At 34.5% G+C, this 54,341-nt stretch overlaps 3 protein-coding genes across 5 annotated transcripts; 2 read left to right on the top strand and 1 right to left on the bottom strand.

Annotated features, from left to right (window-relative positions):
* Positions 1-12,320: 12,320 nt before the first annotated feature.
* On the top strand, positions 12,321-16,927 carry LOC116019975 (protein LONGIFOLIA 1-like). 2 transcript variants are annotated; one of them, XM_031260394.1, is made up of 6 exons: positions 12,321-12,573; positions 12,809-13,034; positions 13,397-13,437; positions 13,520-15,277; positions 15,356-15,506; positions 15,865-16,927. In XM_031260394.1, exons 2-6 carry the CDS (start codon positions 12,890-12,892, stop codon positions 16,656-16,658), a joined length of 2,889 nt encoding a protein of 962 aa, XP_031116254.1. In that variant the 5' UTR covers positions 12,321-12,573; positions 12,809-12,889; the 3' UTR covers positions 16,659-16,927. The 2 variants fall into 2 exon arrangements, with proteins under 2 accessions (XP_031116254.1, XP_031116253.1); XM_031260393.1 differs by having other exon boundaries at positions 12,321-12,688.
* Positions 16,928-21,550: 4,623 nt separating this feature from the next.
* Positions 21,551-25,597, bottom strand: LOC116019493 (LRR receptor-like serine/threonine-protein kinase RPK2). The gene has a single exon (XM_031259717.1). The coding sequence runs from the start codon at positions 25,355-25,357 to the stop codon at positions 21,956-21,958; it is 3,402 nt and encodes a 1,133-aa protein (XP_031115577.1). The 5' UTR covers positions 25,358-25,597; the 3' UTR covers positions 21,551-21,955.
* A 7,425-nt stretch (positions 25,598-33,022) lies between these two features.
* LOC116019759 (paramyosin-like) lies at positions 33,023-40,785 on the top strand. 2 transcript variants are annotated; one of them, XM_031260083.1, is made up of 15 exons: positions 33,023-33,216; positions 33,402-33,553; positions 33,653-33,713; positions 33,817-35,290; positions 35,390-35,421; positions 36,023-36,155; positions 36,451-36,548; positions 36,840-36,884; positions 37,083-37,188; positions 37,982-38,108; positions 38,315-38,430; positions 38,555-38,631; positions 39,196-39,330; positions 39,837-39,905; positions 40,336-40,785. In XM_031260083.1, exons 2-15 carry the CDS (start codon positions 33,408-33,410, stop codon positions 40,606-40,608), a joined length of 2,892 nt encoding a protein of 963 aa, XP_031115943.1. In that variant the 5' UTR covers positions 33,023-33,216; positions 33,402-33,407; the 3' UTR covers positions 40,609-40,785. The 2 variants fall into 2 exon arrangements, with proteins under 2 accessions (XP_031115943.1, XP_031115942.1); XM_031260082.1 differs by having other exon boundaries at positions 33,024-33,216; positions 33,325-33,553.
* Positions 40,786-54,341: the final 13,556 nt, after the last annotated feature.

Genomic DNA, 54,341 nt, shown 5'->3' with positions numbered 1-54,341 from the left:
TTACTAGGTAATAATAGTAAGAACAAGTGCTACTCATAACACTCACGAATATAATGAGCCATGTATCCTCGTCTTCTAGTCAACTATATTGGGCTTGGACCAACATGTTGGACCGAACAAACAACATATATAAAACTTTTTTCTTTTAAAATCTGGGAGGGGCATTATATTAAATGATTTTTATAAAAACATATATAGAGTAATATAATAGAGCATATATGCAGCTGGAAGGAAATGGACATGCATGCAGTAGGGGACAGGTCCAGAAAGTGATGACTTCTCTAAAAACGTGGAAACAGGATGCATGGTGTTGATTGATTGATAATTCATTGCAATTAATTCCCAAGACAATAACAACTAAGGCCTTTTATCATTTTGCTCATGGTCAGCCTCAAAAATAAAAATTTATTTAGAGGCTAGAACCCTTGGGTATAGTTTCAAACTACACATTTACTTTCACATTTTATTAAGGCTTGAATTGGTTTCTTGCATTTGCAAAAATTAACTTTATTTGTTTAATGTTACTGGCCACTTTTGTCTTGATTAGGGGACCTATCTAAAACTGTCAACAACGTAACCTTTCTTCGCGGTTAATGTTACTGGCCACTTTTGACTAGTAATCAGAAATAACTACAAACATTTTTCTAGATTATCCTCAAATTAAAATGGTCTTTCAATAGCAAATTACGATTTCTAACCACGTTCCATAATAAAAAAATTCTGATTTCTAAACAATAAAGGTATGTAAATGATGTTTTATTTTTTGAAAAAAGATTCTGACTATCCCGTGGTAGAAAATCGCCGGCGAATCCCCAATTGTCTTGATTGGGTGACTTGTCTCAACCACCATTCTTAGTGGTTATTAATGTTACTAACCACTTTTCACTAGATAATTATCAGAAATAACAACAAACATTTTTCTAGATTATCCTTAATGCCGTCAAAATTTTTTGGTCTGAAATTAAAACCAATTTTCTATAACAAACCTTAGCTTGATTTCTAACCACTTTCTATAGCCATCCAGAAATCTTGGTTTCCCAGCAATAAAGGTATGTACATAAATGATATGGTTTGATTGCAAATTCTTACATGCATACCAAAAGACTTTTCATTTCCAAAAGAGAAGAAAGGCCCACAATCAAAACATATAACAAATCAAACCATGGTCCAAGCTAGGCATTGAATTAATCTTGCATGGAAGTGGTTTCATATATAGCACATCATGCAGCATGGCCTCAGTACTACATGTTTCCCTGAAACCTACTTTTCATCATTCATGACTTTTGGAGAGTTGGGCATATATGCCTAAACTATAACAAAGCTAAGTCATCATCACTTGTATATATGTATAAAAGTATATAATGACTTATGAGGCAATATAATAATGTTACGTTACGTTGTTTGTTACGTTTCTTCCACACCCATTTTTCTTCCTTTGCGTACTATGTTCACACTCAATAATCTTTCTGTGACCTCATGCCCAGATTGATCTTCTCTTCTTCCCCACGTTAACAAGCTAGCTACCTAGCAGGCAAAATCCATGTTTATTATATTTATTGCGTTTAAAATTGAATTATTCCAACTTGTTGAGCATATATAGTATATATAAATATAAAATGTGCAGTCCAACTATCAATTTAGACTTTTAATTAGTTGATATAGTAATACATGTTTTAATTTGGTATCAGAGTAGTTAACCTTGTGCCAAAGGTATCCAGCTCACACACGTGAAGGAGCAACATAAATGTACAGTCCAACTATCAACTACTTATCCTTTTAATTGAGATGAATGGTACCACATGCTTTAATTTAGTATCAAGAGTCAACCTAATGCCAGATTAAAGGTCATGCCAAAAGTAACTGGTATTTGAGGGGGCAACATAAATTAAATATGCGGTTAAACTAGCTTTTAGTTGACATGATAGCACATGCTTTAATTTGATACTCGGAATCAACCTCATGCTAAAGGTCATGTTAAAAGTAAACAACTGTACTCATACATGTGAGGAGATAATATAAATGTACAACTTAATTATCACTTTAGAGTTTTAGTTGAGATGGTAACACATGTTTGAATTGACATATGATGAATTTGCATGCAGCAGATATGCATGCATCTATGTTATCCAGTAGAAGCCGTGTAAAATGGAACATGCATGCATGTAATGTGGAAATATGGAGCATATAGATGATTGAGTTGTGGCTTCTGCAGCTGCTCGGATCCCTAAGCCTTGCATGGGTATTGCAAATTGTTTGGGATGTTCTGATCTCAGTATGTTGTTTATTTATGCATGTAATCCACTCCGATCCTAAAGAAAATAATGAAAAATAAGCTTAGAAAGAGGTAGTCAAGTGGGATGGGTGAAGTTTCTTTTAAGTAAAAATTATGAATTTGATTATTGTTAACAGTGGACCTGTCGTACGGGTTAGGATCTTCCTAGTTTAGTAGTTTATTTTTCATGTGTAATTTATGAATTATTATACAAGAATGGAGTTTATTCCATGCACACTTTTAAATAGTGGTTACAGATTTTTCTTCTTGTCTTCTAAAAAATAATTATTTTTCTTATACTATGCATGTACTTATACCTCATCTTGTGAAGTTTGGATTGCCTCAACAGGTAATAATTAGTGCCCTATCCAAACATGGTCATTATGGTTAGCTTAACAATGAAGTTATTCTAGTAATGTCCACAAATATTCAATTTTTATTTGTAGGATTAGATTTTCGAAATTAAGCCAAAACCACTTCCCACGTCGAATCTTATGATCTACAACTTAAGAACCAACTCAAAGTATCTTGATTAAAACCTAAAATTAGACTGAAATGTCGTTGGATTGAATTAAAATGCTTGAACTAGCTAAGTACTCATGCCAGTTTATTCATACTAGTTGAGTTCTCTATTCCCTGAGTTACATTAATTTTTTACTTCATATACTTCCTATGACATAGCATATGGACCATTTGAACTAATTAATTTTTTTTCACTTAATTATTAAGCAACACATGATGGGAGTATTAATTATTGGAATGATATTATCATTTTCTTTATTAAAATTAAATAGATTGGTTTGAATATGACTTGCAGATTATTTTTAAACTATAGAAAGACGATCCATTTGAACACCCTCGATGAGATCACACACGCGCGAAGCAAATGATTGTGCACAATGTTCAACTTATCATGTGCAGTTCTTACACAGTTTTCTGGTTCCCAATGATATGATCTGTAAATCCCTCATTAATTATATTATTATATTGGGCATACATTCACCCCTCATCCTTGAGACCTTGACTTTCCGTCCCTCCCTAAAAAAAAAAAAAAAAGATAATAATAATAATAATAATTACTCACAAAACAAACCTCATTCTCCGATCCATTTGAGGGGGGAAAAGAGAGCAAGAAAAAAAAACCCATATAACTATTTGCCTATTCAACCCTACAACAAGCATCATATTTATAAGTAACCTTATCAGGATCTAGCGATTACTACTATGCCACTAACATTTATGACATGCTTTGATACCAATTGTCAAGACCAAGGGCTTATCTCTATACAAAAAATTATAGCTAGTAACGAATGTACAATTTTATTTCATTATACTTGCATAATAGTCAGCGCCATGTACATTTTAATAGTAGAATGTTATGACTTGACTCTTTGAGCTATCGCTCAACAAACCTTAACAATACATTTACAAAATTACCTTGTACATAGTATTGCTTCGCTCTGCTACACTCCAATACATGTTATTTTATATAGTAACATATTAGACGTAGACTACGCTTAGTCTTTACCCTTAATTTAACTTTTGTTTAATGGAGGTGGCATGCACACTGAGATGGAATCTTGACTGACTACCTCTCTTGTAGCTAGATTCAAATTTGGTAGCTATGAAGAACTGTAACCGATCAAATATTTAATTAAAAGGACCGACTTAATTCATAGTAGTCACATTATATACCTTGTTGCCTACCTTCCTTTCTCATCTGCCTGATCAAATCTATGAACCCATGTAGCTAGGGACCACCGTACCCTAATTTAATGAACTCAAATAATACTTGCTCCTTACTTATAATTCTAGCTTACAAAAATATTAACTTAACTCTTATATTATTTCTAGTAAACTCATTAAAAAATTGCTAATTAGATTAACTTCGTGTCAAGATCTTATGGTCTAGTGACACCCGATTACACTCCCATATGAAAGGGGTGTGTTTGAACTAATTAAGTGAAAGTGAGAGTCACTCAGTAATTCACAACTTGCTATTTGAAGGTTCAAATCCAACATCCTGTCACTGAAATGTAATATGATTAACTTCATTTTAATTTATTACGGAGTATTACTTAGAATCATGCAACTTAATTAATTCCCAACTTGCTATCTGAATGTTCAAATCCAACATCATGTCACTGAAATAGTGAAATGTAATATCGAAAATTAGATTAACTTCATTTTTATTATTATTTAAAATCATACAACTTAATTCCTGGCCAACTTATTACCTGAAGGTTCAAATTCAACATCATGTCACTGAAATATAATATTGACAACTTACGCAAGCATAAAGATATAAGTTACTATTTTGCTACAACTTTTAATTTAACATATCAGTAAACATTTGATGTTAATGATGACATGAAGTCTTGGATTGGATAAAATGCATGCATGCACGCAGTGCATGGTGGTGGTTGTTTGGTGGGGGGACGAGAGGGCCGGGGCACGGCGAGGTGAAGCGCTAGCCGTGGCCTAAAACCTAATGGGGCATACGTGGTGGGCTTCTTGGGAAACAGATTGAAAGGTGAAGTCAAGAGTGAAGAGGTGATTAAGATAGATTGGTTGGTGTTTGTCTAATGAATCTCAGGCATCCCTCATGCCTCTCTCTCTTTCTCTCTCCACGTGATCCTTCCTGCATTATATTCATTCTCTGTCATCCTCAATCCCGGCCCCATCATTCTTCTAATCTTTTTTTTAATAATTCAGACTTTTGACTTTACCAGATTATACCCGTAAATCTGTCTTTAGCCTCATAAAGATCAGAGATAAATGCGACTAATTTAATTTTAAGACTCAATATTAAATTATTTATTTCTGCACACAAAGAGTCCAATTCAAAACTAACCGTTGTTTAATGTTTGAGGCAATAATCGAACCCAATTGTTATGTACTTATGTATGTATGCATATGTGGCACTCCTCAATTCACTTGAATCTAATAGATATTCCATTTAAATGTGACAATCAATACCTAATTTGAGTTGATTTGATGTGGATGTTTAGATTGCTTAATTAGAATCATAATTTGTAAAATATTGATTGAGAGGATCTAAATAACACCTAGCTAGATCAAACTTCATGAATTTAAATCTCTATCAAATTAAAGTTAGTAGGCCCACTATGTAAATTAACTATTTTCATATTACCCAAAAAAAAAAAAAATCTTCTACATAGACTTTTACAAGATTTTTTTAAATCAACTTGTTAAAATTTGACTGATAAATTGCTAGAAATTACTATATAACTACAACCAGAATTCAAATCTGATAGCTTTACAAATTATTCACTAAAAAATATTTTTTAAAAGTATATTAAAGTTTATTCCGCCATATTTTAGAATGACGGGAGAAATCCATAGCCACTAACGTGGGTAAACCTCACTTATATGTAATAATAACTCACAACCTAACCAACATGGTTGGTGTGGTGGTTTAGCACCTCGTCCCTTAAGCATGAGGTTGAGTGTTCAATTGGTTGTTCGTTCCCCACCCATCTGAATGTAGCAAACCATTTGGTAAGTTGTAATCCATTTTTTTTTTCTTGATATCAAATTATTCAATTTCGTCAAACTAATCTTAGGCCTCAAGACTCTGACCCTTAAAATTATTATAGGAGGTAAATTACGAGTCGCTCAGACTCGCTACTCTGAACTCAAGTACATTGATGTGCACTAGAGCCATGCCAAACTGATTGTTCAGCACTCCATGTTAAAAAAGAACGACAGCAGAACATGAAGCCAATCAGACCAGACATGTTACACAGTTCCCATTTCCCACTTTATAGTTAGTCTGTCAAACTCCATCCGATGTATGCATTTCCCCTTTAGATCAGATTACCTTTTCAGAATGTCATTATTATTAGTTAATATTAAGACAAAAAGTAATTGATTGCCTGCCCAAATGGTTATCTTTCTTGCACATAATTATGCATTTTAATTACGAGGTTACGACTTACAACTTAGTACTTACTAAATTAAACATTATTCTCTTCACCTAATTTAACAAATATTAACTTGGGCCCCCAAGACCCACCACCTTGAAAGTAAATGGTGTGGCAATATATTATATTCAAGCGCACATCACTATATAAATTAAACTCACATTAACCGATGTCGTATAAATTTATTACTTATATGTAAGTTAGGTCGCTATATTTGAGAAAGTATTACTATCGATCCGATGCAAATCTAAATCTTGATCTTTAACTTACGAACCTATTGTTGGTAGATTTGGTCGTTATTATGCCCAAGAGAATATTATATTCCCTAAAAAAATTACTTAAGAACTTATTACTTGTTTCTAGGCCAAGTTAGCTCATTATGGCAAATTATGCCGTGGACAAGGTGGACCTGGGTCCAATACGACGCCGTTTTACTATTTTTTCTTTTTTTAAAAAAAAAAAAATTACTAAACGTATAGTCCTGAAATGTGTGAATGTGGAGGTTTCAAATTGTGAATATAGAGTATAGAATTTGTGAATGTAGAGTTATGAATGTGTGAATCTGTAGTAGAGTTAACAGAGTTATAGCAGCCCTGAAATGTATGAATGTGGAGGTTTCAAATTCTGAATATGAAGTATAGAATTGTGAATGTAGAGTTATGAATGTGTGAATCTATAGTAGAGTTAACAAAATTCTAGTAACTTGTAGCTCTGTAATGTGTGAATGTGGAGTTCCCAAGTTATGAACATGGAGTATAGGACCTGTGAATATAGAATTTTGAATGTGTAAATGCATAACAATGGTAATATAGTTACTAAACATATAGCCATGTAATGTGTGAATGTGGAGTTTTCAAATTGTGAATATGAAGTATAGGGTCTGTGAATGTAGAGTTTGTGTTCTGTTGCGATAAGGAACCGTTAACACTGTTAATTTTTTTTTTTTAATTGTGAAACGACATCGTATTGGACCCAGGTCCACCTTGCAAGATGGACCTGGGTCCACGGCATAATTTGAATCTTAGGTTATCCTTATCCCTAGAATACTCTCACTTTTAAAAGTGGATCCTATTTCCATATAATCAAATTTACAATTTTTTCACTATTTTCTCTACATTTCTACAATACTCTTCCACTTTCAAAATGGTCTCACTATCATATTATATATTATAAATATAATAATAAAAAAAAATGCTATTTTAGCTAGCTTTCAAGTCACCTATATTACAAAATAAAACAAAATAAATAGAAAATAATAAACTATATATATCATCTTCTACCTCGCCCTAAAAGTGGTCAACTATATATCATATATAGTTGATGATATTCTTAGTCTTTGACTCGCAAAATTATTGTGGTGTATACATTATACCTTAGAAAGAATATAACCTAAAAAACTAAATGTTAATTAATCTTTACGATTTATGAACCTATCACTCGTAGGTTATTAATTAGGTCATTATACCAAAGAGACCATCAACTAACTCAAAAATTGAATCTTAATCTTTGACTTACGAACCAACACTCATAGGTTAATTCATTATATATAAGGTAGAGAGTATCATCTCAAAAATTGAATCTTAATCTTTAGCTTTCAAATTAAACCTATTGTTGTAGGCTAAGTCATTATACCCAATAAAACATCCTCTCAAAAATCAAATCTTAATATTTAACTTACAAACGTATTGCTCGTAGATTAAGTCATTATATCTAGGGGTATCTTCGATGCATGCAAAGTATGGGACAAAAGGAGAGGGATAAAGTTTTCTCCGGAGAGAAACTGTTCTTGCTATAGAAAACTGACACTAGCGCGTGGCGCCCCCCATTCAAATGGCGCATGTTGGCTACATGCTATTATATGCGTATAGTATGTAGCAGATGCACAGAGGGTAGGGTACAACTGTCCTCCAACTTCTATGATCTTTTACTATTTAAAAAAATTGTTTAAAAGTCATGCCGTTGAACGTCGTGATTTTTTTTTTTTTTTTGCGTTTTATTTTAGTTTTTATTTTTTATTCTATTTTAAAATTTTTAATTATATTAATTGTTGGTATATTTAGTATTTAAATTTTTGTATTCAATACCAAATGTTAATTTTTTCCGTAGATGATTTCGAAGGTGAATTTTAATTTATGAAATTATATTTTATAATACAAAAATTATTCTATTTCGTTATTTAAATTTATTTTATTACAAATTAAACTTATTGTTGTAGGTTAGGTCATTATATCCGAGAAAGCATCGTTTCACAAACTGAATTTTAATTTTTAACTTACAAACTTATCGTTGGTAGATTAAGTCATTATATCTAAGAGAGTATTATCTAAAAAACTAAATCTTAATTAATCTTTAACTTATCTTTACGAACTTATCGCTGGTAGGTTAAGTCAAGATGAATACATTGCTTGCAACTTATGCATGTTTGTATGTATGTACTTGGCCACTAGTTGTTAGCCAAATGAGATAGTTTTTCTCTCTTCTCTTTTTCTTGATTATATAGTAAGCCAAAACATGTACATAAAATGAGGCATGAGGAGGACTAAACAGTGAGAAACCTACAAAACATTAAGTAGTGACAGGTGAAAGGCAATGGCAATTGTGGACAATAATGTTGTAATGTGGTGGAAAGACATATGACAACATTAATATATTGTAACGAAAAAACACAGCTCTAGTACAACACGGCAACAGCCAAGACAACGACTCAGCTTTGCTTTTGGGGGAGTTTTCATCACTTCATGCAATGCATGGCATTACCAAATACCAACCATTCCCACCATTTTGTTTTTGTTTTTGTTTTTTAATTTAAAAATTCTTTTATTATTTTCTTCAAAGGACGATGACCTAATTTAAAATTAGCTTTTTCTTTTTCTTTTTAGATAATACCATGGTTGAAAAAAATCGCTAGGCGCTCTAGACGGGGATTAATCGGTGCCTAGGCGCCCGTGTATTTTTATTTTTTATTTTTTTAAAATTTGTTTAAGTATTTTTAATTTTTTAAAAACTAATAATTATAAAGCATATAATACTTTAATAGTTAATACTAAAATATTAAATATTAACCTAAAAAATATTTACAATTTGTACAATTTAGGGTTATTTCAGTCAAAACGATGTTGTTTTGAGTGAAATAATCCATTAAAAAAAACAATAGTTAATCGGCCGACTAGGGGGCCTAGGAGGTCTAGTCGGCGCCTATGAGGCCTACGCGCTCAGCACCTAAGCGGCCTAGGCCGGCCAGCCACCTAGACCACCATTTAAGGTGATACGCTAGGCGGTCGACCGGCGCCTAGCGCCTAAGCGGTGATTAATCGGTGCCTAGGCGGAATTTTTGCAACACCACGAGCATCTTTACACCGCAGTGAAAAGGTAATTAAATATGAGTTTGATCCATAATAGTTGTGCAATGAGTGAATTTGAATTTGAGACCCCAAACTATATATCTACCACACCCTACCTACTAACTACTGAGGCAATCCCGGGGCAAAGACAACCTAAAACTTGACGAGATTTCTTGTGTTTCTTGTTTTGTTAATAATTTATATGTTGATTGCAAGAGATCAGAAGTGAAAGCTAGCTGTGATCTATGATGAAAGCAGGTTCCTGTAGCATCAGCCCCAGCAGGTTGCAATGTCGCGTGGATAAGTCCCACTTGCTTCAATTCTTGTTTCGACAACCTTACAACCGATTAGTTGTTTGTGCTTTCAAATTAAACAAATAATTAACGTAGTCCTATCATAAATAATATGTTGCACTGGGTTTTAGGTTTCGATCTACAATTTATCAATAGTCAATAGATAGTCATTTTGCACAAGTTTTAAGTTGCAAGCATGAAAAATATCCCTGTCAAATTAATTGAGCGGTTAACTTGATAATCACAAGATTTCAAATTCGACTTTGGTTGGCTTCATCTAGAGTGTTGTAAATCAAATAATAAAAAATAGGTAATAACGTAAAAGGTCATTGCATATTTGCATTCACAAAATTCAAGTAAAGTTTGTTTTTTGTTTCGTCGTTGTAACAATAATGATAAAGACAACAATGATAATAATACTAATAATAAGAAGGAAAAAAAAAAGAGCATTTTTTCTTAAATTTATAAGAAATAACAATTTCAATATATGTAATTCCCAGGATACCAGCCAGTTGAGGAAACCCTAGTAATTTAATGGAGGGTACATATGATGCCAATTTCGTATAAGAAATATTGGCAGCTTAACGTTTATATGTGAATTTGGACCACTGTTCATCTATCCATATTAAAATCCACTGAGATATTGCTGACAATGGATGCCCCTGTACGGACGGACGACATATCATCTTCAAAAAGGACTAAACGAGGGGTGGGTGAAATACTGAAATATACATAGCTCCAAATATAAATTAGTTTAACCTGCCAATGGTAAACTCCAATTGAGTTATCAAATAGTTAAATAGGCAATTACAAAATTTCAAGATCAACTCATTGTAGGAAGAGTTTTACTACATCTACTTTTAAATTTTACTCCCTCAATTTTACTCGTCTGATGTGGCAAGCTCTGATAAGCTATATTTTCTATGTGAGTTTCAGTATAAGTGTCTACATCAAGATTTTGTGTGTGTGAGTAAAAATTGAGAATAGAAAATAGGAATACACATAACATTTTCCTTGTAAGAGTTGTTTATTAATCTTCTCGATTTGAGCCAGTTAATTATAGACGACCTAAACAGATTTACCTTTTTGTTGGATTTCATATGACATGATTGATTGTTGGAGTTGATTTGAGTTGAGTGGTAACAGTTGTAACTTGTAAGAGCAAATGATCAGTCCAGATAAAGTTCACCCCAACTCTGAATCAATTGAAACTTGATAATTTTGAAATTTATGATGTATTATTTAAAAAAAAAAAAAAGTGCTGCTCTCTCCATGAAATTATTGCTGCCCTATAATCATATAGAAGTACAGGCAGTCACTGCAAAAAGGGAGAAAAGCAAAATCTCAATTTGGAATTACATAGCCAATTATGATTTCTGGATATATTACCCAGAAAAAAAATTAATAATAATAATAAACAAAAAAGTAAATGACAGAGACATGATTAATGGCCATGAAATTATTGTTTTCTTCCACTTTGCATTCTGCATTAATAAAGAAGAGGGGTAGGGAGGAGGAGGGGGAGGGGGAGGGGGAGGAGGAGGGGGATGGGGAGGGGNGGGGGAGGGGGAGGGGGAGGAGGAGGGGGATGGGGGGGGGTGGGGTAGAAGACTATTACAAAGCCATTGAATCTTCATGTGCAACTCCACAAAATAATGCACAATTGCCACTAATTTTCTAGTATGTCCCCATTAAGCAGCCAGAATGCCAGATAGATCATACTTCCAATTTGAATTTATGCATAAACTTAGAGTTTTGTACACCAAAAGTCCAAAATGCCTTAAATATCACAATATAAACAAAAAATAGTAAATTGGGTAGCAAAACATAGCTTAATTCTTTGACAAATTCTAATATAGTTAATAGTTTTAATGCAGGATATATGATTTAATTCTCATCGAGAAAGAAGTGTAGAAATAACCCTGTTATGAGCACCTATATAAAAATACCTTTGAAAAACTTGTAAGTCATTGAAACACATATCGCAATTTATCTCATTCATCAAAACTTCAAGATAGAGGTAATGGGGCATGTGGGATTCTCAAAAATTGTGTGCAAACTAGTAAACTGGGGGATATTATGGTCAATAATGGGAAGAGGAGAATGGTTGAATAAAGGGGTTAGACTTTTGGAGCCATTGCCAGTACATAAATCCACTTCTTTATATCCATCATATCTGACAAGCTCCACATGCTCCATGTAGTAGAAAGAAAGTGATAGAGGTCCAGACTCCAGAAGTACTCCTCTCACAGAAGAAAGAGACCCACCACCTCCCACATTATCTTGTCCTCAAGAAAATGCAAGAAAATTACCCATTCCTCCCCCTCCTACTGCCACCAGATCTGACCCACTTCTTCATTCACACACACACAATCTGATACCCACCCCCCCCCCACCCCACCCCCACCAAACTTCTTTAAAAATCTATATAGTAGACTCCAACCAGATTAGACCCAGGATTAGTTAATTGAATAGAAGTTGCAGTTTATTCATTTGGGTATATAATATTACCTTTCCAGCAACTCTCTTATAGAAGGTGGAAGCTGCCTTGTTTCCTTGAGAGTACCAAAAGACAAACTCTGCTCTCCTTTCTGTGAGGAACAAGAAAAAAAAAACATCTCTTCTTGGGTCTGCAGATTTGCCTCTACAGGCATATAAAAGCAAACAGTCTGCTCATTTTGAAGAACAGAAAGTGGAAGAGGGAATCATATTCTTACTGGGTGAGCTTTGGGTCCATTTATATATACACATTCTTTTTCCTGTTTCATTTCTTATCCTAGCTTTGTCCACACCTGCTTGCCTCCTCTTGGAACTCCAGAAAGCTGCTGCACTATTGTAAGTATTCCTCATTTTCTTTTCCTTTTTTTTTTTTGAAAACTCATTTTCTTTTCCTTAATATTGGATAAGACACATAATTGTACAGCCAAATGAATGTTCTTGGTTTCTGTCATGAAGGGGAAGTACAGATTTCTGGATAAAGGAAGCTGCAAAGTTCTGGTTTTTACCATTAGACTGTGTTGAGAAGAAGGAGAAACCATGTCTGCAAGAATTGCTTCATCTTTTACAGATGATCACCCTAATCTGCACAAGCAGATTGGGTGCATGAATGGCATATTTCATCTCTTTGAACGGCACCATTTCCGGCGAGCCGGCAGCCACAATAACAAAAGACTGCTTACAGGTATTTTTCTTTTCAGTTCTACCACATTATAAAGCATGAACCAGAAAATTTTCCTCGTGATCAGTGTAATAACAGCCTTAAAGCTGTAGCAAGTTTGACAGGGACTTACTGCCTCCCAATCTTATCTCTTTGCATTTTGTTCCACACAAATAAGATGCTCAATTCCTCATTCTATTTTTGGTTTCTGCAAATGAGTTTAAGAGCACAATTGGGCATAATAATTATGAAATATTAATTGCATATAACATAGCAGAATATAGTAAGCAGCAAACATTGTAAGCTTGAGGAAATAGGATGTTTTGGCACCATACCTTTCAGATTATTTCTAACGTATCTCTGCATTTTTTTTCCTGTCTGTCAAGGTGCCAGCCACAATAAGGAAGATGCAGCACAGCTGAAACTGGTGAGATTTAGAACTAGATGAGTTTGCTCATTTGTGACTAGCTTTAATCTGTAGACTAACTTACATAGTTTGACAAATGCAGGAATCTAAAGAATCATCCAAGATTCTTCCATTGTCTCAGTCTCCATCAACTCTTTCATCACTAGACAGAAACAAAGCAGTTCAATTAGAATCTCCATCTTCCACCCAAAGTAATTTTCCTGAAACTCCCAAGGCCATAGCCAAGAAGCAGCATGATCTCAGAGGTGTAGTGAAGGACTCAATGTACCGGGAAGCTCGTGGTGTATCAATCAAAACTGTGGCAAAAGAAGAGGGAAGAGTTCATGTAGTGAAGCACATAGATTCCCCGAGGCCTTTGCAGCCATCCATCCCTGGAAAGAGATCAGATGGATCAACGAGAGGGCTTGCTAAACTTCAAGAAGTACCCATGTATTCCAAGGAACAAGATGATAGCATCATGCAGCGAGCAAAGGATCCTCCTCGTTTCTCCTATGATGGAAGAGAATCAAGAGAAAAATTGAAGACAGCAATGAAACTGAAAGAGCTTCCTAGGCTGTCTTTAGACAGTAAAGTAAGGTCCATACAGGCCTCTGCAGCTGAATCCAGATCAAATTTCCTCTTAGGGGATACAACCCAAGAATTTGGAAATCATAAAAGATCATCCAGTGTGGTGGCAAGGCTAATGGGATTGGAAGAATTTCCTTATTCTACTGCCATCAATAAGGGTGAAGTGATAAAAGATAGAGTCTTCCCTGCTGAAGATTCTGTTTCAAGAATGAAAAATCGAGTAACCTGTTCCCCACAGGTTTCACGAAAGGATTCTTCCTCACCCAGATTAGAACCTGCATATTCAATCATAAAGCCAGGTTCAGGTTCAAGGATTCCATTAGAATTAGCTCCATGGCAGCAACCAGATTCCGGCAGGGCTTTACAGAAAACATTGCAGAAAAGTAAGGAAGCCTCTACGAGTCCTCTAAGGGTGCCCTCCGTTTATGGTGAAATTGAGAAAAGGATAACAGAACTTGAGTTCAAAAAATCTGGGAAGGATCTCAGAGCACTCAAACAAATCCTTGAAGCAATGCACAAGAGAAAAACAAGGCTGGAGAGCGAAAACCAAGAACAGGCCTTGCAAACAAACAGATACAGTACAGATGATGTTTCTTATGATCAGAGCCCCAGGCTATCAGTGCAGCAACAAATTCGCAACTGTGCTGCCAAAAAGGAGCCTAGTTCCCCCAGAAGGCCCGCTGAGTCCTCCATTCAGATCATGAAATCAGCCAAACTTAATGATAAGATCAGACGTGCAAGTTCCCCAATATGTAACAGAGAAGATTCAGTTGCTATGGCACCTAGGAGAAATCATGTCAATGATCCTAACCGGCATCTTCTTCCAGAAGACAGGAAGGCTAATGGAAGATCATCAAAAGCAGTACATGGCTCAAGAGCCTCTGAACAAATAAGAGGAGGCCATAGTCACACAGCTGAGAGAAGTTTAGGCACAGTAAGTCCAAGATTGCAAGAGAAAAGGCATGGCATGGAGAAGCAATCTCATCTTCCACCATCTGAACCAAGCAGAGTTAGAAGGAACCAAAATAAACAAACAAAAGAGTTAGGATTGCCAAATAGGAGATACAAACACAAGTCTGGCAATCGGCAGCAAGGTGGTGACGACAAGAGTGAGGTCAGTAGTGACACAAGAAACTTCAGTGAGCAAGGTGACACAGCTTCAGTACTATCAGAAAACGACATTAGCATGGTGTCATTTTTGGACACAGAAATCACAAGCAAATATCAGTATACTGAAATAGGTGGAAAACAGCGAAGAAACTGTAAAGAGATGGTAAGTGATTAACCTACACTGTATTTACTTTTTTACACCATATAACTAGTTTCTTAGATTTTCCCTCCTGCCATACAGGATCCTTCAGTGAGGCTAAGTGAGGATTCACCAAAGGCTGAACTTCAGATTGCCACAATTGAACAACCAAGTCCAGTTTCCGTGCTTGACGCAAAATTTTACATAGAAGATTCACCATCTCCAGTGAAGAAGATATCAACAGCTTTTAGAGGTACCAATCTTGCCCCATTAAATATCTGTTTGGATAATAAATGTTTAAGGCCGTCTCACACTCTCACCAGGGATGGAGACCATTCAAGTAACAAATCTTTTGCAAATAGATAGCTCATAAAACAGTGCATAATGTTTTACATTCCCAGTTGTTTTTTATGCTATTTATATGAAGAAATTAGAATGAAGGTACAGATATATTGTTAGTTATACAATGCTTTAGAAAATTAAGATGTAAAGAGATATCATCACAAGGATGCAAAGAAGAATGCTAAAACTCCACACATGGAGAAATTTTTTTGTTTGCCCAAGCACGATTTGACTAATGAAAGTTTTGCATCCTTTCCCACCTTTTACAGATTATGATGCTGCTGATGATAATGAAGTAGAATGGCATACACAGGATTTGGACCATTTACCAGTCAGCACCAGACAAAATCTTGGCTCAGAGTTCAATCATAAGAAATTTGAAACTATTGAGCCCCCAGTTCATAAGCTCAGTCTACTGAACTCTAGACCCCATGAAGATAATGTGAATCAAATAGAGTTCTTCTGTCAGAGCGATAATCCTGACCATCAATATGTCAATAAGATACTACTAGCATCAGGCCTCCTCAGAGATGTAGATCGTGCCTCAACAGCCACTTGCCTTCATCCAACAGGCCATCTGCTCAACCCCATGTTGTTTGACGTACTAGAACAAACAGAGGAAAGCACCCGACTAGCAAATGAAGGATCCACAAAAGAGATTTTTCAGTTAAAGTTTGATCAGAAAACTCACAGGAAAATTGTATTTGATACAGTCAATGAAATTATTGTCCACAAACTATCACCAGAAGGCTTTTTAATGCCGGGCAGGAGATGTTTTAGTGGACATCAGTTTCTGAAAGAAGTACATACAGAGATGAAGTATCTCCAGCCTAAATCAGACAGCAGTCTGGACAGTGAGGAAGATGAATTGGATAGCATCTTAAATGTAGATATGAAGCATGAACTGGAGGACTGGGTAGAATCTCGTTGTGAGATTCCAGCATTAGTTTTGGACATTGAACGCCTAATCTTTAAGGATCTCATTACTGAGGTAATTAGTGATGAGGCTACAGGGCTGCAAGATAGATCAAGGGGGCATTGCAGGCAACTATTTGCAAAATAGTTGCTTCAATATTCTATTCTTGTTACTCATTGAAACATCCTGTGCAATACCCGTCTTACAGTGAGTCAATGCATGAACTGCTAAGATTGTAAAGAGAACCAATTTTCTTCACAATGGTTAGTTACATTTCAATTTCATATGTCGTCATCACAAGCTTCACCTGCCCTATTACTGGCATGTAAATATATCAAAACATTGTCACCAAACTTCTAGTGGATGACTTATTTTGACATTTCTGCACCCACAAACAAATAAAATGTTTCTCCTCATCACCATGTTCACAAATATTGCAGTCAGTTTGATAATCATTGCCTGACATTGATTCTACAGCCCAAACTGTGGAACCCCTTAAATATGATGCAAAATGTACCTTATTCTATCCTTGATAAAATCACTTGCATTTACATAGTTGGATAAGAATTTAGACAAATATCTCATAAACCATAAGATCAAGAGTAAAATGCTCACTACTGTACCCAATGTAAAATGGATAAGAATTTAGACAAATATCTCACCTGAATTGCATAGCGCGTTTTCTGTACAAAAACTTTTCCTGCCATCATCATCCTTACCTGAATAGTGTGTACTCCGTCCCAAAAACTTGTCCTGCCATCATCATCATGGCGACTACTTAACCTGTTCTGAACAGCATCATTGCCTAGAAGTAAACACCTTCAGCAGCTACTGTAAACAGCCTATTGCTGCTACAAATTCACTCACTTCATTAACAAAGCTCTGCACACATTTCAGTGCTCTTGAGCCAGCTCAGCCTCAGGAATCCTCCTCCACCTGCTTTTCATATTATCCACCCAATTCGAATCCATACGGGTCTGAAAATGCAGGCAGCAGACAAATTAAATAAATGGATTAACAATCTAACTTCCCATTAAATCCTTCATTTTACCCTTCCTTCAATTAAATCAAGCAAATAATGGCGACTCTACCTGCTAAATTTGCCCAGAAGAAAGCCAGCCATATTCTCAACATCTCGAAAGTGCACATATACCCAAAACGATCGGTGCTGAGCTTTCTAACAACTGAAAGGTTGAAAATGTATGTGCTAATCCAGAAATAATGCAAGGATTGAATGTTATTCTCTAAAACCCTCGCGCGACAACGAGAGGGAGAGCTGTTTTCCATTTTTATCGCTCCAAATCTCATTGTCTTGTAACTCAAAGAGAATAGTAATGTACAAGTTATTAATTCAATCTCAACGATGAACCGATACATTTATTTGAATTTTTGGGTTTAATTAACCATCTTAATTGGAGAAAGAGCATCTGATGATTCGTTAGCTTATGCTGCTCTCGCATTCTAAAACTTGGATTCGTCTTTAACTTGCACTAATTGACAATGTAGTGTAGTAAAACAAAGCAAGAATTACATAATCCCAATCCTATCAGTATCGAGTGTGCTCTATAGTGTAATAGTCTATAGTGCAATCATACTAATTCTACAGCGCTATATGAATATTTATGAAACGTATTCCCGGAGCAAAGCAAGAATAAGTCTAGAATATAAGTACTCCGTACTAAATAGCAAAGTAGATCAAAAGATGTTGCCAAATAGTTATGTATAATCTTTCTGACTTAATATAATTTTCTAACTATAATGGTAACTCAACTTAGTCTTAAGTAATTTTTTGTACTCAATTAAGTTCTCAACTTTGATAATTTTACATAATTTAGTCCTCTGTTAAAAATTATGTTAATTGACGATTAGAATAAAGGTTAGTATGGTAATTTCTCACTCCTTAATTATCCCATTTGGTCGGATTACTTCTTCTTCTTCACTTTATTTTCCCTAATTTTTTCTCATTTTTCTTCATCCAAAGTAATTTCCTCAAATCCCCCTCTTCCTTCCTTAAGCCCTAGAAATCCTAAACTGTACCAAACTCAGCCGTTGTTGACAAATTGGCAAATATTATGAACAAGGGATGTGAGGCGGAGAACTGAAAGAAAACACACACCAAAAATGGTACGCACAAAGAAACCATACTTGAATCACACACCAAAAATGGTACGCACAAAGAAACCATACTTGAATTACACACCAAAAATGGTACGCACAAAGAAACCATACTTGAATTGATTGTTTTGTCGAATGTTCTGTGGTTCACATTCATCATCTTGCATTTCTTTTCGGGCTTTCATATATATATATCACACACCAAAAATGGTACGCACAAAGAAACCATACTTGAATCACACACCAAAAATGGTACGCACAAAGAAACCATACTTGAATTACACACCAAAAATGGTACGCACAAAGAAACCATACTTGAATTGATTGTTTTGTCGAATGTTCTGTGGTTCACATTCATCATCTTGCATTTCTTTTCGAGCTTTCATATATATATATTAATCAAGTGAGAGAGGGGCTTAGGTGAGAACATGTGGTCAATCTTTTGCCCTTAATTTCTATTAATATGATGGTGGCAAGGTTAATATGGTAATTTCTCACCCCTTAGTTATCCCATTTGGACATATTACTTCTTTTTATTCCACTTATTTTCCCTAATTTTCTCTCATTCTCCTTCGTCCACAGTAATTTCCTCAAATCGCCTCTCTTCCTTCATTAAGCCCTAGAAATCCTAAAGTGTACTCAACTCAACCATTGTTGACAAATTGGCAAAGATTATCAACGAGGGATGTGAGACGGAGAAATGAAAGCAAACGCACACCAAAATACGGTACGCACAAAGAAACCATACTTGAATTGATTGTTTGTTGGATGTTCTGTGGTTCACATTCATCATCGTGCATTTCTTTTTGGGCTTTTATATATATATATATATATATATATATATATATATATATATATATATATATATATATATATATATATATATATATTAATCGAGTGAGAATAGGGGCTTAGGTGAGATCGTGTAGTCAATTTTTTGCCCTTGATTTCTATTGATCTGATGGTGGCAAGGTTAATATGGTAATTTCTCAGCCCTTAATTATCTCATTTGGTCAGATTTCTTCTTTTCTTCCCCTTATTTTTCCTAATTTTCTCTCATTCTCCTTCGTCCACAGTAATTTCTTCAAATCGCCTCCCTTCCTTCCTTAAGCCCTAGAAATCCTAAAGTGTACCCAACTCAACCATTGTTGACAAATTGGCAAAGATTATCAACAAGGGAGGTGAGACGGAGAACTGAAAGCAAACGCACACCAAAATACGGTACGCACAAAGAAACCATACTTGAATTGATTGTTTAATTTGTCGAATGTTCTGTGGTTTAGATCCATCATCGTGCATTTCTTTTCGAGCTTTTATATATATATATATATATATATATATATCGAGTGAGAACAAGGGCTTAGGTGAGATCATGTGCTCAATTTTTTGCCCTTGATTTCTATTGATCTGGTGGTGGCAAGGTTAGTATGGTAATTTCTCACCCCTTAATTATCCCATTTGGTCATATTACTTCTTCTTCTTCTTCCCCTTATTTTCCCTAATTTTCTCTCATTCTTCTTCATCCACAGTAATTTCCTCAAAAAATCTCCTCTCTTCCTTCCTTAAGCCCTAGAAATCCTAAAGTGTACCCAACTCAACCATTGTTGACAGATTGACAAAGATTATCAACGGGAGATATGAGACGGAGAACTAAAAGCAAATGCGCACCAAAAAAATGGTACACACAAAGAAACCATACTTTTTCGAATGTTCTGTGGTTCACATTCATCATCGTGCATTTCTTTTCGGGCTTTTATATATAGATATATATCAACGGGGGATGTGAGATAGAGAACTGAAAGCAAACGCATACCAAATACGGTACGCACAAAGAAACTATACTTGAATTGATTGTTTGTCGGATGTTCTGTGGTTCACATTCATCATCGTGCATTTATTTTTGGGCTTTTATATATATATATATATATATAATCAAGTGAGAACATGAGCTTAGGTGAAAACGTGTGGTCGATTTATTGCCCTTGATTTCTATTGATCTGATGGTGGATCGGAAGCACTACAGGAAAATAATTCAATTTCAGTATGGTTAATAAAAGAAAAGTTTAGTTCTAGTATGTAAACTCTTCTAGTAAATATTTATTTATTTATTTAGAGTTGAAGTTGATTTGGGGATTAAGATCTGTATTTCTGCATGGAGCTTAATAAGGGGAAACAGAAAGAATCGACTCAAATGAGACGAAAGATGATAAATTACCATTAGGGCCCTATTTTAACAGTCAACTAACCGAATTTTGAATAGAAGACTAAATTGTGTAAAATCATCAAAGCCGATGACTAAATTGAGCACAAAAAGTCATTTAGACTAAATTGAGTAAAATCATTATAATCAAGGACTATATTATGTATTAACTCTAATGTTTCCTACTCTTCTAGTTGTATTGTGACTTAGTCCTATTATAACTTAACATCACACTTTTACCTATTCTCATGCTATCTCGAACAAGTCACTATCACAGACGACCTTGGTGGTAGAGCCCCTGCATGCCTAGGTCGATGCTCAACTTACTCCCAACTTCTCTATGCCTCCTCCAATACTTAAGTATTTGAATCCGTTATTATTAGAGGTGAGTCTATCATTGCATTGGCCTCAATACTTCAAAATATCCAAACCCATCAATATCAGACAATTAAGTCATTTCATCACCACTCGACCCATTAGACCATAGTCCCTACATTGCTAGTCTAATACCTGACCTACTCTAGACTTATATGACTTCTCTTAAACAGGTCAATGTTGTAAACTCAATCTATTTATATCAGAGAATTAAACTCATTAGACCGACCGACCAATGGCTTAAGCCCAATACTTTAGAATATCCGTACTGATCACTATCATGGAGTTAAGAGCAAAAGATAACTTAGGTCCACAAATCAAGTATCAACCAGAAATGGCACTGGGAGGATTTTTTTTGGTTGCAGAAAAGGCTTCGTATTTATAATTTTATTGAACAAAGGAGAACTACAAATGAGACAGATGTATACAGGTGTTAGAGAATACATATTAAAGAATCTGCACTCTTCTGCAGATGCATAGGTGAACCCAACCCTCTGTAACAAGGTAAGTACAGGATGACAGAAAAATGGAGGGGCAAAGCTATACTAAAAAATTTACAATGAAGTTGGCTACAAATTACAAACTCAAGCATGAAGGCCTAATGAAAGAAAAGAAGAAAACCTACAGGGTTCTGAGATGCACTTCTTCCTGAAAGTGCAGAGGTTAAAATACAATTTTGCACTTTTTTACCTTTATATGCATTCATTACATATCATGATTACAATGTTAGTCACCTAGCATCCAAATGCAGCTGCTAACAAGATGGGGGTTGAAGTTGCTTTAGTCGTCTTACGACTTGCTTCATTGTAGGCCTGGTAGACAGAGATTCCACGGTGCACACAACAGCCAGGTGTAGCACCTCGACCAGATCATCGCGAGGACCTAAGTCCCACAACCCAGCCGTGAAGAACTCCTTGGCACGGCCTTGTCTTAGAAGCATGCAGGCCCACCCAACGATGTTGAAACCATTTCCATAAGAAGAGAAGGAGGGATCAAGAGCCTTCTTGTCTGAAATTAACTCGAGCAACACCACCCCATAACTGTACACATCAGCTTTGTCAGAGACGCGGCATGTCATTGCATATTCAGGAGCAACATATCCAAAAGTTCCGGCCACACCGGTAGTGGCATGAGTTTCTGAGGTTCCTAGAAGCCTTGCCAATCCAAAGTCAGATAGATATGCATTGTAGTCCTCATCCAACAGGATATTGCTAGGCTTGACATCACGATGAAGCACACGCGGCACGCATTGATCATGGAGGTAGGCAAGTGCTCGGGCTATGTCTAGGGCAATTTTGTGAAGTACTCTCCAGTCCACAGCCCTCGTGGACCTTTCCTGGATGAACTTTTCCAAGTTGCCCCCTGGTAAGTAATTATATATGAGAAACATTTCTGTTTCGCTGGCATGATATCCTATCAATGTCACAAGATTTGGATGCCGCAGCCTCCCCAAAGTTTTTATTTCTGCATCAAATTGTTGAAAACCTTGAAATCGTCCTACTGCTAGTCGTTTTACTGCAACTAGAACTCCCGGTGCAACCTGAGCCTTGTATGTTGCTCCAAAACCACCATTACCAATGCAATTGCTAGCATTGAAATTCCCAGTGGCCTGTACAACATCTTCAAATGTCAAAGGAGCCCCAATGTCAGTGAAGACTGTGACTTCCTTTCTGATAGATCCGGCAACTCTGGATCTTGGGCTCCACTTTCTAGTGTAGAAGAAGAGGACAATAAGAGCAATGAGAACTGACACAATAACTGCTGCAGATGTTATGGATGCAATCTCAATTGAATTGAACCCTCCATTTCCTTTCCTTTGTGACGAACTTGTTGAAGGAGGGGTAGAAGCACTTGGTGAATCCCCTAATATTCCTAGCTGATCTGTGGACGGAAACGGAGAAAAGATATGGCAAGATTGCAGATTAGGGTTCCCAAGGACGCTATTGCATTTCATTAAATTACCATTAGGAGGTAGTGGCCCAGACAAGTTATTAAATGACACATTAAATGATCTCAGCGTCGTCACATTCACAAAGCCAGAAGGGATCTCCCCTGACAAGTTATTATTGTTCAGGAGGAGGTCAGTCAAGTTCCTCAAGTTCACAAAATCTTTTGGAATCTGTCCAGACAACAAGTTTGAAGAAAGATCAAGAACTTCCAAAGACTTCAGCTGCTGCAGGCTTGTTGGGATGGATCCACTAAACTTATTGCCAGTTAAAGAAAGATATTTGAGATCTTTCATCAGCCCAAAGGTGCTGGGTATCTGACCTTGCAATATATTCCAACTTAGATTGAGAGAAACAAGAGAAACCAAATGCCCTACACTTGGAGGAATGGTCCCAGAAAACTGATTCTTGGAGACATCAAAAAGTTTTAGAGACCCACAGTTAGAACCAATATCTGTTGGAACCAAACCAGACAACCCATTATTGCTCACATTAACAATCAAACTTCTCATGTGATGACACTGCTCAATGATATTTTCAGGAAAAGGCCCAGTAAAATTGTTACTACCCGCAAGAAATGCATAAGCACTTTGCTCCCCTAATGTTTCAGGTGCTATGGGCATGGATGGCAACTGACCTGTAAAGTTGTTACCACCAAAGTTATGAACTACAGCAGGACCAAACCCATCTCCAAATAGTGACAAAGTGGTTTCAAGCATAGCTCTAAGGGTAAAGAATGACAGGTAGGCAGAAGACATATCATAGAGCTCAAGTGGATCTCTGTTTACATGTCCAAGACGAGCACAAGTGCTATTTTTAAATCTGGGAAGTGGACCTGAAAGAGAATTCTCACTCACATCAAACACATTCATGCAAGGAACTTGAAGGTCTTCAACAAGCTCTCCAGTCAGCTTGTTTAAGCTCAAGTCCAGAAAACGCAAACTCTTGCAGTTACTAAATACCCCCGTGATTTCTCCCATGTAGTAGTTTAGACCCAAATTAACCATCTCCAAGCTGGTGCATGCACTCCAGCTGCTGGGGAATTTGACTTCAATAGTTGCCCTAGGAGCCCAAATCATCTGCAAACTAGACAGTCCAGTAATTTCAGCTGGAATTGTGCCCTCGTAAAAGTTGTATTCATCATTAGTGGATGCCAGCTGTGCAGTCGAGCCATCAACTGCTGAATCTGAGGGGCTAGGAAGTGGATCCCACAAGTTCGACAGCACAAGAATGGATAACTTGGAGCAATTTCCCAGCTCAGAAGGTATGGAACCACTGAGGCTGTTCCTTGACACATCCAACACTTGAAGTTGATTCAGTTGACCAAGTTCAACAGGAATACCCTCTTCCAACATATTTGAATATAGCAGTATTGACTTCAACTGTCTACAACTTCCCAAACTTCTCGGAATCCCCTCGGTTAAGAAATTACCTGCCAGCTCCAAATACTCAAGGTTTCCACAGTACTGCCCAATCTCACTTGGAATTGGTCCATTGAGCTGATTAAAAGACAAGTATAAACCCCTCAGATCTCTAAATTCACCAATGAAACCAGGAATAGTCCCATTCATCTGATTCCCAGCCAAATTCAAGACTTGCAAACCCACACAGTTTTTCAAGGAACTAGGGATACCCCCTACAACCTTATTGAAGCCAAGGTTAAGAACCCTCAACTTGTTTAAACCTTTAAGCTCAGACGGCAGAGATCCAGTAACTAAATTCCCTTCCAGATCCAAAACTTCAAGATTCTCCATCCCCCAAATCTCCTCAGGAATTTCACCACTCAATTCATTGAAAGGAAGTGACAACACACTAAGCTCAGTGAGCTTCGCGAGAGCAGAAGATATTTTACCCACGAGTTTCACATTATTATTGGAACAACTCCTCCTAATCCCAAACCCATAGAGCGGAAACTGAGCAACTTTAGCGCAAGACAAAGAGCCAGAATTACCTCCACCGCTGATGTTGAGAGCAACGACCCGGGAATTGGAAGCACAGGACACCCCGGGCCACGAACAGTGATCAGAACTGCTGGAGCTCCAGCTGGACAGCACTCCGGCGGGGTCCGAAACCGAGGCCTTGAACTCCAGCAGCGCCGCCTGATCCGAATCCAAGCCCAAAGCAACACTGGAGAACGCCCAAATGAGAAGCAACAGTTTGAGTGATTTGTGCAGGTGGTACCATTTGATCACGGAAGAACGACGACCCATTACTGAAAACCCTACGAAGAAGCTGCTCCGACACGCCAAGCCACGCAAGCCCGCGGTCTCCTGCTACGAAGCGGACCTAGCAGTTGGGGTTTTGCTGGGAAACAAAAACCCTAACCCTAAGTTTGGGGTGCTTCCTGTGTACAGAAGAGCGAGGTACGAGAGAGAGAGAGAGAGAGAGAGAGAAAGTAAAGAGGAAGGGAAAAAAGAGAGGAAGAGGAGAGAGAAAGAGGACAAGATTGACAGCACAGTGGGTAGTTTCTTCCTTCTTTCAGAAAACGCGTAGCTGTCTCCATTTTATATTATTTTTGCCATTTTTGTTTTTCTTTTCCGCCCTTTTTACGTTGCTGTTATTTTCTTTTCCGCACTATCGTGGTCATTGACATGAATGAATTATAAAAGTTTATTCTCTATTAAGTGAATTCTTTTTTGGTCCTATTATTATTGACGTGTTTCTAATTTTAGTCCACTTTAGTTATTTTTGTCACATTAAGATTACATTTATTAAACGTGTTTCACATTTGGTCTACCGTTAATATTTTTGTTAATTGGTCTTGTAATTTAGGGACATTTTCGTTTTTTCATGTTATATTATCTTCTTTTCGTTGGTTTCTTTTCCCATTCACAGTCCTCCTCTTGAACTATCACAAATTAACAGTTGAAAACATGAGGGGAAGGAGACATGGATTTATCAGAGAGGTTGGATACTCTAGTCTCTGGTGCCGGTGACAATAATCAACGTCGAGGATGAAGAGATGTCGTGGCTGAGGCAGCGGTGGTTGCGTGTGTAGGAGATGAGTGAACGCCAAAGACGGCGGTTCAGTACGAAGGATCAGACCGACGGTGAGGTGGTGAACCTGAGGGAGATAAGCGAGGACGGAGAGGTTGTTGACCATATAAGCAGGTGATGTAGTGTGGTGGTGATATGAAAATGGTGTGATATTGTCGTTCCACTGGAGATTGGGGTTTATGGCGCGTAGATAGCGGATACCTAAACTCTAGGCACCAAGGTATTGAAATCCATAAAGATTCAAGTAAATCATGTTTGGTTTGCAATTAACAACTAGAATATTTTTTGTGTTTTGGATTAAAGGGAAAACAAGATTAAATCTAGGAGATAATTCAAATGGGAAAGATGGGTTAAATTAGGTGTATTGTTCTATTGATGCATTTGATACTTAGATTGGGGGAAGAACATTAACCCTATGTTCTTGGGGCAAACACTAAAGAATCCAAGTTTTCACAAGGATTAGAACAAGGGTTAACCCATTTCCATGGTGTATCAACCCAAATTTCTTAAGAACAAAAGCTTTGTAAGCTCCAATCTACCCCTATTTCCATAGAAGGGAAAATGAGTTTGAGATTGGGAAGACTCAAGTCTTCTATCCAATTCTCATTGTGATGAAAGACTTTCCAAAGACTAACAACAATCACTGCGCAATAATTATTGGAAGATAGAGTTATAAGCCAACTCAAACTCAAGAACCCTAAATGAGTGTTCATCCCCTTTATGCAATAATTACATAACTAGCATCAATAGAAGCAATAAACACCAAACCCTTCCCTTTATACTGGAGGTGGTGGGTTCGAGCCTCAGTGGAGGCAATACTGACTCTTGTGCTTCAACAGGTTGAGAAAGTAGTTATGAACAGATACTGCATTGTAATAGAGTTAGTAGTATTCAAAAAAAAAAAACACCAAATCTAACCCAAATAAAAGACTACTCACTCATATGTAAGGTAAACATAGCAATATCAAGCAAAGAAATTATAAAAGTGCAATAAGAGTAAATAAGAGATGAAAAAGAGGAAATGAGAGTTTTACTACTAAATGGTGAAGAAGAGTTGCCGTAATCTACTCCAAATCCTTGAAATAAATGCTCCCAAGTGTTTCAAAGTATAGATCTAAGATAATCTAGGCTAATAAATGTTATGGAAATGAAGAAAAGTAGTTCTAAGCTAGTTAGGGTTCGAACTTGGGCACAAAATGCAGAAAATTAGCTTAAATACTGTGCAGAAACCAAAGCAAACGGCCTCCCACACGGTCATGTACACGGTCGTGTGGTGTCGCTGCTGAGCAGATTGGCGGCGGGCCGAGGGCAAACGGCCTTGCACACGGCCGTGTGAGGTTATTTTTCCAGCTTTCTCTCCCGCTTCACGTCCCGCTGCTCTGATCCTCCTTGAGTGACATATTTGCTTCCAAACTTGTTCCATTGTGCTCCAAAAAGTCTCCTAATGACTCGTTGTGACCCATTTTATCTAAGAACATCAAATCACACAAACAAGTCATATATTCCACTCAAGTTAAAGCACTTTGTTGATTAAAATGAGGGCTAAAAAGAGGTCAAAAATTAGATGTATCAGCAGGAGAGAATCGGCGGTGTGAGTTGGCGATAGTGGGAGAAAGAGAAGGATATTCGTTCGGCGACAAATTGCTTTGTTCTGGCTTAGTAGCTCTCCACTCGGTGTAGCAAATTCCATCTTTGGAAGCAGCTCATTAATTATATGGCTTTGGGGCAACAAATTTGGGGTTTCTTGGAAAATTTCATCTCAAAAAATTTCATATGGGCACGCAATTTCATCGACAAAATTCAGGATGCTGAATTGGGCCATAAGTTCTTTGATTAGGTTTCTCGGAGACCCAAAAATTGAGCCCTGTTGCTGGAGTATACAAAATGTGAAGAGACGTTGCCTACAAGAGAGGCATTCTCCATATGGTTGACAAAGCTCTTGAACTGTACTCATTTGTGTTGAAAACCTATAATTTGCTTCCAGACATAGTCGCGTGTAACTCTTTCGATCCATAGCTAAAGCTCTGATATTCTATATTCCTAGGTTGTTCGTTAGTCTCTTCTAATCCTTTTACAGCTAAAGCTCTAATTTCAAGATTTGCCACACTTGAAGCATGTATTGTCGGAATCCGAGGTCGGAAATGAAGAATTGTTGTGATAATTTGTGCTATAGGGATTATAGTTTTGGCGTGGTACATAATAAGATGAAAAGATTTTTGCTTGTTGTTGGAATTCAAGGCTTTTACTGCCTTTTAGAGCTGCGATATATGCCCCTTCTCCGAGATTGACGGTGGTATTGTTGTTGCTCTGTAGGGCGGTAGAGCTGATTTTCGATGAATTCGCGACGGAGGTAGAAATGGAGGTAGGAGTTACGGTGGCGAAGAGACCGGGCGTAAAAAGATGAAAATATCCCATGCCACAAACGACCCTTAGACGGAAAAACTAACAAAGTGGACCAAATGTGGAACACGTTTAATAAATGTGGTCTCAATGTGGCAAAAATAACTAAAGCGGACTAAAATTGGGAACACACCAATAACAATAGGACCAAAAAAAGGAATTCACTCTTCTCTATTTTAGGATAAGCCTCCATTCCTTATGTTAACACATAGCTCTGTCTCTGATCTTTCTTTTCAAACTTCAATCTTGTGATCAATTGAGATGTCCATGCAAACTCTATGAATACTATTTGTGTCCCTCCATGTTGTTATTTCAAGTGAAACAAAAAAAAAATGTATATATTAAATCAATTTTTTTCTTTTATTCATCTATCCAAAATTATCAATTATTCAACATATTAAGGTGGTGTTTGGTTCACAATTTTTGTATCTTAAATAATTTATTTGCCTATTTTTGTAACTTTACTATCAAATTCTTCTCATTTTTTGGGGGTATGATATAAAATATGTTGGTTTTATCAACCACGGATAATCGATCGACAAATCAACACAACCGAAAAATCAACTAAGTATTTGGTATAAAATTAGAGCAGCGTTTCTCCCCTCTCTATATTGGCTATGTTTGACAAACCTAGCTAAAAAGGTAGTTGAAAGCTGAAAAGTAACTGAAAGCTAAAAAGCTATAAGCTAGGAGTTGAAATTGGTGAGTTGTTAAGCTAGCTGTTATGCTTAAAAGTGTTTGGTAAACTTAACTTTTTGATAAGCTGATAAATGTAAAAAGACTAAAAAGGGCATCTTCATAAAATTTAAATTGGTTTGTTTACATATTAAAATAAAACTATTAGCAAATCATGATCTAGCATCTCATAATGAAGTAGCAATATTGTTGTGAATCTCTTTCATCTCAATAGAGGTCTGACTTAAACTTTCGTTGATGGAGATATTACTACTTGAATCTTGAAGTTCATCGGGCGGTATGTAATCTGTAAACAAGAATTACTATTGCATCTCGTATATCCGTAGGCTTGTAGATGATATATATTTTATTGTATTACTTGGATTACTTGAATGGTTGTACTATGTGTATATGATATATATTTCATTGTATTCCTTCATTTTTTTGATACACACACACACACACACACACACATATAATTACTATGGTTGTACTACCGCCCAACTAGCGCCTAGTGCCTACTGCAACCATGTCATTGCTTCATATATAATATATGACATACCCCACCGCACATGCATTATTTTTTGTTGTTTTTATAGGTCGCCGCCTAAGCACTGCCTAGACCGCTTAGGCGCTAGGCGCTAGTCTACCGCCCAACTAGCGTCTAGTGCCTACTGCAACCATGCCATTGCTTCATAGTGGAAGTATAATATAATCTCATTTGTGCATATTTTTCTAATTGATTTGGATCTACTTTGAGCCTAAGTGCATTATATTGAAATCTTCAATGCATATTTCCTTGCTTTCTCATGTAGATATGGTTTCATTATTGACTTGAGTGCTTTATGGTGTTTGTTAGTGTTTTGAAACCATTGTAGATCAAATTCAAAAGCAATGGAACATTTGAAGGCATGCTTGGAGTCAAAATGGATGAAAAATGTTGACTTTGAGGTTCGACGAGATTAGGGCTTGACGCGTCGAGAATTTCCAGTACGCGATGATTTGGCAGAAATTCAAGGCTCGACGCGTCGATAATCCTGTACTGTGTATTATTCCAGCTCTACAGGATTTCCTATTTTGCCCATATTTGGTCTCCACTATAAGAGGCTTATTTTCCCAAAACACTAGGACCAAGCTGCATTTTTTGGAGACAAAAATGAGTGAGTGAAAGGGTGTTGTCTCTTCAAGATGTCAAGGAGGGATCCACCAACTTTTTGAAGAAGATATTCACCTCAAGGAGCTACAAGGACTTTGGAGGAATAAGGAAAAGCTACGAACGCTACATTTGGGAGAATCTCTTCCCCTTTTCCTTTACTTTCTTAGTTTATTGTAAACTCTCTTACATTTTTGCCAGATTTTAGGGTTAGGGCCAATGATTTGAAACACACCAAAGAAAAAAAAAAAGCCTAAATCGATAAGCCCAATAGCCCATAGGGCTAGCTTGAAACTGAACAAGCTGACAATATTGACACCTCTAGTACAAAATATGAATGCCATGAATGCTAAACAACACCTAATAATTTTCTTGAAAATTTTATATTTGATTTTACTAATTTAATGCTTTTTTTTCTTCAGATGGACTAATTTTAATACAAAATAGGTAAAATGTCATCGTTTAATAAAGGGTTTTCTTCTTTTATTCTAAAAATAATAATTTTCTTAGTATATTGAGATATATGTTAAATAAGAATAAAATTTTATACGAACGTGCAACTCGGGTTGGGTTGGTGTTCCCCCTCTTTGTATTTTTCACTTGATTAATTGAGTTTGGTTCTTTAAAAAAAAAGAACAAAACTTTTATAAAAAATGGTATTATAATAAAAAATAATAAGGAAAACGTGTCAAATAGGCCACTGAACTTATCGCTTTTGTGTAATTGGGCCATTAAACTTAAAAAGTGTGCAATTCAACCATCAAACAAGCAAAATTTGTGCAATTGGATCATTTTTACAAAAATTTTTAATTCAATTTGAGTTAAAAACATTTCAATATTGACTCCCAACTAGTATGGTAGAAGAAAATGCCACTCTTAATACATATATGTTAGTAATATAATTGGATTTTACCAGAAAATTTTTGTAAAAATGATTCAATTGCACAAATTTTGCTTGTTTGATGGTTGAATTGCACACTTTTTAAGTTTAATGACCCAATTACACAAAAGTAATAAGTTCAGTGGCCTATTTGACACTTTTTCCTAATAATAATAATAATAATAATAATAATAAGTGACGGAGGTGATGGAGGTGGTGATGGTGGTAGTATGGTGGTGGTGATGGTCGTAGTGTTGTTGGTGGTAGTGTGATGATGGTGTTTGTATGGTGGTGGTGGTTTAGTGGTAGCATTGATAATAAGGCTAACATCATCCCAGCCAATCCCTTCCCTTTCTAATCTAGGTGGCAAGTTTTTTATTATTGTTTAATGCCATGTGTATTTGCAAGTGGAGAGAGAATTGCTAAATTAGAAATAGGGGAGAGAATGAGAAAAAGAAGAAAAAGCATGCTAAAATCTAACAAAAGCTGTTGTGCACGGTAGCTTTGTGTACTTTTTTATATTTTTTATTTCGTATTAATTATTTATTATATTATTTGGTTATTATATTTATTATATAATATAAATGTGAGATCACTTTTGAAAGTGAGAGAATATTGCAGGGATGTAGAACAAATAATGAACAATTTGTAAATTTGATGATGTGAAAGTGTGATCCATTTTAGAAAGTTAGAGAAATTTCTGGGTTAAGGATAAGCCTAATAACTTCCAACAAAAAATTTAAGACATTTTTCATCAAATTAGACCTTTTTATTGATCAAAATTGATATTTTCTATGAATACCCAAATACAATAAAATCTAAAAAATGACTTTCAATAGTCATTTTTTCGTGTTTGCATGGTCAAAGAGAATAAAGTCAAAGGGAATTATTCATTATGATCAATGAAAAAAATGCGACGAAAAATGTCTTCCTATATTTTTTCCTGAATTCTTTATTTTTTTGTCTTTTTATTTGTTCCCATCTCTCTTAAGCTAGCTTTCGAATTATTATTATTATTATTATTATTTATTTTCAAAAAAAATGTAATTTCTTAGATAGTTTTCTAACTCATTTCTGAAAATCATTAAAAAAAAACATTTTCTAAGTTTCTAAATCGAATAAGGGTGTGTTTAGAAAGCAAGAAAATGATTTTTGGAAACTGTTTTATGGAAAATGAGTCATTTTCCAGAAAATAGTTTCATTTTCTGTGTTTGGTTGTATTCTGAAAAACTGTTTTTGTGTGTTTGGTTCATTTTCGGAAAATTAGTAGAATTGTATAATTATATATTTTTATTATAATATTTATTATAAAAGAAAGAAAAAAAAAGGGTCACGACTTTGGTTTCCGCCAGAATGGGTGAGATGGCCATTTTGGCGGAGAACATGCGAAACGAACATTTTGGCCATTTCGAAAAATGACTTTCGGACAAAAAATTCGGAAGTTATTTTTCAGAAAAATGAATTGATTTTCCTTGATCAATGAAAAATGATTTCCGTTGACCGCATTTTTCGGACGTTGCAAACACCAAAAGCCCCGAAAAATAATTTCGAAAATCATTTTCCAGGCTACCAAACACACCCGAGAAGAGAGTAGTTTGATTAGGGACAATAATGGAAATAGCCATTTTCCCAAAAGCCAAAGCGATTACTCCGTGTCTCCCGTTGCTGAATGAATCAAAAAGGGCGATCGAGTTTCCAAAAAGTAAGTTTACTTTTCAAGTAAAGAAGAAGGCTGCAGATAAAATGCATTATCTTAAAAAAAAAACTAAATAAAAATTTTTAAAAATAAATAATAATTTTTTTTTCTCTTTCACCATCACATTCATCTGCTTCTCCTCAGACTCCTCCCAATCCTCCATCACTAACAAGTTGGCATTCAGAAGAGGCTCATCGTGCTGCATCCTGTCTGTATTCATGAATTTCCCAGGGGGATGACGATGCTGTGTTAAGATTCAGACGTTGATGTATGAGTTTGCAAGCGATAATATATTTATATATCCTTTGTTTTGAGTTTTGGCTGACGAATTTGAATTTTCTGATCTATTAATATATGTTTCGATTATTATTGATAGGATTGTAGGTGTGTTTATGATTCAATGTGCATGGAGTTCTAGAGGTTATGATTTCTGATTAATTGGTTGGATAACAGCACGAGATGATTGGAATAACATTGTCGAATGGATCGCTTAGAACTGCTAAATGTTGTTCTAGTGGCTTTTCAAGCTCATATCCTGACCGCATTTCGCATTTCGGTGTCAAGTGGCATCCTGTGACTCGCAATAGATCTTCAATTCAGGAAAGGTTAGAAATCTTTATTGATAACGTAAGGTTTTGCTAGTGTTCCCGTGACTAATCTAAGCTTGAAGCCGTTGATTATTGTTGTCTGGTCATTTGGTGCAGAAAACTGTCTTGTCCAGATGGTTGGAATTACAAATCAAGGCCTGTTGTTTCCACCAGAGTGGTGTGCATTTTTTCTCTTTTCTCCAAATGTGGAATATTTGTTGATGTGTTGTCATTTGATGGAGAGAGTGCTAATTGTCGTCAATTTTGTTTTCTGGTTACAGGGTGATGGAAATTCGTCAGGGAGGAATGAAGCTCTAGACATTGATGAAAATGAACTCTTGGCAACTAGGAAAGCCCTTGCTGAGGCTCGAGCCAGACAAGAAGCTGTTGAGAAGGAGAGAGATCGTTTGCTCGAAGAGTTGGCTCGATCTGAGGCTAAACAGAGGGATTATGTAGATGCTATTAGGCATGATAAGGAGATGGCCATTTCAGAACTTGAGGCAGCGAAGTCCATGTTTAATCAGAAACTAGAGCAGTCTGTAGAGGAGAGGTTCAACTTGGAGTCTAAGCTGGTCCTTGCAAAACAAGATGCCATTGAGCTTGCAGTGCAAGTTGAGAAGTTGGCAGAGATTGCTTTCCAGCAGGCAACCTCTCACATTTTAGAAGATGTGCAGCTGAGAGTTTCAGCTGCTGAAACATCTGCTGCTGAGGCAGCTTATCAGATTGAGGAACAAATACGGAATGCTACAGAAGGTACCATATTTTCTATCATCCAGCAGTCTAAAGATGCCTTAGAGAAGGCTCTGGCTGTGGCAGAATCGGCTGGTGACCATACAAGAAAAGCCATGTCAGCGTTTACAGATGACATGAGTTCTGTTGAACATCTCACATCTATCCAGTCTCAAAATGTTAAGTTACAAACTGTTGTTAATGATTTGGAATCTCAGTTATTGATATGTAAAAATGAGGTTGAAAGGCTAAAATTAGACTTTGAAACGGTGAGCCAACGTGCAGTTGCACTTGAAAACCAGGCAAATGATGCTGAGAAAGCACTGCATGCATTTCAGGAATCAAGTAGAAAAACAGCCATACAGCAGGAGCAGGAAATCAACTCCTTATTGGAGAAAATGAAAAAGGAAACTGCAGAAAAAAAGAGAGCAGCTTCAAAGGCCTTTAAAAATGAACTCGAGAGTATTAAGGCTGCTATTGAAGCAGCAAAAGAAACATCTCGTTCCCAAGAGGAAGCATACATGCGAAGATGTGATGCATTGCAGAGATCTTTGAAAGCATCTGAAGCTGCTTCAAAGATGTGGAGGCAAAGAGCAGAACTGGCTGAAGCTTTGTTATTGAATAAGACTTTGTCTGAAGGAGAGGATGAGGATGCTATTTTTGTTGGTAGTGGTGGAAGGATCAACTTACTGGTGGATAATGATTCACAGAAATGGAAACTTTTAAGTGATGGTCCTCGAAGAGATATACCTGTCTGGATGGCACGGAGGATAAACTCCATCTGTCCCAAGTTTCCACCTAGGAAGACAAATATATCAGAAGTTATGGCTTCAAGGTTTAAATCTCTGCAATTGCCTAAACCTGATGAAGTATGGTCAATTGCCCAAGAAAAGCCAAAGGAAGGAGACATACTCATTGAACATGTGATTGAAAAAGAAGTCATTGAGAAGAAAAGAAAATCTTTGGAACGTGCTCTTCAAAGGAAGACGATTAAATGGCAAAGAACTCCAGAAGAAACAAAATTAGGTGCACTTTCTGAAACTTCTATTCCATTACTGCTTCTCAGTAAAAGATTCTTACACAAGAAAATGTATAATTTTGTTATTCTAACTGCTTGTGATGCAGAACCAGGAACAGGTACCGGACGTGAGATAGTGGTTAGTAGATATTTAGCACCCTTTACAATTACAAATTGAATAGTATTGGAATAATTTTCTTTTTTAATTGAAAACAGTTTGGCTGTTTTACTTGGAAATTTAAATTGATTGATAAACGCTGCAGATGTTAGTAGAACACATGTCAGCAGTGTCTAAGATCTAACCAAGTTTTGTCTTCCTGCAATTGGCTCTGGGATTTCTAATGACTTGATGCATCTTGATTACATCAGCAATAATGATTTCTTTAGAGGGAAAAAGATCATAAATTATTACTTTATGTTTTCTAGCGCCATATTAATAGGTCTTATACCCATAGGGTGGTACAGGCCAGAATAGAAAGATCTTATAAGATATATATCAGCTCAAACTTCAAAGGTTACCCTAGTTCTCAATCAACCTGTAATTCTTTAAGCTGAGGAGCCAATTCTAAACTCCAGCTGGCATTCTCCTCTTAGGAGGATCATACTTGCACTGCCATTAAAATTTTTATGCTTCTGCATCTCCAGTGCACAAATAGATATCATTGTTTGTGCTTTTTATTTTTTTAGTAGATTAGTAGATTTGAGTTTCAAAAGCTTCTTATAATGTTCAAACTTATCAGTTTCAAGCTTTTAATTGGGAAAGTTGGAGAAGGCAGTGGTATCTTGAGCTTGCTCCTAAAGCTGCTGATTTGTCACGTTCTGGTGTGACAGCAGTGTGGTTTCCACCACCGACAGAATCTGTTGCTCCACAAGGTTTGCACCTTATACCTTCCTTTTCTAGCAAAGTCTGTTTTTTTTAATGGCTATTTTTCCTTGAACTGTAGTAGTCTGAGTGATAACATATGTTGTCTTTAGTAGCAGAACTTTATTTACAAAGCACTTCTTAATGGAAAATCTAGCTCCATGATAATGCATGGTAATCTTAATGTTATTATATTAAGTTTAGCTATTACAAAATGTATTGATATTTGTTTGTTGTTTCTGTACCCTGATTTTGTTCCTGTCAATTGCAAACAACATACTAACATTGCTAAACAATGTTTTGCAGGTTACATGCCTTCTGACCTTTACAACTTGAATTCTGCTTATGGTTCTGTAGATGACTTAAAGCACTGTATAGAGGAAATGCATAACCAAGACCTTCTGGTATATGTATTATAACTTTATAAGTCTAAATCATAAAATTTACCTGACAATCTGAATGAATGAATACTCTTTTCATGAATGTTTCTGCTTATCTTATCTGTTTGTGTATCATCATTGTCTTCTATAAAGGAGCCTTTTTGGATTTAGGTCTGTTAAATGATTCCAAAAGTTCATGAAATTAGAATTTGGAACCTGTGCACCCCATTCGCCATGGTTGATAGACTCTAAGTCTAGGTTGGCATTTAAGCTTCAAAGTCGATTTATCTTAACATATTTGCCATTTATGTTCAGGCCTTGGGAGATGTTGTTTTGAATCATCGGTGTGCTCATAAGCAGGTACTGCATTCCTGAATTATCCACTTTTGTCATCTTATATGAACATGGTAATTGGTATCATTGTTCTTGACAATAGTATTGTTGTGTGATGAACATCTTTACAGACTATTACACTTACCTAACAGGATAGAATTGTTGTGCTTTGAAGTTCATCATTTTTATTAATGAAAATATTTATGGGCATTATGTGGACTGCAGAGTCCAAATGGTGTCTGGAACATCTTTGGAGGCAAGCTAGCATGGGGACCAGAAGCGATTGTTTGTGATGATCCAAATTTCCAAGGGCGTGGAAATCCTTCTAGTGGTATGCTTATTCTTTCTGCTAAGATGCATTGCTTCTATGTGTAATTATCATTTTGGATGATGAGGGAAACCCCACAACCCTTTCGAGTGTGAGTAAACCCCGCCTTGTGACCCTAGCTAGCAAAGGAACACAAGGAAGTAAACCAGCCTAGGTTACCCATAGTTGACCGGCTCAAACCAAGAGGGCAAGGATTCAAACTCGTGACCTTGTGGTTACAAGTGTGGATCTCTTGCCATCTTGGCTGGGGTGCATGCTGGGAAGTAATTTCCTGATGACCAGGACTGTGTGAGTTAATAAAAATGTGGAGTTCTTCAAAAACAAACTTACTGCATTTGCACAAATGTCCTGCATGTTTGATGTAATTAGTTCTGCATCTTTCTCTTGGCATTTGTTTTGAGTAAATGCACTATTCTCCAAGCATGCTTCTCAGATATCACTAATCATCCATTCAGTTATCCCAGTATATATGGCTCCCAACTATGCAGTGGCCATAGATTTTCAGTTGGCAATAATATTGTCTAGACACCTTGTGGGGAGGAAAAATCCAACTCCATAGTGATATTTTATAAACAATAATTTGATGGACAGCCTTGCTGTTCAAACTTACGCACGGTTTTGAGAGGTTTCTTAATCCTCTCTTATGTTGGTCCTGAAAATTTTAAGTTTCAGATACCATCCAAAATTATTGTCATGATTGATGCCATTCCGTACTTTTGGCCGCTTTGATGTGTTGTGAACTTGTAATTCAATAAAAGGAACTCATTTCCTGTTTTGTTTTGCTTATTAAATGTAGGTGATGTCTTCCACGCTGCACCAAACATAGATCATTCACAAGATTTTGTACGGAAAGATATAAAAGAGTGGCTGAACTGGCTGAGAAATGATATTGGTTTTGATGGGTGGCGTCTTGATTTTGTGAGGTGAAGGTGTAGATTTGTTGAAATTTCTGAATGTTGGATTTTCCCCCATCTTTTCAGAGTACATATCAAATTCTAGTATTAAGTTTTGAGAAGTTAATGAAGTGAAGATTCTTAGTTTTGATTTGTAGTTGAGCTGACACTTCTGATTGATATGTTGATATTGGACTTTAGGTTGTTTAATAAATTTCATTTCTTCTTGTATGTAGAGGTTTTTCTGGTGGCTATGTGAAAGAGTATATTGAAGCTTCAAACCCTGCCTTTGCTATTGGAGAGTATTGGGATAGTCTTGCTTACGAAGGTGGTAATTTGTGTTACAATCAAGGTGAGTATTGCATGCAAAGTAATACATATGGAGTATATCTATTTTGCCTCAAAACTCCATAATGTGAATTATAAATTGATCTTTTTCTGTTGGTCTTGATTTTAATATATCCTTGAGTGTCCAGATGCTCACCGGCAACGCATAGTTAACTGGATTAATGCGACTGGTGGTACCTCCTCAGCATTTGATGTCACGACAAAGGTATTAGTGTAGTGCACTTATTTCATTTTATAGAACTATAGAAGTCATAACCTGGATACCTGTAGGTTTTATTTTGCCCTGCCCATAATTTTGTTCCCAAATATGGATTCAAGTACTGTGAGAAAATCAGATGCTTAGAAAGATTCTATCCAGCATCAAATTATCTTCTGAAAGTTTACTTGCAATATTGGGAAAATAAGATAAAAAAAAAATAATATTTCAGCTGATTAATTTATCTGGTAACTGCATTTCTTGTTGAGTTTGTTCCGAAGTGTTAATGGAAATCTGTTAGCAAGGGAATAAGACATATTCCTATAGACATTCCCTGATATAGTGATATTGCTTATGATAATGCACGTGCTTGGACTTTGATGAGGATATTTATTTTATATTGTTGACAGGAGGCAGTACTTATAGTGATTAGATTTTTATTTTACTTTTAAGAAAATTGATAGAAGGTCCAAAATAAAAGGGAAGGAGACAAATGCATAACCTTTTCCACAAGTTTAGTATTGATTTGTCTGTACATTCAAACTGGAGATGTTGATGTTCAATTTTCCACAGGGTATACTTCATTCTGCGTTGCATAACCAGTACTGGAGGTTAATTGATCCTCAAGGAAAACCATCAGGAGTAATGGGATGGTGGCCTTCACGTGCAGTAACATTTTTAGAGAATCATGATACCGGATCAACACAGGTTTCTCTCTCTCTCTCTCTCTCTCTCTCACACACACACACACACACACACACACACACATGCACAATGTGAAAGAGAATTGCCCAGGCTGACAATATCAGCTCTATTCAGATTGTATTGGACTTGCATATAAATATATATTTATGGATATAAGTCTAGATTTGCTTTGTTTTGTATGGGAAAATTGAGACAAATTATGTTTGTGCATGTTGCGGTTTTATTGTCCAATTCTATATATTTTCACTTGGTAAACTTGCATTTAATTAACAGCTTAAGATACTAATAATGAGGGTAAGTTGGCTTAGCTTAACTGCTTGAGGAGTAAGAAAAAGATGCTTTCTGTCCTTAAATGTTTAGCCAATTGGTTTCTTTGTTACTTATGTGGGACCTTCGATAATATGCTACTTTCTAGTTTTCTTTGAGTTTTGCAACCAAAAGAATTTTAAATTAATTGTGTGCCTTTTGCTAGCTCTTTGCTAATAATGTGTACTAAATTTCTCTGTCAGGGTCATTGGCCCTTTCCACGAGATAAGCTCACTCAAGGATATGCATATATATTGACCCACCCTGGAACAGTAAGTCCTCTATTCCCAACACTGTATAATGTATCTATTGATTATATACTGTTGATCTGGTTGTAGATTAGGAAAGAAAAAGTATCCATAAGAAAGAGCTTGGTTCTATAAAGTGTAATTGAGTACTACTTTCTTATTGTAGCCACCTTTCTCTTTCCAATATATATTTTTAACTATTGAAAGAAAAACAAGAAGCGAGTAAAGTAATAAACTAAGAGTGCATCCACTAACTAGAGATATTCATAATTTTTCTGGGGAAAGGAAAACAAAGAATATATTTACTCGTACATTTGAAAAATAGAGAATTGAAGTAAATGCAAACGGATGATAATGTCACAAGACAAAAGCATGTCAGAAATTTGTGTAGCAGATTTACATTTATAACTTCTAGAATGCAAAATTTAAAATGACTTTTACGAGTTGTTTGCAGCCTGTGGTGTTCTATGATCATTTCTATGATTTTGGAATCCGGGACATCATAACTGAGTTAATTGAGGCACGGAGGCGAGGTGGAATCCATTGTCGAAGCCCTGTGAAGATTCTTCACGCAAACAATGATGGGTATGTTGCCCAGGTTGGAGATTCTGTGGTGATGAAGCTTGGCCATTTTGATTGGAACCCTTCAAAGGAAGTTTACCTAGATGGGACATGGCAGAAGTTTGTTGACAAGGGCTCAGATTATCAGGTGTGGTTGAGGCAATAATAATACTACAAAACCAACAGTTAGAGAGTACAGAGACATGTGTTTTCTCCTCCCCCCAATAAGGCAATAATGTTGCTACTTCCCAATCTACTGCAACTTCAAATTGTTGATAAATATATCTTATTCAATATTTTATTAAAATAAGATAAAATTTAAACTTATCATACTTTTGACTTATCATCACTTCGTTATATATCATTTGTATGTTGTTAGCATCACACATGAAAGTTGTCAAGTATTATTGGACTTGTTCACTTAATCATTGTCATGCATCTTCACATCTTTATAAAATAATATGCCTTCCCAGACTCGAAAATGTACTTTGAATAAAGTTCTTCTTGTGAATAAATTAAAAACAATAAGCAAAGTAAAAAAAATTAGCATTTAAAAAAAATGTTGGGCTAAGGGAAATTTAGAAATATAAATACGAGGTAAATTTTAAAAACTCCTTAACTGATTAAATTTAATCTGTTAAGTCGACGATAATTCGACTATTTAGGCGCCCCACAACTATACTTAGATCAGCGAGTTAACGATTGGTAAAATTACGATAATTCGACTATTTAGGCGCCCCACAACTATACTTAGATCAGTCAATTAACGATTGGTAAAATTATCTGTTTAAGTTAACGATTAATATGTAAAATGACTTAAAGAGTATAAATATATACCATGTTGTGTATGGTTTTGTCTGGAAGTATTTATTTATAGGGTTCTGATTATTCGTAGTAAATATTTGGAGTTTCTTTGTTTTCTTTTTAGTAGTGTATTGTGCTATTCTTACAGTGTGCTTCACTATATGGTGGGTCGTTGATCATTAAGTGTTCTATTTTTGGATATATGGATATATTGACTATGGAATTGTTCTCTTTTGATAAACTGTGTTGTAATATAAGATGAGTTATGGATTCATCTTGATCAAGGGCTGCGTTCTACCCTCTTTTTTTAAAAGTAGTTAATTGGGTTATTTTGACAGTGTGCTGTAACTTAAGTTGAATTCTTATTGATTCTTGTTGATGAGGCTTTGGGTTCTTTGATCATTATTTGTTTCAATGTGCTTTTGATATATTGAATTGAATTGTGATACTTTGACACACTGCAGTAAATAATGCGAATTGTGTATGACTTTCAGTGTTCAAGTGTTTGATTTGTTTTTGAAATGATTTTCAGCATTAGTATTCTTTTCAGTTTGTTTTTTAGTTTTTAAAATGATGTTCTGCATTCTAAAGTGTTCCTTTTAAGTGTGTTGAATGGTTCTTTTTAATATTTAATTTAGCTTCTTACTGAACTAATTTTTTTCAGTGTTTTGAATGGCTCTTTTTAATTTTTGATTTAGCTTCTTATTGTAATATTTAATTTAGCTTCTTACTGAACTAATTTTTTTCAGTGTATTGAATGGCTCTTTTTAATTTTTGATTTAGCTTCTTACTGAACTATTTTTTCAGTGTTTTGAATGGTTGTTTTTAATGTGTAATTTATTTTCTTACTGAACTAATTTTTTCAGTGTTTTGAATGGTTTTTTTTTTTTTTTAATTTTTGATTTAGCTTCTTTCAAGTATTATTTTTTGGTGTTTGAATGGTTCAAGTATTATTTTTTGGTTCTTTTTAATTTTGTTTCTTTCAAGTATTATTTTTTCATTGTTTTGATGAATGGTTCTTCTTAATTTTTAATTTAGCTTCTTATTGTTTTGATGAATGGTTCGGTTCTTCTTAATTTTTAATTTAGCTTCTTTCTAGAATTATTATTTGGTTCTTTTTAATTTTGTTTCTTTCAAGTATTATTATTTGGTTCTTTTTAATTTTGTTTCGTTTTGATGAATGGATCTTCTTAATTTTTAATTTAGCTTCTTATTTCATTGTTTTGATGAACGGCTCTTAATTTTTAATTTAGCTTCTTAGTGAACTAATTTTCCAGTGTTTTGAATGGTTCTTTTTATTTTTTAATTTAGCTTCTTTCAAGAATTATTTTTTGTTTGAATGGAGTTATGGAGCTTATTCGACCTCCTGATACTTGTAGTGAGTCTTTTTGAATTCAAGATTCTGTGTTTTCTTGGGTTTGGCTTTTTTACTAAGTACTGTTGGTAAATTCAAGTGTATAATCTTGTTCTGTATGTGTTGTGGCAATATTGATTAATTATTTGTGGGTTTTGAAGTTTGTTTTTTATATATAGTGAATTGGGTTATTTTGACAGTGTGTTTTAATATAAGGTGAATTGTTATTGATTCTTTTTGGTTGGGGCTTGTGTGCTTTTATCATTAAGTGTTTCATCTTTTGGATATATTGAATTGTGTTATTTTGATAAACTGCCTTGTGATATAAGGTGAATTGTTATGCATTATTCGTGATTGATTCCTGTCTGCTTTGATAAATTCTTGATGGGGCTTTGGGTTTGTTTTTTGTGCATTATTTGTTCGATTTGTTTTTGATATATTGAGTTGTTATGTTGACACACTGCTATACATAAGGTGAATTGTTATTTATTTTTGTTCTTTATGGTGGCATGTGTGCTTGATCATTAATTATGCCAAGTACATTTGTTTAACCTGCATTTAATTGTCTAGTAAGATGGCTACTTATCAATTACTTGAGGCATTTAATTTAATCCTTGCATGTGGTATTTGTGAAATGTCTGATGTCTTGTTTGCAATTTTCTCTTCCATCTACCAAGAATGAGTATGAGAGTATCCATAGTTCATGCTTTATATTGTTTACTAGTAAATAATTGTGCTTAGTCATGATGAGGAGTGCACAACTCTTTAAGTATATTGAAATTATGGGGTCTTTTTCAATGCTATTATGAGTTCTCAAAATTACTAGAGCAGTCCTCCTATGAGACTTTTCTCAAGGATCTGGCATTCTTAATGGTCTGTAAAGTGTAAACTACACTTCATTTTATGATTGTGATAGTTACATAACCAATAATGCATTTGTTTCATTGATATATGCAGTATACACTGACAGGTAGGTTTGTTTTTATAGCTAAGCATCCTGTGTAGTATGTTTGAATAGGTAATTTTCTTGTATGAGAAGAATACACAGATTTTGTGTTTATGAAGACCGAACATTATGATGCCTTGTTCTTTCTGTCCCTAAGCTGCAGTAATGTGCATTCATATCACCATGTTTGAATATCTGTTGTGTTTAATCTGAATGGGCAAGCATGATTTTAGCGCACAGGTGCTGAAGATATGTCCTGTGGAACATTGTGAACTTTCTCCATATAAATAAGCAAAGTTGCTATGTGCTATGTGCTTAATAAAGATAAGTTCTCAAACACCTGAAGAATTGAAGAAACTCCTTTGGACTGGTGTTTCTCATATTTTATGTTTAAAAAATGATTTTAAGAAATCGAATAAACTTCTTTTGTGTCTGTGATGGCATACTCGATCCACTTTATTTTTGCCCATTGACCAATCTGCTATTGAGTGTTTAAATGGCACACTTGGTTTGAATTATCTTGTCCTGTATTATGTCCTGAATTATCTTGGAGCTTCAGAGCTTTACGTACAACTAAGCCAAATGAAATTCCATTGCAAGCACCGATTGAAAACTATTGGTTATTCTACTGGTTTGCTTTGTTTATATTTTAATATTTAAAATAATATTATAAATTATTATAAATATTATAAATAAAAATAAATAAATAATGATTATGAAAAGCTTGTTTATTAAAATTATCACTCCAATTAACTTCTCTGTGTTTTTTCGCGTTATGTATACTTTTAGAGATTCTATTTGGACTTCTCCAAATGGAAGAATGGGAGATGATGCGGTTGAACAATGAATAGGTGCGAGGGGTCTGCTGTGCATATTGTTCTTGTCTTGTTTTTTTTTTTTTTTTTTTTCTCATTTTTTTTGCTGTTATTTATTATTATTATTATTATAATATAATTATAATTATAATTATTATATTATTATTATTATTTGATTATTATTNTTTTTTTTTTTTTTTTTTTTTTTTTTTTTTTTTTTTTTTTTTTTCTCATTTTCTTTGCTGTTATTTATTATTATTATTATTATAATATAATTATAATTATAATTATTATATTATTATTATTATTTGATTATTATTTCATTATTTCATTTCTTTTGTTCTAATTTTCTTTACTTTTTATTTTATTATTATTTGTTCTTATTTTCTTTGCTTTCTTTTGTTTTTCTCATTTTCTTTGCTTATATTATTATTATTATTATTATATTATTATATATATATATATATATTATATTATTATATATTATATTATTATTATTTCATTCTTTGTTCTTCTAAGTTTCTTTGCTTATTATTATTATTATTATTATGTTATATATATTATATATATTGTATATAATATATAATATATAATATTATTATATTATATTATTTCATTTTTTTGTTCTAATTTTCTTTGCTTTATTGATATTGTTATTGTTTTAAATTTCCAAAGTCAGAAATAAAGGAATAGGGAATGGAAAGAAGAAAACTAGAGAAATGAAAAACTGAAAATCGAAAAACAGAAAAATGAAATAAACGACCCTATGATTTTTGGGCTTGGAAGTCTATTTACGGAGTATTTATTTGTGTTATTTTATGCATTTGGCATTGGTTAATCCATATAAAACGAGTGTTCTAACTAGTAACAACGTAAATGTAATGTTGACTTTGGAAATTTAAAACAAACATTTGAATAGTGTCATTAATAATTTGCTTGAAACTCGAGTGCAGTGGGTACCCTCACAAAATTTAGTGTTGCTGTCCACAGATTGAATTATAAAAGCACATTATATAGGATAATTAAATAAAGTTTAAGTTGATTGTAAATAATATGTTTCTCGGAGCCATCCCTCCAGAAAAGTGTACATACTTTGGAGAACCTATGGGATTTGTTCAAACAACTTGTGATGAAATCTTAAAGGCTTAAAATTAATTTGATGAAACTAAAATACTTGGTATGAATTAAAAAAGGTCAAAGAGATTTGCCATATCCTTGTTTTGTACTTAAAATTTGTTCAATTTAATCTATATTTGATTTAAATTTTTTTCAGATAATTTGATTTATTATTTAATTTAATGGTAAAAAATTAAAAGTTAGAGTTCACCTTAGGGGTGTATTTAATTAAGGAAGTTGCTTCAAAGCTCAAGGATTCAATCCGATCTAGATAAAAGAGGTGGTTTGATTTTAGTGTATCTGTAAAATAAAGTTCAAGAAGAGGTGTATTGTTTTCCTTTTCTTGTGTGTTCTGTATTTGTGTGTGTTTTTCTGTGTGTCTCTCTCGTTTGTGTGACGAGTTTGTTTTCTTCTCATTTTTTTGGTGAGTTTTTTTTATAAGTGTGAATTATAAAAGTTGGTTATGACATATGTGAACCTCATCCTAGGTGACAAAAATGACAATGAAAAAGAAGAGTTCAACTTGATTGATATATTGTCAATGAATGAAAGGTTGAAAATAGATACTCTAGTGGTATGCAAGACTTTTTAACCAAAGTTAGGGTGTGTTTGGTTCGCACATGGGAATCAGAATCGGAATGGGTATCAAATAATTGGTAATGGTAGTAATGGGTTTTGGTGAAATTATTTGACATGTTTGGTAGTTGGGTGGAATTGAAATGATTATTAATAGTTGAGGAAGAAAGGAGGAATGGAGATGAAACCCTTATATAATAAGGGTATGTGTTTTATCATTAATGGGGTATTCCAAACCCATAGTAACATTCACAAAACCTATCAACCAAACACAAGCAATCACTTTCATACCCATTCCTTATGCCTAAACCCACCAACCAAACACCCTTAGTTTTGACTACGTTTGGTCAATCCTTCAATGATATTCTAGAGAAGTTGTTTCTATGTCTGACTGTAAAGAATGATATGTCTTTCCGTTGACCGTATTTGTAATTGTTTCAGCTTATGATTAAATGAATGAGCTTTATTATTATTATTTTTTAAAAAAAGTTTGGAGGTTTTCAATTTAAACTTTTAGTGTGTCTTTAAAAGTTAAGCGGTACTCAATCAAGATTTTTTAAAAGTCAGGTGGTATTCAATCATGTAATATTCAAAAGTTATGAAGTTGTGTAGACTATTTTATTTTAGAACTTTTGTAGAATTCTCAAATATAAATAGTTTACAACCTCAAGATTTCAAAAATAAAAATAAAAATTCTATCTACCAGGGCGTTTGGTTGGAGGGAATTACAATTCATTTCCATTTTAATCTTTATATGCAACAACTCTTCAAAATTTGCATTCTTTATATGCTAACAACTCTAACAATTTGTGAATTAATTTGTCAATTAGAAATAATAATAATAATAATAATAATAATAATAATAATAATAATAATAATAATAACAACAACAACAATGGGCATTTTTTATTTTATACTACTTATTCCCTCTCAATTCCCATTTATACCAAACATTGGAATTGAAATTCTCAGTAATTTTATTCCTGCAAATCAAAGAATTTAAACTCTCACTTTATTCTCGCATTATTCTTTTCACATACAATTGCAATTTACGGCCCGTAAAAGTTTTCTCTATCTATTTAAACCTTATTTTTTCTCCTTATTTAAATTTTATTCATTGTCCTATACTTTTTTCATACCTAAATTCTATCAATTTTTCTCTCTTAAACTTACAATATTCTTCTAAAAATTTGAAATAATAATATTATTTTTTACTTCGTCATTGCTGGTATATTTTGATTTTTTATTTTTTTTGTGAATTTTTTATCCTAACTTCTAAACTTTCTCTACGAACTTTTCTCCCCTAACTTCTAAATTTTTTCTCTAAGAACTTTATCTCCTTTAATACATGAACAAAGCAAATTTACTATGGCCTTGTTTGTTAAAATAGTTAACCTATTAGTTAATTTTGACTTATTTGATCGTTATTAGTTATCTGACTTTGTTAAAAAATCAATATAAATATTTGGTTAATTAACTTTTTGTATCTTGTTAAAATAGTTAACCTATTAGTTAATTTTGGCTTATTTGATCGTTATTAGCTATTTGACTTTGTTAAAAAATCAATATAAATGTTTGGTTAATTAACTTTTTGTATCTTTAAAATGTTAAAATTTAAAAAGTTGCTCAAAACAACTTTTTCAATTAGCTTTGAGAAAGAAATTATACCAAATAATTTTCTACAATCAACTAATGTTATCAACTAATCATACCCTCAAACCCAAACAGTTAACAACTAATAATCATTTTACCAAACATGGCTTATATGTTTCATAATATGCATATAAATACTTGTATATTTTTATTTTTATTCTTTTTATGTTTATATTCGTAATAATATATATATATATATAATTTTTTATTTTACGCAGAAGTAGTAATTATATTTTTAAGTATTTTATTTGAACAATTCTATTACTATAAATTTTAGTGTTCGATATTGTTTTTATGAAGTAGTTTTTTTTTATACTTGTTAATTCTATATAAGTCTCACCATACTATGGATAAAAATAATAATGTTGATGTAGGTGAAGAACTATATAATAAAAATAATTTTATGATATATTATAACATGTTTTGTAAGAAAATTACAAATGATAAGAATCGAAGTCATTGAAAATTTGAATTGTATGGATGTAATTCAATTTAGAATTTCAATAACTTTTGTAGATTTTTAAAATAAAACTAAAAGTTTATGAGTGTTTTTTATATAAACTTTTATAGAGTTTTACAAAGTTATAAAAAGTTTTGAACAGTTATATGAAAGTCAATAAAAGTTTATTAAAATATATCATTTTAAAAGTATTAAAAGTCTAAAAAAGTATCATTTTATTAATGTCTTGGATAATAGATGCAATTCATTGCCACCAAACTACTTAAAATAAGTAATATTCGTATTCAATTGATACTAAAATATAAAATAGAAAAATACATTCAGAGACGGTTTGTTGCCACTCACCTGTAGCTTACCAAGTGAAATGAATGATGCCAATTTGTATTGTAAAAAAATATCTAAGACAAATTTTTGTTTGCTTACATTAACAACTGAATTTTTTTGTCTTTTTCTATTTTATGTTTTAGTATTTCAGTAGAATAAGAATAATAGTTATTTCTTACACTTAAATACCAAGATTAATGAGTAGTTTGGTGGCAAAGAAGCGAAAGAATTGGTTTTATTATTCAAGAAGGTAAGGACCCAATTTTTAATTTTTACCATTAAATAATAATAATAATAATAATAATAATAATAATAATAATAATAAGGGAAAATGGCATCTTTAGTCCCTGAGTTATAGGGGTAGTGTAGACTCAGTCCCTAAGTTATGGCTGTATGCGAGTTTAGTCCCTCAGTTATTCACAAAGTGGCGAGTTTAGTCCCTGGACATTAAATTTGACGAAAAAATTTAAAAATATTCAAAATTTGAGGGGTAAAATAGGAAATTCACATTTTATTATTCTTCTTATATCAAAACCACTTTTACAACATTATTTTTCACTTCTTAGCCTAATTATTTTCAAGATTTTTCATTTTTAAAAGCATTTTAATAACTTTCAAATGACTTGTTAGGAACCTGACTCTCGTATAACACACTTAAAACTTAGCACAAATAAAGAAATGCATGATCATTGTATTTAGGTGTATGAAACACACTATCCTAACAAGTTTTTATTTTTTTTACTAAGCAACAAATGTAATACAATTAAAACTTTTGAGATTTTTTTACACACTATCCTATCTCAAAAGTTTAATTTTATTACATTTGTTGCTTAGTAAAAAAATAAAAACTTGTTAGGACAGTGTGTTTCATACACCTAAATACAATGATCATGCATTTATTTATTTGTGCTAAGCTTTAAGTGTGTTATACGAGAGTCAGGTTCCTAACAAGTCATTTGAAAGTTATTAAAATGCTTTTAAAAATGAAAAATCTTGAAAATAATTAGGCTAAGAAGTGAAAAAATAATGTTGTAAAAGTGGTTTTGATATAAGAAGAATAATAAAATGTGAATTTTCTATTTTACCCCTCAAATTTTGAATATTTTTTAATTTTTTCGTCTAATTTAATGTTCAGGGACTAAACTCGCCACTTTGTGAATAACTGAGGGACTAAACTCGCATACAGCCATAACTTAGGGACTGAGTCTACACTACCCTTATAACTTAGGGACTAAAGATGCCATTTTCCCTAATAATAATAATAATAATAATAATAATAATAGTAGGGATTAAATTTGAACAAATTTTAGGTATATATAATAGCATGCTACCTGACATTGATTCTCATCCATTTTAGTTATGAACAAAGATTAGACAATCCCCATAGCAATTTTTCCCATTTATAGGCATACATGTCAATGTCGAATATTCTTGTCATCCTTATTTTATACTTCTTATTATGCGTATTGTTATACTATGATGACACCCTTTGAGGATATATATAGTGATGTGCTCTGCTGTCTCCACCCTGCCACCTTGTAATCCTTCCACATTCTTTGGGAGCTTCCTTTCCACTCATGCTAAGTCAAACTCTATTCTTAATCCCAAAACTAAATCATATGTTCCGCCCTAATAAAAAAATTAAGTCAATATTGTTTTGATAAGTCAATCAACGTGTGTATTAAACACTGTCTACAAAATGAAGTGATATGTTTTATCTCAATTTAAAGTCTAAACTAATAATGGACTTCAAGATGAGACTACAAATGAGAAAATTGACAACTCATATTAGACATCAATATAGAAAGATTAAAACTCTAAAACAAAAGAAAAAATGTAATGGTAATTTAGTAATTATTATAAATTTTAATGTTTCAAACAATCATAAAATTATGGGTCATTACACAAATCTAACCTTGCACCCTAAAGCAATAGTTTGTCATGAGAAAGTGCTTTTATGCACACACAAAATGAGTGTGTGATGGTGCATATATATTGATAGGCTTTGTAAAAGCCTTTGGTGTTTTGGGTGGTGGAATGTTCCAAGTACCCCCAATAATATTAGAAAGTGCACCCAATAAAACGATGCGTTTTTACATATAACTAGGTGCATTTTGTAGTTTCGCGTGTTACATTATTTTCAAAGTTGAATATTTGAGTACGTTTTTACCACACATTTTACAATGTTGCAAGGTACATGTATGTTCACACTTGGTGCCGATTTAACACGCATGCCCCTACATATATGCATGTGCCCTCAAAAGGGAATAACAGTCTCATCATTAACATTCTAAACATTAAAATCATATAAATTTTAGAGCTATCAAGAGAAGCACCTAGTAAGTTACTCGAACTAACTCAACACCACATCTAATCATGAATCATCTTAGGAACAACTATCCGCCGCTGAAGTGAAAACTTTAACCACGGACCAATTCCCAAGATAATTTGTTTGTTTGTATGTGAAATGAAGCAACTAGAAAATTTACACAAACCCGTAACAAAAATACCCCCAAAATCTCAACAAATTAAATTAAACAACATCAGATCTATCTGAATCCTATCCTCAACACATATTTAAATCTATTACTGCAATTCATGGGTTCATGGTGGTTAATATTATTTGAACCTAATGAAGGACCAAATTGAAGGACCACTTGTTTTCTGTGTTTGGGCGTGGGGTGTTACATAGTCGGCAGCTGGTGGCACCACTGTCCCTGTCTCTCAAAATGGAAATGCTGAAAGGAAAAAAAGATAGAAATTTTAGGTGGTAAGTTTGCCTGGGAATACGCAGAGGGGGAGGACCAATTACAACCCCTTTCAGCACATGCTACATAAAGCCTTTCATATTGCTACAACTGCTACTGCTTGTCACTCCACTCCCTAACATCCCATGTGACCCCATCCCACCCATTTCATCATACCCCACTGCTGTCCACATTCTCATCATCTCATCTCAATCTTTTCTCTTTCTCCGACCAATCACCGGTGGGTCACTATTTCATATGTATATATATATGGAGTACTATATTCACCCCTTTCAATTCGTTGGCCGCGACTCTCTACATATATAAGAGGTTGGTTTTAGACCCATTTGTGAACTTTACGAATTGGCTCGCGGGACTGAGGTGCATTTTCGCGGACTTATTTTTATATAACCCTAATCTACCCCAATGCGGGGCGGGGGCGGGCCAACCCGCGGACTTCGTCCCATTTTGACAGTACTATTTATAAGACCATAAATGAAAATCAACAGTTGAATTCTGAACTAGCCGGAGTTCAATGTATAGAATATAGGGATTCCTAGTTGTAGGATAATAAACAGTAGCCCGCACGGGCTTAGCTCATTGATTTATTAGGCAGTATTTAGGAGAAGAGATCAATGCTCAAACTTCGACAGTGTCAGTGTGAGAATTATGCCCAAAGTATGCATATTTCTTGTAGGCACCGGTGTCTGAGCTAGTGAGTTACCCTAATTTATACCTTCTCAAATAATTTGTTGGGTTGGAGTGTGGGGACCTTTTGAGTTGAAGATACAACCTTTTGGAAGAAGAAGGATAATAAACCGTTGAGAAAATGACACTTCTAGTCATCTAATTTATTAATGAACAAAATATGTATTCTAAAAAAATGAGCAAAATATAAATTTAATCTTTCAATTATTTATAAATTTAGTCTTTCATTTAATTACTATCAAAATGGTTGATTTAGTCACTAAAGAACCCAATAGTCACTTTATTAGGTGATACATTAGAAGGGAAAAACCGAAAATAATATTGTAAGGACCAAATTCACCAATTTAACAATAAGTGAACAATTAAACCTACACTTCAAATACTTGAATCAATAAATCTACACTTTGAGCATAGTTAAGAGATGCCATTTCAAAAATATAAAAGATGCTAAGTTTTAAGGCTATGTCATAATATGGTGGCTAATGTCTTGTATAAGTGATTTTATTATTGCCGCTGGGTAGAGACTGACTGACGATACAATAATCCTTAATTCCAAACACACAACTTTAGCAATTACTGTACCATCTTTTAAATAATTATATTTCCCAATGGTAATCAACAAAAAAATGGTGGGACTTTAATTTCAGTGCTTTTTCATTATCAGGCTCAGATCACAGAGATAACCTGTCAGGTGTTCATGATATAACTAAAAGTGAGAGATGAAAATCTTGGTGATATATATAACTACTACTTTCATCTTTGAAGAAAGATGGAGTAAAACACTCATCATCTGCGCATTACATTGCTGGGAATTTAGAGATAATAAGCTAAGGAAAAAAAAAAATAGGAAGAAGAAGAAAAAGATGGCTTTTTTTAACCTTTTCCGGACATTTTTGCATCTGAGGCGGCGGAGTACTATACATCGTTTTGGCGATGCGGATTGGTGTCGGCGGTGTAAATGTCGATGAGTTTCTGCAAAATGGAGACTTGGGTTCGGAGGAGGACAATGTAGTCCGCCGTTTCTTGGAAGAGCTGCTCGGATTTCCGTTCTCCGTTGAGCGCAGGGATGAGCTGTTTCAGCGCCTCCAATTTTTCCGACACGGAGGAGTAGGCCGGAGCTCCGTCGCCGGCGCCACCCTTGCTGGGGGTTCTCCGGCGGCTGGATCTTCTTCTGGTCTTTCTCATTGGCAGGTCGCCGGAGCTCGGCGTCGTCGGCCTCGACCCCATCTTCGTGGTTTAATTTCTCCGATCGGCTCACAAATGGCGGAATGGAATGCGGCAGAGAAGAGAAGAGAGAGAGAGAAGACGAAGAAGAAGAAATGGGCGTTTGCGATTATATTTTTTTCTGAGATTTTGAGGTGCGTTATAAGGGGAGAAACCAAGAGACGCGTTTTGGAAGGATTAAGTAAATCTGTAATGGAGTCTTCCACGTCTGCCACTACTTTCTCATGGAATCACCATTATGCCATCATAACTCCTTTTCTCATTTTTCTTTTTCATACAATATACTGAGTTAATAGATTATTAGATTTTCTATCTTGTATTTCGTACTAGATTAATTCTAAGTCCTCATAATTTCTATCTAAAAGTAGTTAGAAGCGGTAATTTAAATTGCTAGTCGTCAAATCAGCATCCTAGTTAGCCTAGTTATATCGTTGACTATGTGCACAATGGATTAATCTTCATACTTTCGCCAATATATTTTGTCAAAAATTGAAACATGCTCCAATGTTTTTTTTCCTCGTTTTAACAAGGCAACAAGTTATACATCGACAAGTAGTAAGCCAATTCATAAATATGTACAATGTTGATCTGTATTAATGTCTTTTGTATTCTATATAATTATATCTATTTGTCCAAAAACTATAAAGACAAACGTTTATATTTTCTGATACAACTCAAATAATATATATAACTCAATATACATGACCAACATACCAAGCACAAAAAGGTACAAGTATTAATCAGCGACTTAGTGTCATAGAAAATCTCAAGAACTTAGATGAGGTTAAATTTTTTAAACTATCTTGATTTTTAAAAATTTTCGTTTTGAAACAGTTTCTTTCTATAATTGATTCATAAACATTGTTAATTTAACTTTTGACATTTCATTGTATGTACTATTAAACGGGCTGGTAGGTATTAAGATGAAATAAAAGATTCAAAGTTTTGGACGGTTATCATTATGAACACTATACTAACTGCACAAAATTCAAATAGAAGTTATCAATAGAATTTGGTTTACATCTAATCAAGTACGTACGATGTGCATCAAAAGAAAAAAAAAAGTTCAGATAATTACATACGAATCATAATACTTGTAAGCCTTAGTCTATTGCTCTGTGTGTATATATATAAAGAATTTAAGATTAAATTCGGAGTAAGCCTAGCAAAGT

The sequence above is a fragment of the Ipomoea triloba genome, chromosome 5, assembly GCF_003576645.1.
Source record: "Ipomoea triloba cultivar NCNSP0323 chromosome 5, ASM357664v1".
Lineage (NCBI taxonomy): Eukaryota > Viridiplantae > Streptophyta > Magnoliopsida > Solanales > Convolvulaceae > Ipomoea > Ipomoea triloba.
Note: the sequence above shows the minus strand (reverse complement) of the source record. Positions and strands in the feature narration are given on the sequence as shown.

Excerpts from the sequence above, each read along its gene's own strand:
- LOC116019975 (XM_031260394.1), top strand. The coding sequence starts at position 12,890 with ATGTCTGCAAGAATTGCTTCATCTTTTACAGATGATCACCCTAATCTG. Across the intron at positions 15,278-15,355 it reads GAAGAAACTGTAAAGAGATG|GATCCTTCAGTGAGGCTAAG; the intron begins GTAAGTGATTAA and ends CCTGCCATACAG. Across the intron at positions 15,507-15,864 it reads GATATCAACAGCTTTTAGAG|ATTATGATGCTGCTGATGAT; the intron begins GTACCAATCTTG and ends CACCTTTTACAG.
- LOC116019493 (XM_031259717.1), bottom strand. The coding sequence starts at position 25,357 with ATGGGTCGTCGTTCTTCCGTGATCAAATGGTACCACCTGCACAAATCA.
- LOC116019759 (XM_031260083.1), top strand. The coding sequence starts at position 33,408 with ATGATTGGAATAACATTGTCGAATGGATCGCTTAGAACTGCTAAATGT. Across the intron at positions 35,291-35,389 it reads TCCAGAAGAAACAAAATTAG|AACCAGGAACAGGTACCGGA; the intron begins GTGCACTTTCTG and ends CTTGTGATGCAG. Across the intron at positions 36,885-37,082 it reads ATCGGTGTGCTCATAAGCAG|AGTCCAAATGGTGTCTGGAA; the intron begins GTACTGCATTCC and ends TGTGGACTGCAG.